Consider the following 71,056-nt stretch of genomic DNA (forward strand, 5'->3'; position numbering starts at 1 on the left):
ACCGTTTTGAAAATATCTCTTACGTTTGAATCAAACAACAAAAAGTAAGATCCTGCCCTCTATTGATCATTAGTCATTTTTGAAAGAAAAAAAAAATGATATCTTTAATTTTACAAATATATTTAAAAAACAATGGGCACTATTTTTTTTCCTTGGTTGGGCTGGGCTGGGCCAGGGCCTGTGCGAGTGATAATACAGCATCTTCTGCTTTAGGAGTTGATCACTTCGATGTTAGATTAGAACACGCAAACAAATATTCTCTTTACACTCTTCTCTGTTGTGCGTGAAACCCAGTCTTAGATAGGTAGAGCAATGGCAGACAAGGCAAGCAGAGGCTTAGTGATATACGGAGATGGACTGGCTTCTTTCATCAATCCTTCCCATGCTCATCTCCATTCTCTCGCTTCCAAAGCTTTCTGCGGTTTCTTAACCCTCCCCAATGCTCCTCCCTCAGGTTTCACTCACTCTCCTATTTCTCTTACTTTAACTCTCTTTTAATTCATATTGCCTATTTTTTATCACTTAGAATTTCACAATCTTGTTCTGGTTTTGCTATGGAATTAGCTTAGCTGTGGGTATTAGTATAAAGGGTTGCGATTTATGCATGCTTAGAGTTATAGCACAGAACAGTTTAATAGGATTATTGGTGATTTATTGTTTATTTATTTGATGATCTTGAATTCTACTATCATGGCTGTTGTATCCGTGGTTGATTTTTACAATAAGATTTTTAGGTTGCTATTCATCTTTAAAAAATATTTGCTTTTATGGGTTCTTAGAATTTTTTTTTTAATCTTTTCTATGATATGCGCAGCAGAAATGTTTGATCTGTTGCGTTGTGATTTTGATGTAATTTTCATATCCAATATTGTTACAGGATTTGACAACACACATATGCGAATGTGGATGTGATCAATTTGTTATATTATGAACTGAAAACTATGTTTCTGGTATTAAATTTTTTAGTCGTATAAGATTATAAAGTCTAGGTGTGTTTAATTTGAGTATTTGAAGTTGTTGTGTTTATGATTACCTGGACTTACTTGGATTTAGATTGCAGAAAGTGAGGGTGAGAGGATAGTTAGAGAGTTTGCGTCTCTGTTAGATGCATGTGAAGCTTATCAGAATGTGGTAAGATATCTTTAACTATAATTTTGGACATAAAAGAGTGGTTTCTTGTTGTAAGCTATTGACAGTTATTGTTCTTTGATTCTTGTTAGAGTTCTCAGAGTACCTCAATTCCAACCATATCAGAGAGGTATTGGTAGTTTTTTTATTTTTTTTCAGTTTATGTTTAGTTTTTTAATATCAGTGGCAGACTAGATGTTGATCTATATTTGCATGAAACCAATCAACATGTTCTATGATCTTACTTCAGGTTCATGGGAATGAAGGCTGCTATAATAACTAACAATCCTGGCTTGAAATCTTTTGGTGGCAAACTCGGTTTGACTGTGTTTCCATTCAATGATTTAAAGGGGAATGAATTTTCCCTTTCTGGATCATCTACTGATTTTGTGACATTTGAGTTGCTCAAGTTGCTTGGATTTCAAGAGGGGAAGACACTAGAGACAAGTCAATTTGATTTAGTATTTGTGCATGTTGGAGCTGGTGAAAGAGTGAATGCTGAGGGACACAAGACTATTGCCAATGATGTGGAATATATTGATGCTTTAGTTGATGGCATCATGCGCATAGCACAGCCTGGCTCTGAAATTGGTTCTCGTCTGCACTTGTCCCTTGTAATGAGCTATGGTTATGTTACAGAAGGTGATGGTAGAGATTTATCAATTTTGACTTCTAAAGATGAGATGGATCCTGCCCTTTCAAAGCTGTTCCCGCTTCAAAGTTACACTATGAAAGGAGAAAAACCACGAAATGATGTCAGGCAAGGAAAAAAAAAGGGTGGTAAGCTTCTTGTAATAATTTCAAATTCCTTTGGATCCCGCTAACTTGTGATCAACAGGTACCATTGCCCAATGTTAATTGCTCAATGGCAGTATGCTGTAACCCGTGTGGATATGGCAGAAACATTTTCTTTTAAAGATTTTAAAGAGGTAAGTTTTGAGATTACTGGGTTTTATTTTTGCAGATTCACATCTCATAAATTTATTGGACAGATTTCATTATGGATTTATGACCTTTCATTTTACCATTCATCATCAACCTATTAGTTTTGACTACTATTTTCAGATAATGGAATGGTAGGGGAGTTAGTATGTCACTAACATCAGACGTGATCCTGAAAGTGGCATTTAACTTTGAAACTGCAACAATTTCTTGGTAAACTTTGTGTGTGTAGGCTTAAGAATTATCTGCATATAATTGCTTCTTGATTTATTTGCATCAAATACGTGATATTCGTCCTCTAAATTTCTGGATCCTCCAGGATAGATAGGTCAATTTCTCATGTCAGATGTATGTCAATTGACCTTATAGTTCAAATGTTTCAGTATATCTAAATGCTTTTGTGCATTTCCGTTAAGCATTTTCCTTTTCTTTTCAGCATGGTGGAAATCTTGTAATTCCAGCTGATAGATTCCTGCATGAGGTAGCATTTAAGCTTTGGAAGGCCCCCAAGTATGGAGCATGAAATAAGTTTTCTTGAAGTTGGGCTATACGAGACAATACTCGACCAGTAACTCTTTGACATAAGCAGGAAAGTTAACCCGATTCTTGAATGAATTTTATTCCCCTTATCAAGCCGCAAACCAATGCCAGTGACCTTGTTGGAGTTCTTATCTCGATTTTGTAATGTGATGCTCATCTTTATAAATAAAAGGGTTTTCTTTGTTTGAATGGCTGCAATCACTGTTGCCGTGTTTGTCCATTTGTGTTCCCTCTCTGGCGGTGGAGGTATAAATACTTGTCTTCGGCGTGCATGTGCAGTTAGAAGATGAAAGTAGATAGGTTTCTTGATATTGATAACACAAGAAAAAAGCAAAACAAAGTTGTGCACCATTTGTTTGATACGCAACAACGAAATTCGGTGATTGTTATGATAGAAACCAGCAAAATTTTCTTTTGTAATGAGCAAGGCGTGGAGCAATATAACACGGAACCTTTCGTTTGATGAATGCATTGAACCGTCGGGGAACTAAATTTCAGCGAAAACATGTTCCGTGAAGTAACTGGAGTACATGATTCAGCCCTCGGCTCTAATGTTTTAGCAGTTAAAATCTTCCCGAAAGGAAGCAAATGCAGGTGAAATCATGTTTAAAGAACCAGGCACCCGACCCAGGAGGGCAAAATCAAGAGATCGCGGTGTCTACATCCAAGTGAATTCAACATTTCTCTAGCATATTTGCAATGCAACGTTTGGATGAATCTAATCATACAATAAACTTAATATCTGGCAAAGAAGTTTCGGCTTTTCCTCTCATTTCCAGGTCCCCCGGCAGGAGACCAACTGTATAAATATGACCAACGGATCACACACCGAGGAAGTAATGCTCCCATAGGTAAATTTTCAACTATCAGTAAAGAACATCCAGTTCTACAATGAGTTCAGTTCATGATGCTGCATGGATTATCTCCTAGCATCAACATAAGTTCCATTGCGTTGTGACTGTATTTATGAACACTTCCAAATCGAACAGAACACAACTATACGGGTTCAACTCCTTAACTCTAAACATCGCAATCAGCATCCACTGCATAAGTTCTAGCATTCTAGTAGGCTTTTGAAACAATAAGTGCCCAACAGAAACCACCCCATAAGGAGGAGAGTGAATGAGAACAGCCCAACTAAGAAAGGCCAGCCAACCAAAACTATACCTAAGCAAAGCACAACTGTGAAAGGAAGGAACGATTTGATTATTGACTTCCAGTCTATCCAATGCCCCTTGAAGAGTATTAGAACTGCCACATCTATCAAGTTCCAATCCATCGATCCACCATAACAGAACCGATTCAGGCAGTGGGCAACAAATGAATGACAGTTGCATGTGAAAAGGTTGTATGTTTTGTGCTCAAAGCTACGCATGCTTGACTGTAGAGCATCATCCCACGTGATCGCAGTCCCATACTCTGAGTGCTTGTAGCCATGCTTGCATGTGTGCCCGGCTAGGTTTGGCGGAAAGCAACACTAATTTTACAAATCATATTACAGAGCAAAAGAGTTAGTGGATCAACTTGTAGAATACCTTTTATAAAGCAATGAGGGATAGAAAAGAAATAACAAATAACAACAGCAAAAATACTTGATAAATTCATTATTGCAACCAATTTGCCATCTTATTTTGGAAAACAAGGCAGATCTCAACATCAAGATGCGGCTAACCAAAGAAATCACTTTATTCAGTCAACCCGCCATCTTTGAGGACATTATGCAATCTATGAGCACGGATCCTATATCCTCTGTTGCCATTAATCTACTTTCTCAGCAAGCGATGACAGTAATAACAGCAACTGTGTCTGCGTGCATGCATATGCATGGGCAATTTGGAAGAGATGGAGATAATAGAAGAGGATTCAAGAATTAATACCTGTTGTCTATCAAGTTGAAGATACCTAGCAGCTGCACCAAATGTAAAATCATCAACATTCACAGAATTGGATCCTGAAAAATCTAAAATAGTTCCATCCTCTCTGCAAATGCCAACATGTCCGATAAAAGGTGCCAACCATGAGACAACTGGGAGTGGAGTCCAGATGAGACAGCATGGAAACTTAGCTTTATCTGGATCAATTCCATCAAGAGGCCACAGGTCATGCTGAATTCTTAATGTGGAACTCTCATGCTCAACATCAAAAGCTCCTTTTAAATCCATTGGAGAAAACCGTCCACGTGACATATAGCTTTGTGCACTTTCTGTGATGAAACATTGACGTGTCAAACTACACCCTTAGACATATTGAGCCTGTTCCAAAACAGGCAAGCAGATACATTATTGTATGCCACCAAGATGACAATCTCTTCAGAAAAACATGTCACAGCCCTTTCGAGAATTTTACAACAACCACAAAATGAATGCTATTAATGATCTCTCTAAAAAAAAACTGTAAAATCCTAAAAAAAAGAAAGAAAGATAACAAGTAAAAGAGTTTCCAACATAGAAAGTTCAATTGAATCATTTTATAAACTTTACGGTAATTCATTCCCTTCTGCTAGGACTGTAGTAAACGCAGTGACTGTTATATAAATTTGAATCTTTGCCACTTACGGCAAAGCTCCTATGTTCCTAGGGCTGTACAAACAGGATATCACCCCCCTACCCCGAGTCATAGATTTTGCAGGATTCTAAAGAAACAGCAGAGTGCAGCATTGTAGTGGCCACTTGATTTATTTAAATGAACAAAAGGCCTTTAGTCATTGGGAAACAGCCCACCTCACTCGGAAGATTTAAAGTTCCTGGGGAGTCTCGAGTTCAGGCCTCGTCCCTCAAATCACATAAAAAGGGTAACCATTAAGCTCATATACCTTTAATTAAACATTATTTGCAAGACAATTATTATGAAATCTAAAATTATCTATACATGGCAAGATCTATTACATTAAAAAGGCATATAATCATATAAGTGAAGTCTGATATTTTACTGTTTGCTTCATCTTATGATTGCTGTCTAAGAGTCTACAACTAGGTAACCACCCAATAAATAGTTCTAGCCCAACAGGTTGTGTGTTCTTGTCATATATAGTTGACAATTCCTAGTATCATAAAGTTTGAGGAAGTTAAGTTGTTAACCAGCCAATTCTTTTTCTTCAAAAGTTACAAGGAAATGACCAGTGTCTTACCACAGATGATATGCAAGTCCAACTATAAGCAGTAATCATAAAATACACTGTATATCTACTACCACACCAACCAGCATTTCATATTAGACTGAGTCAACTCCTCCTAGCTCAGCCAATATTCTTTGTGTCCATCACAATCGGAAAATCTTTTAAACACTGATATATTATGGAGCCATATGTCTAGTTGTTGACCAAGTAGGACAAATCTATAGAGTCTTTAGCCAATACCTATTTTTATTTGAAACAGACAAAAAAAATTGTTGCCGTAGTTAAAGAGTAAAGCTCATCCTAGATACTTGAGCCAGCTACAAGATATCCTAACATCTAATTTCAGCTATATTATTGGTTAGTCATCTTTGTTTGCCTTGAGACCAATAACCATCAATTTTATATGGCCCCCGCCGTAGTATGAACTTGGAATGGACCTTTCCCCATGTCTTAGACAGCTCACTTATCTTGCTATCTTATCATATTTCATTATAACCAAAGCACATTTTGATGCAAGTTCTAATGATCAAGACAAGAACATCAGGAGCAGAGTCAAGGGAAAGAGACAAATTGAGTCTAGCAAAGGGAAGAGGGGTAATAAAGATAAGGATTATGTTGATGCAAGTTCCAATGGGTTGAAGTATTCCGTGCAAGCTAAAATTCCAGCAATACATGGTGGCATGAAGGAGCAGTTGATTTCCAATAAGCGATGTCAACCTTGTTATCATCCAAGTGACAGCAGGGGTTAATATTAATTGTTGTTTGTCTTTATCGTGTTAGTTACGAGCCGTTAGAATTTTCAGTTATCAAGTAACTGTTAATTGTAAAACTATTTATTAGAGATTTGTAATTCTAGTAGGGGATGTTGTGATAAAATTAAACCTTTAATTGATGTGATTCCCTAAGTAGTGTGAGGCTACGTGTTATTTATCCATGTAATTCTGCATTTGCAATAAAATTCTGAGATTTCCTTTCTTCTTCTTAATCTTTTTTGTAAAAATTATTGAGATTGCTTTGTTTGCAAGTGATTATCACGAGTCCACAGTGTTGTTGGCATTACATTTTGATATATATATATATATATATATATATATATATATATATATGCAATCCTTTTCGGTTGAAAGAAAAATATATTGAAAATAGATAGTGCTATTAGCAGCAATAATGTGAGGAGAGAACCATTCTTTTCTCAAGTCAGATTCCTTATTTTTCCATTTGAGAAAGGACACAAAAAGAACAAAATCTTCAACAGTCTACACTCTAATATGGCTAAAACCACCTGCATTCATCTCTAACCACATTAATAACAATCTAGACAAAAATGGAATAAGGCAATGCACATCCTCTCTGAGCTGCAAGGACACATTAATAATCTCTACTCATAGTCCAACAGTCATTTTACCATTCACCAAAATGAACACCAAGCTTCACATTCTATACTAGGCTATCTTCATTTTGATGCAGAATAATTTGCAAAAACAAGTATCATAGTTGACTTGATTTGGCTTATTTTATACAATCCACTACGAAGAGGAGGAAAAAATATTTTTTTCCACAAGGGAAATAAATATAACTTATTCAAACAAATAACTCTGTTCAGCCACAAATTTGTCAAATGCCCCAAAAGAGGAAACATTAAATGCAATATTTTATATGATCATCAAAAGCTCTTAATCATATATGACTTGTTGCTCAATATATCCAATCAAACATATACATGAACCTGGCGAACCAGGGAGAAAAAAAGGGGCCAATCAAGTAACAACTGACGGTGCTTTACATAGCTGCTCGAAACCGGAGGCAAAGCAATAATTCAAAGACACGAACTTTTTCAATAAACCCGCAAATAAAAAGCCTTCAAATTCACGTTTCCCTACCTTACTTAATCATCATGTATCAACCCAAAAACAACCAAGAAAAGTTCTTCGATTATATAGTAAGATAAACCCACATTCAATGGAAAATAAAAAAACAAGAAACAAATGAGAGATTATAGAGTAAATTGGATCAATGACTGACCTGTAAGATTTGTGATGCAAAGACAGGAGGAGGGAGTGTTGATATAAAAAGGAGGTGAAACTGAAGCGAAGATCACAAGGTGGTTGGTGGCGGCGGGTGGCGGGGTGGAGAAGTAAAGCAAGGAGAGGAAAAGTTGCTTTTGTTTTTCTTCTCGTTGATGATGGCTGTGTTCATTGTGAAGGAGAAGTACAAATATACTAAAGAGGCTGCTTCTTTTTTCTTTCAAAAAAAAAAGGTGGTGTAATAAAAAAAAAACCAAAATAGAGAGATATTTTTAATAAATTAATAAATTAATGTTATTGAGATTGCATGTCTTGTGATAGGGAAGAAGATGATGGAGAGAGGGGGAGGAGGGCAGAGTTCAAGGTTCATGCACCCTCCCCGATTTTCATTTCTTTTGTGGGACCCTCCACCCTAATTACTTTTTACTCTATCTTTTTCTTTCCTTCGTTCTTCTTCTTTTTTCTTTTTACCTTCCATCCATCTTTCTGTGTGCTTCTTAAAAAAATTTAATAAGATTTATATATTTTGAATAGTTTTGATATATTAATATCAAAAATAATTTTTTAAAAATAAAAAAATATCATTAACGTACATTTCAGCATGAAAAGTTATTTGAGAAGCAATCGCTACCATACTATCAAACATACTAGAAGATTTTTAAAAGTAACATGGAGTAAAATAAATAAAGAGAAATTAGATTATTTTTTCCAAGTGACATGATTGTGCTAATTGAGCATTTATCCAGGAAAAAAAATGGACGCAAACTTCTTCCTCTTTTTTTTATTAGTGTAGCTATCTTGGTTGGCTTGCGGGTATCTCGACTAATCTCACAGGCCCTGAAGTTAACAACTATGTAAATCTCCAGTGGCCTTGAAATTTATGAGATTCAAACTGGTGACCTCTAGAGAACAAATCTAAAACCTGACCAGTTGAGCTATACCGATTAAGATTTATAAACTCCATTTTTGAGCTTATGGTAGAACTGCTTCGCCCCTCTCCTGGCAAGGTCAGTCTCAAAGATCAAGAACATTAAAAATTGAGAATGAAATTCAATATTATTTAGGATTGAAATCATTTTTTTTCACAAGTTATCTATGTTAATTGAATCTAAATCAATAAAATAAGATGAGTGGTTATGAATTTAGCATACAATTTTTTTTTATTATTATTAACAATGCATTTGTTTTGTTGATTACAAATCTCTTCCCAATAACCCTCTCATATCACTTTCGAGTACCTAAACCTAACCGAATTAGGCAGTAAATCACCAAATGACAATTGCATGGAGGTGGTGGTCCAGTGGTAAGAGCTTGGAACCAAGAGGTTTACTCCCTATGTGGTCTCAGGTTCGAGCCCTGTGGTTGCTCATATGATGGCCACTGGAGGCTTACATGGTCGTTAACTTCGGAGCTCGTGGGATTAGTCGAGGTACGCGCAAACTGGCCCGGACACCCACGTTAAACTAAAAAAAAAGAATTGGAACATGCATTGACTTGAAAAAAAGAACACAGAAGGGGAATGAAAGTGACTTGGGACTCATATTACTATTTATTAATATAGTGATTTCACATAATTACATCTAAGCTTAAAAAAAAACCCTTCAAACTAGATATCAGAGATAAGTTATTCTTTTAACTATGATATGATTATTCTTTATAAATTATACGGGTTATATTGATAGTCTTTTTTTACAGTAAAATTATATATTTAATCCTAAATTAAAATAATTTAATGTTTACAATTCAATGATATTTTTGTATTTTTAACTTTTAAAATAGTATAATTATTTTTATGCTCATAAAAAAAAACCAACAAAACTCTCACCCAATATCTTTTTGTTATTTTATATTGTTTTTAATGTAAGTTCCAATAGTACTCGTGAGCATTGTTATAAATTACATTTATTAAATATAATTTAGAAAAAACTTATTAGGGCGTGGATAGCCACTGTGCCGTTCGGGCAATAGATAAGGGGTTGTCCGACCACCAAACACCATCTTTCAGGGCGGTGTTTGAAAGTTTTTGGCGCCTTCGTCACAATGAGATGGTGCATATTTTAATATTCATAACGGTTTGGCACCGACAATGATTTCTTTTTTCTCCTTTTTTCTTTCTCTCCACCTAGATTTTCACACCAACCCCTTAAAAATTAAAGACCAACCCTTTAATTTGTTGATTCTTCAAATTTGATTTATTTTCTTTTTATTATATATTTTTATCTTGAATAATTTATAAGATGGTGTTTATTTTCAATTTCATTCCTCTTAATTTTTTTTCTTTTAAATTTGATACTTATTCTTTTGATTGCTATTTTTTGTTTGAAATCAGTTTTTAAATTGATTTTGTTTTACAATTTCACCCTCTGTCTTTTCCTATCAAATTTAACCCTTATTTTTTTTATTGCTGGTTTTTTTTGCTTTGGCAGGTTTTTGAAATTGATTAATAATAAATTTCTTGATTGAACCCGGATTTATGGTTTCACAGGTTGCGAGTTTTTCCGGGTTTTTTTTCTCCTTTTTTCTAAGCTATTTTTTTTCTCATTTTATCCTTTAGTATTTATTCAATTGAAGACAAAATTTCTTTTTTTTAGCTTGCTTTATATGGAATTTTTTGTTGGCTTTGAAAATAATCTATTTATCTCGGGGCTTGTTGTTTACCATTTTTTGTTGTGTTTTTTTTTAATAATTCCTTAAATTTATATTTTTTTTTCTATATTTTCCTTCAATATTTGAAATGATTTTTTTAGTAGTTTATAATGTTAGAATTGTTTTTTCATCCCCTCTTTTTTTTTTTAATTTAATTCTTATTCTCTTAATTGTTATTTGTTTTATTTGAGATAAATTTTTAAATTTATTTTTACTTATTTGTTTTCTCTAGGATTTTCTAATATTTTGAAAATGAACCGGATTTTCTTGGGTTTTTTTAATTGTTGCTCTTTATTGGTTTACTCTGGCTATTCAATGTTAAATCGGTTACAAATTGAGCTTCTTAATTCAGCACAAGTTCAGGATTTAATGGGTTGCAAGTTTGAGACCGTTGCCCAGATCTAAAAGGTTCGCACGAGTTTTCTAACTTTATCATTTGACATTTATATTATTAGTGGTTAGACTTTGTTTTTTTCTACCTTCTATATGATTTTATTAACCGTGCATTTTTAGTCATTTCCCATATATTTGTTGCTTTGTCCATATACCAACCTTTTTTTCTCAGTTGTGTATTTGTCCCAAGTCATATTTTTTTTAAAATAAAATAAAACACACTTGCATTTTAATTATAATTTTTTTTCAATTTCATCTTCTTCCATTTTTCTTATCATTCAAATTCAACCCCGTTCTTTTAATTTATATTTGTTTTGTTTAGGATAATTTTTATTTTATTTTTACAATCTCATCCTCCATGGGTTGGTTTCTAGTAAATTTGATCTTTATTTTTTTTTTGCTATTTTTTTTTGCTTTTGCAAGTTTTTTAAATTGATATTTTTTTCATGATTTCATCATTCAGAATAAAATTAGTTGGGAATTAAGCTTATTTATTCAACTCAGGTTCGAGCGTTTAGAAAATTTCATCAGGTTTGCTTAGTTTTTTTATTCTCTTTTTAAGCTGATTTTCTTTACCTTTTTACTTGGAGTCTTGCTTTGTTATTTATTTTTTATTTGACTTCTATAGGGTTAGTTTCGGATTCATGACCAAAGTCACCGACTTCAAAGGTTAACGCAAGTTGACTTTAGTTTTTTTTCCATTTATTTATTTTAGTTTTATCATTTAATATTTAATACAATACACCACCTCACTAGTAAGATATTGTCCGCTTTGGGCTTCTCAGTCCACCTAAAGTCAGGGCTTCCACCCAGGTCCCCCTCACAGTTTTGTTATTGGCAGCCACGCATGACCTCAAAACGCGTCTTACTAGTCAAGGTGAGCATGCACTTATAAGACCCTAGCTATGGATGCTTGCTTCCGATGTGAGATCTTACAATCCCCCCACCTTAAAACGAGTCGTCCTCAGCTCTGATACCAAATGTAACACCCCACCTCACTAGTAAGATATTGTCCGCTTTGGATCTCCCAGTCCACCCAAAGCCAGGACTTCCACCCAGGTCCTCCTCATGGTTTTGTTCTTGGCAGCCAAACAATAACCCAAAAACGTGTCTTTCTAGTCAAGATGAGCATGCACTTATAAGGTCCTGGCTCTGGATGCTTGTTTCCGATATGAAATCTTACATTTAACATATTAAAATTGGTCTTCATGTTTTTTCTCTTTTCTTCATGTTGTTCTTTTTTTTTTATTTTTTTTATGAAATTATTTTAATTATATATCCATCCATTGTCACGGAGTTCATGAATTAACCAATATTAACTAGTTTATATTTTGGTATTTTTATCTCTTTTTTTTCTTGTAGTTTCACCTTGGATGTTGGTGTTTTTTATATTTTGAAAGTGCTCATGTCGGGGTTTTTTATCTAATATTTGCATTTTTACTAGGATTTGTGTCTTTGGTAATGTGAAAAATTGCATTATTTTTTTTACATCAAGAATGTTCGCACATTATTAAAACAATGTGAATAAAAATAATTAAAAAATTATAAGTATGTTAGTCAAATTACCCGCGCTAGTCATATCAAAAATTATTTTTCATGCACTGTCAACATTATTTTTTTGTCTTTTTAAAAAACATTCTTGTAAATCGAAAAGTTTACAAGAGAAGATTTTTACGTCCAATAACAGAAAACACTGTACATTGATAAATTTTTTTTAAAAAATTAATTTTAATGGACCATAAATTACCTTTTCTATTGGGAGACTCTGTTCATGCATAGATACAAGAAGTTCCAAGAACCTTAGCAATCTGTTGTATCGCGAAATTCTCACCATCAGTTTTAACCAATATGCTTGACACAGGAAGTTTCAAAATTAATTTATTGTTGTTATATTTTTTTTATTATTTAAATTATTAATTGATTTAATGATTCTGATCATAATTTGTTTTTTAATATTTTTTTATATAAAAAATTAAATAAATAATCCACAGCAAAGCAAAGCACGAACATAAGAAAGTATTTGAAAACGTGGGTTAATTCACGTTTTTTAAAAATTTAAAAATTTTTAATTAAAAATTATTTTTTTAATGTTTTGAATATATAATAATTTTAAAAATAATTTTTAAAAATAAAAAAAATATCACTTTAATATATTTTAAAATAAAAAATAATTATAAATCTAAATCCAGTAAGATACTGTAACAAGGGAAAAGAAAATTATAACAAGAAACAAGATGATGGTGACCTTCAAACACCAAATCCCATGTACTGTCACACAAAAAGAAAGCTTACCAAACTGATCAGACAGAGCAAGAAATAAGATTAATAGTCACAACTCACAAGCTAGCTAGCTAGCTAGGTAGTGACGTGATAGTGTCATAGACTCAAATGCGTCCTCCTCCTCCCCGGCTGGCTTCCTTTCCCATCTGGCCCTGTTTGTCACTTCCGCCGTCGAGCTGTGCAGACAATATTCAATGTTTCACATGGTAATCGAGTAAAGAGAAGAGAGCATCATGCATGTTTCCATATTTTGATGCATCCAGTGGACTGGCAACTGTGAAGAGTGGCATAGGCAGTGTCCTGGCTTCCAGCAATCATGATGCTGTCACCGCTGTTGGTCGGGCTGCTACCCACTTTTTCTTTAAAAAAATAATGGAGATGTCTATGCATGGAGGTTTCTAGAATGGCTTCTCCTAATTATCTTTCCTTTCACCATAACGTGACCATCCCTCTCCTTCTTGTCTCGACTTCAACGTTTATTTCTGTGGTTGAATTATTTTTAAAATATTTTTTAATGATTTTGTGTTTTTTTTTAAGAAATAGTTTTTTTAGATGTTTTTCTTGATAATTTTAATAATTCTGTTTACTTTTTTAATTCACTGCTTAATGGATTAAAATCAATATCAAATTGATATGATATGGTGAACATCACTACCCTGTAATTGGATTGGACTCGTCGGCGGCGGACGAGAAAATCAATCTAGAGAGCTGTTTTAAAGGGTTTTATGATAATTTAGTATAGAATTGCAGTGGCTTTGTTTTTTCTCTAATTATATAAAAAATTATTTATTTAATTAAATAATTAATTAAATTATATGAAATGAAGATTTTTTTTTCATTGATAAATGTCATACGGGGGAGTAATTTGTATACAAAGAGTCGATTCATAACTCAAGATTTTAAATTTTTAGATTGAAGATGATGTCTATTAAATCCTTGCGTGCATATATCTGCAAAGAAATTCACATACTCCTTGGATGTAGATCTTTTCTAACAAGTATCAGCAGAGCCAATAATTTGCTATGTACGAGTGGATAGAATGGTGGGAAACAAGAAGAATATCTAGAGATGATACGAGTAATTTATATAAAAAAAACATAAACTCATGATCCAAACATCTTGAGATGATCATATCTATTCAAGCATATGTAAGCTATCGCCTACAAAGCACACAAAATGACCCGCACACTCATCAGAGGAAGATCTCCCCCAAGAACTGAGAATTTATTAAGCTTAAACTGAAAGAGTTACGTGATGGCACCCCAGAGCAGAGATTCTTTTGCTAGCAGCGTCCTTGCACTTACAAGTAAGAGATGTGCCTTTGGAAATGCTAAGCACGACATGACCCCAAGCAATCCATTTCCAATCTAGAAATTTCCTACAAAAATTCGACCAACAGTTTGGTACTTGTTTGCTTGCGTAAACGCTTGTTTTCTACGTTTACATCTATGGGAATGGGATTGCTGAGAGTCTGGCACTGTGTGTGTGTGTGTGTGTGTGTGTGTGTATGAATGGCTTTTTTTGGTGTTGCATGTGCTTAGGAGTGATCTTGTCCAGTACAGGGCCTGCTCTGCTCCACTTCAAGACAGTCTGGTTCTCTATAAATCCTGATAGCATGCATATTCCAGCTAAAGGGATAGTAAAATTTAGTATCACTGCACCTATATAAATTGCTCGTAGTAACATTTGGTTCACTGGGAAAAATATATGACCTTTTACTGTGATTATAGCAGACATGGAGAAACATGTAAAACAACTGTACAAAAGTGGGATGTAGAATGTGCTTCTGAATCTATACAGGACTATGCAAGTGTTGACAGCTGATTTGATGCTTCATAATTCCATTATCAAAAAGAAAATGCCTCATGATTCAGGAGGAGCACGTTCACCACAGAATGCATCTGGCTCGAAAGATCTGGCTGAATCATCATTGTAAACTCCAGGAATAGCTCTACCCCCAGCTTCTTCAAATGGTGTGTAAGAACCCTTTTGGCCTCCCTCAATATTGATGAAGAGAACAACGCATACAAATAATGATGCTGCTAGAGTGACCAGAGTGTACTTCAATCTGCTTAGCACAGGCTTGACCTATAGGAGGAAAAGATATATATATATATATAAACATTCCGATTAGTCATGCAACAATTCCCTGAGTTTGATAGAAATATCATCCACCATCTATTTCCAGACAAATCAAACATTATATCAATGAAGAGAGCTTCAGTGTCAGAAAGTTTGCGACTTTTTAATAAAGAATAACAGTCGATCACCAGCATCACACTGAGTGGCAGCAGCTCTCCAATATCATGACACTGCCTTGTAGCATTATAGTTATGATAAAAGATACAGCATAGCAAAGGTGCTAACCTACTTCCATCATGAATCGACATATTTAATACCAGCTCAACATGTACTCTTAATTGATGGTCTTAAAAGATGTTATCCTTGGTTTTAGACATGGCAAATTCATACGCAAAACAACACATCCTGTTAGATTGAAACAGCCAGAATGCTCCTGCGGTGCAGACAAGCATCAAGTTAAACCTAAAAAAAGTCCTCGCTGCATTGTTTTGGGGAGTGACCAAGATGAATAGTTCGATAGAAGGCACATAAAACCATTTAAAACATTATGCTTCTCAATACATTAAGAGAGGTGAATAGATTAATAGCAGGCATGGTAAAACGTTTAAAAACATTATGCTTCTCAATACATAACAGACATTGGTCCTGCTCTCCACAATCAGGAACAACGAAAAAATACAGTCTCTTTGGAATAATTTACTTACTGAAAATGAACCAAGAAGCCGATCTCGAGCCAAAACTTCAGCTGTCTTCACCCATATCTGTGGAGGAAATTCAAATTAGTTAGGCTTCGAACTTGCATGTTTATCTCTATTAATAATGCTGCAAATGTATATATTGAAACTAAATAAGGACAGCTCCCTTTTCATTTCTTTTTTTTTCAGCTGCCTTCTCTATTCTTCAAAAAATGCACCCCACCAAAAATACAGGAAATTCAAATTAAAAGCCAACCAAAAGCCTGAGATAGAAGAATTAGGCAAGAACAATCTAGATGAGATCTCATCCAACAAATACAAAACTCATCAAGTGAAAAACTAGAAAAAGAGCAAATGAGATCAGTTCAGCACAAAAACCATTACTACAACCTCAAAAGAAAGAATCAATGCGGGGTGTGCCACATTCTCTTTTGCAATCACCAAGTCCTTTTCCTCTCTCTCTCTCTCTCTCTCTCATGCTTTCTCTACATGCATATGCATATTATTTTATTTTTTTCAGTTTCCCTTTTACTTCTTCTCTATCCTTCTCTTGTTCTTCGCCTTTCTTAACCCAATGCTCATCACATGAGACCTTGCGACCGTTGCAGCATAAACACTGCCATAGCCTCAACCCAGCCCTCACACAATTCCACACATAATCACAATCTTCAATCTTCATTGCCCCATCCTTCTACCATAGCATAGACCTCCGCATCACCACGACTTTACGGTGAGAAAACTTTGTGATATTCTGATCTGATGACAAAAGCTCATCTCTCAACAAAGGTTTTGGTAAATAATGGCGATGCCACAGTTGTTTCTCTCCAATGTGAATCTATTCTGACATTTCTTAAGTTGCACAAGATTGCTCAAATCCTACACAGCTGTTCTTCCAAGAAAAATATTACTGTAGAGTTAATTAGATAACTGTTTCTCTGCTATTAGCTAATTAGTTATTATGTATCCTTTTTCTTTATCTCAATAAATTTCTCAAATTCCCTCCATAATGATACTATGCCATAAAGTCTTTCTGATAATGATTTATAACAAAAACAAAATCATGTACCTGACCATCATACCACCCTGTCTCTTCATCTGCAAAAAAAAGAGAATAAAAACCACCCCATCAATCAAATATACCAAAAACAACAACATGATATGCCTAAAATAGCAACCTTAACTAACTTGACATCAACCCTTCTCTCTCAAAACAGAAAAACAAAAACATTAAGTCAAAATTCAAAATTATGACTATCCCTTAAGTTTTTTTTAAGGTTTCTAAGCAACCGAATAAAACAAGAGAAGACAGAGGAAAGAGAGGAATTACATTCAACAGTGGCACTGAGCAGTCGATTCCCAACATAAGCCCAACCCAGATACATTCTGACAACAGCAAGACTAACAACAAAAACCCCACTTGATAAAGCTGCAAGAACTGGCTTCAATGGCTCAGTTTTTGGGCCCACGGTGCCAAACCAAGCAACAGGTAGGGCGATAAGGAGAGCAAAAGAAGCGCCAGTAACGAACAAACGAGAGCAGTACTCAACAATGTCACCTGAAGCCCAAGAGAAAGGGAAGGAAGTGGAGAGATTTTGGTATTCATTTATGGGTTGTTGATCGAGTGGAACAGGGCACTCTGTTTCTGAAGGAGTGTTGCTGCTTCCATTTCTGAAGGAAGACGAGGGTGTTTTTGGAAGTGTGTTTTTGTAATTGTGGTGGTGATGGTAGAAAAATCTTTTCTGTGTTAGAGAGGAGAGGAGGAACGGTGATGATAGGTGGAGGAGTGGAATTGCCATGGAGGATTTCTGTTGTTTTGCTCTCTTGATCCTCCATCCAAAATTAATTGGTGGGAGATTTTCATTTTATTTTGTTTTATTTTCTTTCGCCTTTTCTTTTAAATAATTGTAATTTTGTTTATTTTTACTTGTTTATCCTTTGCTCGCTGTACTATTTGCCATTGATGGCAACAGTTTCCCCTCTTTTTTTAGAGTTTATTTATTATATAAGATATTAATTTCATTTACGATATAAATCATACAAATATACAAATAATAAGAAAAATGCATGAATAATAATGGTCCTTAACATAGCAATTAGACTCTTATTTTAATTTATGGAAAATTCAATGAATTTTTTTTTTACATCAAATACATAATCGAATTTAGTATCATCAATTTTTTTAACGAAGATGTCAACTGCTTACAACTATAAAAACAATATTATTTTCTTTTACGACAATGAAGTAAAAGGATATTAAAACCCTATTACAAGAAATAAAAATTATAATAAAATAATAAAAACTTGAGCTTTGAGAAATTACATAAAAAAATTAAAATGCGTGCCTCGTAGTCATTTTCACTATTTACTGTTGGAGAGGTGCTATTTCTTCTTCTTTTTTCAATCCATTCTCAAAGTATTTTTATTTTAATTTGATCATTTTATGGTAAAATTAATGACAAATTGGTCCTAAATTGTTAAGGAGAAGCAATATTAAAAAACAAAGTATCAAAGTAAAAAACATGGGAAAGCAAGTGCCCATTTAGAATTTGGCATGAAAAGTTTTCTTTCATCCACTTACTTTTTTAAAAGATTTTTTACAGTCCTTTTAGTATTTATTTTTTATTCAAAATTTTATTTTTAATTTTATTTTTTAATTATTCGGTTTAAAAGAGAACGAAGAGTAGTCTGATTATAAAAAAATATAAAAAAAATTATCAATTAACTCGACTAGAGTTTTATTATGATATTTTTTTTACTTTTATCTTGTTTAAAAAAATAGATATGAGTTTACAAATATTTTTAAATTCAAATTGATTTTTTAAAAAACACTTTTTTGTCTAATTTAATATCATAAATGAGTTTATTTAGATAAACATGATATTTTTAGATATTTTCATGTAAGAAGATAATTAAAATAATTTTTTAAAAAAGAAATTAGAGACCTTACCTTTCAGTCACTTAAGGTGACCGACAGTACAACCAAAGACAAAACATTGTTTGATTAATTTTTTTTTTAAGTTAGATGCCTGACTTTACAAAAAAAAAAAAACATGTGGGCTTGCCCTTATAAAAGGTTTTTATTAAAAAAAAGTATTAAATTTTATTTAAATAAAATAATTAAATTTTTTTTTTTAAGTTTTATTTTATTAAATATCATTCAGTTTTTAATTTGTTTTCAAATTTATTTTTAAATAAAATTAAAAAAATAATAATATTAGCTGACACTTTTTCATACAACCCTTCATAATTATTATTTTTTTATAAAGTTTAATCAAAATTAATTATAATTGAATGAATGAAATTATGTTTGAAATATTATTTTATTAGATATCAATCAGTTTAATATTTTATTTTGGATGAAATTCTAGCTTTTTTTATTTAAAAAAGATAATTATATTATTATACAATTAAATTAAAAAAATTATAGGAATTGCTTGCTTGCCGTGGTTGGATATTTTGTTTAAATTTACTTGCTCGAGCTTTGATTAGCGTGCATAAAATTTTCAATTTAAATTGTTCAGCACAAGTAGCATTTTCTTATTCGCCATAAAAAAAATATATGGTATAAATTGACACGTTACCTATGCTTATATTTCTTTTAGGTTCTAAATGTTGTTATTTATAAGTATTATAAAATAACATTTTAAAATGGTAATATTTAGTAAGTGTTGTGTTTTTAAAACATAATATGGTCAAATTCTAATCTTTTATCTTAACTGGTTCACTAGTTAAATCTAGTTGTATTAATCAATCAATCGTTTCACACAAAAACTATAATTTTATGAAGTTTTTCTTTTAAATATATTTTACGAGTTAAAGTATATATATTTATCAAACTTGTTGACTTAAAAATAAACTTCAATTAAAATTTCAAACAATAGTCAGGGATTATAAAGAGTCAGAAGTGAGTCTATCATAACTAAATAAGTATTTGTCCCGATACAAATTACGTGAATGACCTAACAAATGCATTTATAAACCATTGTGATAAATTTAAGTTTAAGAAGAGGTCTGGTCATGCCGAACCAAAATAACAGCTTAAAAAAACTGTATCTTTTGACCTGCGCTCAAATTTTTATAGGATTTTCCGTAGATCCTTTTTCTAAAGTAACTACTGTGTCGCTACACCGATCATTAAATCTTTAAATATCAAAAATCTTGCCGAAAACTCTTGGTTTTAGTAGTTTTGAGATTTTCCTTATTATTTTTAGAATCAATCAACTGGTTGAGCAAAAAATAACATTGTTTAATTATATCGCACTTTAAAAACGCTATTAAATATCATTATTTCTAAGCATGACAATTCAAACTACACTATTTCATCAAATTTTTTTGAACCTATATCAATTCATTAATTTTTTTTAATTTACCATGCTAATTGCCTAATTTATCCGGAATCTTGCTGATTTTTCTCATGTGAAATTACTACTTCCAAATCATGTAACATAATAATAAAAGAAATGATGTGGCATTAATAATTTGCTACAAAATAACTAAAAGAAAAGAGATATTAAAGGTGGATTGGAATGTGGAAGATTTAGAAAATGAAGTAAAATAATATATTTTTTTTATTTTTTAAAAATTATCTTCACATCATTACATAAAGTAATATAAAAACATTTAAAAAATTAATTTTAAGTAAAAACAAAACATTTAAATTCTTGAGGAACAGTTTAATCGCAGTCCCAAACAGCCCTATATTTTGTCCGAAAAGAAAAGGAAAGAGCTTCAATGTTGCAAATGGAACCAGGAAACATGCAGATGCAATTTCATCCCAGGCAAAGATTGACCAGCAAGCCATAAATACCTGTTACCGTCTAAATGGTTATAGCTCCACATTAAAACCTGCAGATGATCACAGCATTATTTGATGAAATATTAGTAACTTAAATCTAAGCAACTTGACGCGTCGAGCCCTGAACATAACTTCTGAAAAATATACATGCCCAGAACTTTTTTTTTTTTTTTTTCTCTTTTGCTTTACAATTCCGCAGGTCCACAATGATGTGTTGGGATCACATGTTTACAATTCCAGAGTTGGGATTGCTTACCCAAACAAGACCTCCACGGGACCACAGATTAGTTGAATGGTTAATTTTTTTTGTTCTTTTTGTTCTTTTTTTCATTTCTTACAAGACATTGCCTATTTAAACTTTCCGTGGAATCCTCCACTGCACTTATATTGCAGTTTTTTTTTTTTCACTTGGGAGGATCTCCACTGTGTGAACAATGAAAGGGCCTGTGCTGAGTCCCCACTTTGAATGAACCAACACTTCCCAGTCCGGTATTATCTACTTTAAATCAAATGAAAAAACTTGCTGCTGCTCCAGCTCTTCGAGCCAAAACACAGCTCAAACTATCATTGAGGAAGCATTGTTCCAGTCAGTCTGCTGTTTGGTTTCTATAATTTGTTGTTTCAACAAGTAGATGTTGAACATGATGAAGAAGACGGGATATAAGCTCTGCAAAAGTGGGTCGTAAATTTGGCTCCCTGCAAAAACAACAAAGGATTCATCATCACAGCACACGTTATTTCAAATGAAAATATTGACCTGATCTGTAACTCACAATTGCCAACAATCACGTATTATCTGGGCGATGGCTGGATCAATGTCCTCTGTAATTTCAAGATGTCGATTTTGGAATCCAACAGCTCCCACAACCTGCATTGGGTTTAAGCCTTTCCAAGGGATTTGACATGTAGCCAACTCCCATAGTATCACACCAAAGCTGTATATATCACATCTGCAAGCAAGCAAGCCAACAGTTTTAGCGCTAGAGAATTTTCCTGTGATGCAACTTCTGGAAATGGAGCATGCTGGCATGTTTATACAGGTCGGTATCCTTACTTCTCATTTGCTGGCTCATTTCTCAGAACTTCAGGTGCCATCCATTCAGGCTGCATTGAAAAGGCAAACTTCTTGCTTATTATTTGGTTGGAAACAATCAGAAAATGGAATCACAAGAGTTTATCATGCTATATGTTTCAAAGAAGTCGAACCGTTCCAGCAGTAGACTTTGAAGACAGAAAAGTGTGGTGCTTGATACGAGACAATCCAAAATCACAGACCTGTGGATAGAAATTTAATAAGATGTTGGAAATACATGCATGGTTTCTTTCCAAAAAGCTGCAAAAGATAAAGCAGTCCATTGAATTTCCAAATAAACATGTGCATAACCGAAGAAGAAGTTCAGAGCCAGACCTTAACATTCCAGTTTTTATCAACGAGGAGATTAGGAGACTTTAAATCTCGATGCACGATGGTAGGATGGCTTGTATGCAAGTAATTCATTCCCTTGGCCTATAAAAAGAAGAAACCAGCTTTACTTTGGAAAATAACTGGACCAACAAGAAGAATAGATTATTTGACTCATACCACATCAATAGCCATTCGCATACGCCTCTTTTCATCAACTTGAGAATGGGGACGATGCAGTAACCTATACAAACTCCCCCTGTACACCAATAAGGAGGAACAAGAGGAGCATAAGAAAAAATAAATTTACAATCAACTCAGTATTAACTATTTTATTTAAAAAAGTTGGTGGCAGTGACTAGGATAATAATGAACTCCGAAAGCTCCTTGACAGAAGCCTTTAATATAACATTGCTTTAAGGAAAAGCTGAAAGTATGATCTATTTTGCATAAACCATGGAGCATGTATGCTTTTGATATGGCTTGCATGGTGGTAAGCGCATTACAATGGTTGGGCAAGGTTAGTGATTTGATTGTTATCACAGATTAAATAAAATATCAGTGAGATGTCCAAAGATGCATGCATCCCAAGCAAAACTGAAGTGAAATTCACAATTTTAACTATAACTGGTGAGGGACCACAAGCTTGAGAATCATGCTTCTAAAAAAATTTTGAGATATAAAAGTAAACAGGTTGAAATTTTTATCATATAGGTTATTCAGTTCAATATTATACCAGAGTGAAGTACTAAGGCATTTGACGTATGGGATTTAATTTAATAATCTTGGAAACAAGAAAAAGTAGCAGGTTTTTTTTGTTCTAGGGGAAGCAATTTTAACCTGGGCAAGAACTCCGTCAGTATTGATAAGTGTGGGGGGCGAGTAACTGCTCCCATGAACAGAACAACGTTAGGATGTCTTAATCTTAGCATGATTTCAGCCTGCATTAAACAGCGAGCAGAACTTATTTGAATGTCATAAAGAAAGCAATTTTATTAGAATAGCTGGGGCTTGAAAGTTAATATATGATGTAGGAAGCTAGAACCAGTGCTTACTTCGCATCTGAACTGAACCAATGCATCACCAGATAAATCCTGGTCCAAAAATTTCTTCACAGCAACTTCCTGTAATCAATAAAATGATATCAAGGGGGGTCAATATGAGCAAAGCCTTTAAAACAAAACAGATGAACCAGTAAGGTCACAATACTAAGTTTCTGGAAGTAAGTCCTATGCTGGAGTCAATGAATAGATTGGTGATTCTGTAAGCCACAGATGCAGTTTCAACAAACACAGACCACCATCATGAGAGTGACACAAACTACTGGAGGTTACAATTTTGAAACCAACCAATCTTCCCACATGAATAGTGAAACCATATTTCGACAATTTCCACAGATATCATCATTGTTGTAGCCAAAAAGTAGTAGCATAAGTATTGAATTGTAAACTATAACCAAATGTCAGTATTTTGTTGAAAGGATCCAATTCAATGTGTCAGACTACGGAATATCTCATGGCAAGTTAACATCAAAATACCCATATTGTGTCAAAGGTTAACTTACAGTGCCATTCCAATCCCCATGGTAGACCTCGCCGTATGAACCTGCACAACAGGGCATCATGAGATTACTATTAAACAATCATAACCTAAACATTTCATACTTCAGAGATGCATCAATTCTACAACTAAGCACATCTATAACTGAGATCATATCCTACTTAATAAAATCAATGGATCAAACCCTAAAAAGTATAACTATGTTGACCAGTAGATTTCAAAGTCTTCTCAACCCGAATTCAAGACAATTCAAAGGCATAGCAAACTACAAAGCTTAATAGGGCAAGGTAGGATGTTCGATAGAAATTTGATCTCATATTCGAAACCAAGTCCAGAGAAGCAGGCTGGCTATCTTTACCAACGTCACTTGACCTTTTTCCAGGTTTGTTTGGGCTGGTAGGCAGCCTCCTATCATATATAATTGCAATTGCAAAGCAGCAGTGGCAGCAGCATGATTCCTCCAAAAGGTGAAACTCAATTAGATTGATAATTTTAATAAACGTGAAAGCAGCGTCATCGATCAGCTTCCTTATTTTTACAAATACATGGCATTTAGATAATGCTTCCATATGTTCAATGGGAAGAGATTCAACTTTCACTCATAAACTTAGAACTTGAGAGATAAAGATAAGTGGAATGAAGTGCCATCCATGCCTATGAGACTAGTTCAATAACCATTTCTATATCTCATCAATGCGTATTTCTTTTCTTTTCTTTTAATCCATTTCTAAGACGTAACCAAATAACAGGTGTGCATGATTGAACCTCACAAGCTGTTTATGCAGGAGAGCAATTCTGGATCCAATGATCATGCAGAATGGTGCAAAAGGATCCATATAGCCAACCCCAACTAGTTTGGGATTGAGGTTTTTTTGTTGTTGGTAAGCAACTGTTTAACACTGGATCACAGGGTGTTATGTCTTTGTAATATTTCAATTGATTCCAACTCTTGTACGAATACCTTATCCAAATGATCATTTTTTGATTGTAAGAATACCTTGTCCAAATGATCCTTTTTTGACATACAAAATCATAAAAGTTTTACATATTAATAACCAGCCAATTCTCATGCCCTTCATTACTGACCAACTAAGCTATAGGACTACATGTGCAAATACATCCTTTGTGTATATCACAGTAGTATGACTAGCATGCATTAATGGGAAACTTTAATAGAGATATACCAGGAGAGAGACATGATTCTCTAGTCTAAAATTGCCAACAGGTTCTTCTTCCTTATATAAAATCAAATTGAAGGAATTCTTACCGATGCCTATACGCTCGCCAATCTCAAGATCCTCCCATGGAATTTCCCATTCTGCTACCTCCCCCAGCATAGGGTTAATTCTCTCACTGTGACCACAGCAAGAAATATGCAGACCACTGTTTGCTGTTTCAATCAATTTCAAAGCAGATTCTTTGCCTGCATCCATGCTTAAAATCCTTCCCATGTTCTCCTGAAAGCACTGGTTGTCACTACTGACCAAGGCATGTTCAGGTTGTAATTGGCAAGGCTCCAATGCAGAGAGCAAGGAAAATGCATGAAGTGGATTCTCATGCATAGAGCTTCCAGCCATTCCAGGTGCATTAATAGACACCATGTCCACAACAGTGGTATCTGTTTGCAATTTTTCATTTGTTCTATTATCAACAAGCACAAATCCTTCACTTATAACATCAGAAGGGAGAGATGGATCAGAATTAAAGACATTCATCAATCTTCTTAGTTCATCCACTGAGCCCTCAGCAAATTGTTCTTGTTCATAATCACACCTAACATTTTTTAAAGTATCATCCCTAGTTGAAGATGCAAGCGACTGTTCACGCCCTGTCAACATGTCATCTAAACAACAGCGAAGTCGATCGTCAAGATTGACCCCGTTTTCTGGATGAACCTTTTCAAGCAGCTTTGGTTCACCCAGGTTCATGTCTGAAAACAAATTAGGAGGAGGTGATGCCCCACTCTCTAACAACACAGCATGTAATTTTTGAGCAAAATCTGGATTCTTTGCTGCACTGATGACATACTTGGAAACATTTTTAACTCTATTTTTTTGTGCAGATGAAGGTTTTTCAGTGCCTGATAAGCTAAGCTTCCCAAAATCATGTTCAAATCTTTCAATTTGATTTTTCTCAACCAAGTTCACACCATCCTCATTTGTTTTGATGCTGACAAATAATCCTTGCCCTGATGTTGAGGTGCCAGCTTGGGGAATCACATCCAGATTAGGTGAAAATGCAAGAATCCCATAACCTTGATCCATCAATGGAGTTGAATCTTCAGGGGTTTCTGTAAGACTGGCGAAACCACTTATGTCAAATCCAGCAGTTGGGAGATGGCTGCTGGGCACCTCAGGAGGAATTAGTGTGCCAGGAGCACCCATCAGATCAATAATGTATTCACTGCACCAGTTCATCAAAAACAAAATTACAAAAAATTCCCATTTAACATTTAAACCTATAAGTGTTAATTTGATTAGACAGCTAAAACATATAAAACAGTCGAGAGGAAGGACCAAAACAACATGCATTGAACCTCTGCCTTTTTTAATAAGCATTCTCATGCAAAATAGGTAATCAAAATTTTTATAATTTAAGGAAAGTGGGCCTTTAAAAAGAAAGTATATGCAACTAATGCATGCAATGTAGAAAATGACATCTGCAACAAGGATGATTATTCGTATTCAACATTTCTTGCAAAAGTAATATCCAGCATTTTTTTTGAGATTTTACTTTATACATGTTTATCTGGCAACACAGAAAGCTTGGAGAGTTATTAACCAGAATCCAGATGCTAAAATAAAATATTAACAAGCATCACCAGCACATGTAATGATTACCAATCGAAATCATTTTGCAGCACCACTTGAAAAAGCATGACATCAAATTAAATGGGCAGAAAAACAAAAGCCAAGAAAAAAAAAATCACCTTCCATCATCAATCTTAATCAAATTTACAGCTCCATCGTCAGTGCCAGTATAGTAGCTTCCTTTAACCAGCATACACGGGAGATTAATTCTATCAGCTATCACCTATCACCAGAAATGAAATAGTTAATTTGAGTCCAATTTGTTCTAAAGGACCCAAAACACTATCAACAGATCAAATGATGATTCAGATATTCTCTGAATAGCAAAATCAGAAATATTAAAACTTTAAACAGACAGGATGCCCAATGTTAAGTAAAAAAATCAGTATGTTCATTTATCAACTTTTTAACAGAAGTTAAAACATCTCAAAACCTTAAAGAGCAGGGCCCTGTGGCGAGAAAGTCCAACATCAAGACAACCAAGGGGTAGGATGATAGAGTTCAGGGCATTCTGTAGCTCTTTACTGCGCCTCTTCCACCTGCTTGACATCTCATCAGCATCACTTACAGGACCACCCATTCTATCAACAACAACATCAGCAATTTTCTGGATCAAGCCACTTGAAACCAAGCCATCAGAGAATCTGCTTTCCAGGGACATGATATAAGCTCTTCTCTCAAGCTCTCGCAGTTCAGCATCAACAAAGCGGTTTACCATGATCACTTCATAATCAACATCATCAGAAACTGATATTGCTTGAAGGTCGGCTAAAAATGGCATATTCCCTTGAATGACCGAGTTTGAGGTAACGCCGCAAACATCATAAAAGCCATCCATCACTTTTTCATTATAATTTACAACACTATAGCTCTGCATGAAAGATACGGGAAAAATCAGTAGAATGTTTTAGATATATAACATCAATGTTGCATATGACATACATAGGTAAAGAAAAAAATGAACTTTATGCTTCTTTTTTCCTACTTGCGCTAGGAAATGGTAAGCAAGGGATGACAATGAAATTCAAGCACTAGATTATTCAACACCGTAGCTCGTAGGAAATAAAATTCAATCAACTGGCCTTCACCTTTATTTTTGCCAGGATGGATAATTTTATTTCTATGCTGCATAGAACTTATATGTATGTATGCATAAAGCCAACCTAGAAAAGCTTAGTTCACAAACAACTATAATAAAGAAGTGTAGAAAATCACTAGAAAAAGGTACGCCGGGACTTGTATTGGAAGATCATCTTACTATGTTTACATTGATTTTAAAAATAAATGAGCCTTTGCTTGGCACTCTTAGCTAGGGAAAAAAATAAAGCAGATAGCTTGCAATTGTTTAGTAGCCATTGCAAGAAAGATCTGAGGAGATTGCATAAACTTGCCTACAGACATCTAACAGGTTCATTTTCGTTCTGCCAAATTATTATCAAGCACTTCCATTCCGTAAAATTCACAATGCAAATCTCAGAGCCTCGAGCAAACCACACAAACATTTGGGAAATTTAGGTTTTATTCACTCTAATGCTTCATTACTATTTTCCTTCCATAAACACCACAGGCCAAAATTATTCTGCTTTTTATAAACAGAGCCCTTGGAGCTAAATAAACAACGAATCAACTAAATCAAGACCAGTCACTTTAATCACAATCCACAAGAACCCAACAACAGGTAGCATGAAACTAGGAATTCAATTAATTTCCATGACTCACTTGAATTTAATTTATTTCCATTCCTTGCCCTCTTTAGCAAACACGAAGTTTTTGTTAAACATTTTACTTTGGAAAATTCCCTTTCTCACCAATTAAGGAAAACAGGCAGCAATTAACAAATCAAACTTGTTATTCAACGCAAGTTATCTGTAGAAATGAGATTAATCATCCACAAAAAAAATATAATAATAATAATAAAACAGCTCTACATTTAGCACATTAATATCAGTCCATAAAATAAGTAGCTCAAACAAAAAACAAACAAATTCTATAATTACTAAACTGATTCGTGCATGAAAATGCAGAACCCTAAACCAACTATCAAAACCGCAACGCTATGCATCAATCAAAACCCTAAACCAAGAAAATTAAAATCGACAGAACTGATCAAAAACAGGAAATGCATAGACAAAATCCAGCGAAATAACCAAAAATAAGATCCAGAAGTCAAAAAACTAACCAAATAGTCAACAACGTACCCAATATCTGAGTGAGAGAGATTCGGCAAGAGAATCAGCATCATTAACCGGGACCACGGGACTGCTCCGGAGACTAATCCTCTTAGCAGCATCGATCTGAGCAGATTCCGCATCCTGAATCGAATCCGGATCCGAAGCACTAATCGCCAAGGCCAATTGCATTTGGAATTCCTCCTCTAGTAAATTAAAATCAATTCCAGTACTATCAGTACCACTAATCGCTTCCACGTCCGTCCGATCCACTGCCGCGGACTCAACGGCCTCGATTCTTCCATCTGACGGACTCGGAGTCGTACTGGCACTGGTACTTGAACTCGAAACGGGTCGGGTCTCGCCACCTAATCGGTTGTGATGGTCACCGATGTGGAGCTTTCTTAGTAGATGCTTCATCTTTGACATGGATCATTAACAAAAATAAATAACTATATATATCAGTTTTTTTTTGTTTTTTTTATTTATTTCTGTCTGTGTTTTGAGTGGTGGGTTAAGCTACGCACACAGAGGAGAAAGAGGAAGATTCACTTAACGAGCGCACTCCTGTTCTTGAAGTTAAATACGAGCAGGAGCAGGAGCAGGAGCATGTGTTTATACATCCATCAACAAATTGTTGAGCGAGAGGGAGAAGGAGAGAGACTTGACCGCTCAAAATCCATTCCCTCCAATTGTATTCTCTCTGTATCAGCCGACACCAACAGAAGAAGAAAATGTTTTTTTTTTAAGACTAAACTCTAGTGGGTGAATACTGTCTGTTTTCTTTGCTTTTTTTTTTTACCCTTGCATCCTCTCAAGTCAATGACCCCACAATGTTGCTAGTCTATGTTACTCTATGTGCTGTTGCGGTGCCCTTTGTTTCATCTTGACCGTTCAAATGGTAGATTTTGGGTGGTCGTTGGATTTGTTGGAGTACAAGAGGTTTTCTTTCTGTTTTTTTCCTTTTTAGAGAATGGAAACAAGGTTTTAAGCTCTTGTTTAATTATTACAAATTATCTTGTTTAATTTATATGAATCTAGAAAGAAATTGTTAGCTTCTATATAGTTAAATAAATATATTTGAAAATGATTTCCATTTCATATATATATATATCATTTAGGTATTCTTATAATATAGGTACGGAAAGATATTAAAATCATAAAAAGTTCTTTTTTTGTTAGTTTTGTTTAATTAAATATTATTTTATAATTTAAGTAATTCTTATTACTCTAAGATGGTAAAAATTAAAGAAATTAAAATTTAATTTATACTCATATTTGTGTTTTAATTATGTAGTATACATGTTATTAAAAATATAATACACTTCTGAATTTTTCTTTAAGATTAAATAAAATATATTTAATGATAGTTTGAATCTTATATCAACAAAACTATTCGTCATGTGCTCTAGTAACATAAGTATCAAGATCATGTGTGATTGCCTTTTAGTTTTATTTAATCATTGATTTAATTGAAATCAAAATGGTTATGTACAAATGTTTCGAGATTAATACAATTTCTATTATTATATTTTGTTAACCCTAACAAGCATTTATTTTTACTAATTTGACAAACATTTCAATATAAATAAAGTTCATAATTAATCTTAATTAAAAGGAGAATATTAATTTTTTATTTTTTTTAACTTTAGTCTAGGAAACATGAACAACTAGTCAGGGAGTTTTAAAGCATTTTTTATGTATTTTTTTTTTAAAAAAAACATGTTTCATGCACTTTAAAAAAAAAAAAAACTTGAGAGATTGATTAATAGCTCATTTAATATTATGATAACAATTGTTTTTTAAAAAAAATTAGAAAAGTATCAAAATAATAATATATTTAAATAGTTTTTATATTAATATATAAAAAAATTAAAAAAATTTAATTTAAAACAATTAAAAAATAAAAAATATATATTTTTTAAAATATTTTTGAAACATACAATCAGGTTGTAGAATATGGTAGATTTGCTTTAGGGTGCAATGCTTGTAGATAGACCTGCACCGCATGGAATCATTTTCTAGTGAACGTAAAAGACTTGCTGTACATACTCTGTAGATACGTATCTAGCTAAGAAGATACATATCTGGCCACACGTGGAAACGAGAGGCTTGTGTGTTGTTTTTGAATTGACCTTTCCTTTAGTATTTCTTCTCTCGAAGTTTTCGTATTTGTACATCAGCTAAGCGCTAACCATATCCTAATCTCAATAGTTTTATTTTGAAAAATTAGCTTATTATATTCTTAGTTTTAGTTTTTGTTCTATCCTTGTAAATTTAATTGTTTTTTATTTAATTTTATATTCAACCTATCATTTTAGTAGATATTATTATATAAACAAGTGAAAATATTTTCATGGTAAGAAATTTAAATCTACACTTTAGCTAGCAGGTATTTTTATATAAATTATTAAAAATACTCTCACAAGAGTTTAATTTTTTTTACCTAAAATTTTTTCTTCAGCAATTTCTAGGTTTTTCCTCTGGAAGTGAAATTAGCATACTCTTGTCAGATTTAAATCTAATATAATATAATTCATTAAGAAATTTAAAAAGATGAAAAAGAATTTTAACATTATATGAAGATTTATTTTTTAAATAAATTAGGCAAGGATTTGAATTTATCAAATGAGTATTTTTCTGTCAATTTGCTTGAAAATATTTTCTAAGAAAAATTTAAAAATGAACTAAAATATTTTTTAATAGTATTATTTATCTACTTCACATTAGATTTATCTAAGTTTTTTATTGGATTAATCCCTTGAATAAAAAATAATTTAAAATTCTTTATTAATGTCTGCAATTCAAATTATATTTATATGATAATCTAGTGTATATAATAAAAATAGAAATAATTTATTTTTTATTGTTTTCTTTTTCTCATTTAATTCAAAAAAATAAATCAAAATTAATGATAAAATCTAGAACATTATTGATCTAGTGTATATAACAAAAATCAAAATAATTTATCGTATCTATATTTTTCACTTGAAATAGTCGGCAGAATATTCCCCTCTCACGCGCCTACGGCATACTCCCGTGGAATACAATCCACTTGCAAGGCAGTAGAATTTGCAAGAGGACCGCGGGCAGGAAATGTTGAATGGCAGTTATCTTTCTTTTTTGGCTATATATGTGCGCACATTAGCAAGATGAAAGCTTAAATTGTAAGGTTATAATAGTGGATAAACTTGGCTGGCAATAAACTAGTCGTGAGATTGACCATGGAATTCATAAAAGGTTGCCTTCAAATTAGAAGTCGAGCTGGCAAAGATTTTTATTGTATTTAGAATCATAGTATAGTGTAGTAGTGGTTATTTTTTAAATTATATTTTTTAAAAAAATATTTTTAAAAAATTTATTTTTAATATTAAAATAATTTAAAAACATTAATTTTAAACAAAACAAATTCAACTAAAAACAGTGTTTTTATCGTAAAAACAAATAAGTTCTCTAAAAATTTGACTAGAATTTAAACTTTTTCACAGAAATGATATTTTTAAAAACAGTTGTGTTTAAATTGCACTAATTTTCAAATATTTTTTTAACCTATTTTTATTTTATTAGGATTTTTAATTATTTTAAAATAAATCCTCAAATTCAAGAAAAAATAAAAGTCCATGAAAGTGAAGGGTCACTTAGACTCATGTGCCAGAATGGCATAGCCGACAGTTTTCTCTCTTCGATAAATTCCGTAGTGGATAAGATTTGTGAAAATATACAAACGAGAGTTTTTTTCTTTCAACATAGGTGCTATTAAATTATCAAAATAGGATATTTTTAAAAGTTTTATTTCCTAAATCAAGGTATGATTATCACGTATGCTCCACCTCATCAATACATGTTATCTGTCCTTTCTTTTAAATATTAACCAGCCAATGGCCTGCATTTTGCCCTTTTTGTTATATATATATATATATATATATATATATATATATATATATATAAACTGCTGTTTCTTATTAATATTTATTTGTGTATTTTAGTTATTATAAATGAGATTTTTTCTTTGTGTTTTTTATATCCCTGAAAAAATATAGTTTGATTTTAAAAAAATAATCTAAGATAACAATTTTTTTTGTATTGAGACAATGATATATTGATTCAACCTAAGCTTTACGGCTTAAACTGACAAACCCATGATCCGAGAGATTGATTCCATTGGGTTTGAAAATATATTTTAAACTATTTATTTAATTATATAATAAAAGAAATAAATATTTATAAAATTAAACACAAACTAACACAAATCAAATATCAGAATATTTATTTGAAACTGTAATAACCTCATAAATAGCAAACAAAAACAATTCATAAACACAAAATTAAAATCAATCAAATAAAAAAAGATAAAATAAAAAAAAATTAAATGTAAAGAAGAAAAGGGAAAAATGCAAAAGAAGAAAAAACCACCCTCTAAGTCTTATAGTATGAAAAAGGTTAATACACTCCTAATTCTTCTATTGATTTATAATGATATTAAACTCAACCATGTGTGATTAAAAAAAGATTTTGGGTTTGAATTCTTTATAACCTCTGTCAAAAGATGAATTGCTAACTAGAAGGCCATCAATCATCATTCTTATAAAAGATGGTTTCGTTTAATTTTTCAATGTAACAAGTTGTAGCTTCCTTATTAATTTTTAATATTACCATGTCATAAAAATGATGATGTATTTATTTGATTTGTATTATCAATGAATTGGTATATTTTACAAAAACAAATATTAACAAGACCATAATTATATCAACCAAAATAAACTAGATATGTGGTTCACGCTACATCGTGAGCCGAGTCAAATCTTGTCTACCATTAAAAAAAGATATTCAAACGGCACTAATATTTTTAAAGAAATAAAAAAAATATGAGATTTGAGTTATTAACTTAACTGAGTTTAATAAGTTTTTTTAATTTCATAATATGATTAAAAAAACTTTGATATTAAATAAAAAATTTACAAAAAATGGTAATTGTCATTACTCGATTTTTTTACCAACTTTTTCTTATTTTTTTAAATAAAAATCTAAAAAATATATTTTTGATGTATTTGAATTGTTTTGGCATTTTCAACGTCTTTTCAAAAGAACTAAAAAATAAAAAAATTACTTTCGACACGTTCGGTTTTTAACGCTCTAATTTCAAAATTATTGATCAATTTTTCTTATTCAGTCGACATTGACATTGATTTTCTAAGAAAAAATATCAAATACAAAAAAAAACATAAAATATTTGGACAACGGACCAAACTGCAAAGAACAAAAAAATAAGAGACCAAAGTGATTTTAGGTTCTCCGATCACCAAGTTTGCGTGGAGACCAAACAATTAAAAAAACAAAAAAAAATTATTTTGCCTATAATAGGTGCTTGTACCACACAAAAAGAAGGGATGAGAAATTGAAGGGAGAAAAATTATTTGGAGCATTAGAAAAAAAAACACCTCACACACACCAAAACACTCTCTCACACAAAAAAATACCCTAATAGCCCAATTTTTTTTTCTTTTGGCACCATTCATCATTCATAAGCCACTCACACTACCTAGGAATGGAGGAAGGGGTCATCGAGATGATTCCAATATCAATGCAAAAAAAAGAGCATGAGTTTTGCACAGGCCAACTAGTTTTGTTTTTAAATTGTATTTTATATTTATTAAAACTCCAAATTGCCTTTAAGTTAAATTGATTGTAAGTAAAAAAAACCAAAGTGAAAATATAAAAAGCCCCTAGACACGAGTTAATTTTTTTAAACTTTTAAAGGTAATTTAGTCATTTTACTATGTTTTTAAAAAATAAAAATATGAAAAAGGTCTTAAATGTCAGTTAAATAATTTTTGCTTTCAAGCGCAATTTAGTTATTTTATTGCGCTTTAAAAATATAAAAGACAGAGCTTTCCTCGATCAGTATGATAATAACTAATGGACATATGAAAAGATCGTATTATCCCTAATAACTAATTCAATAATTTTCTTTAAAAAGGAAAAATTCATCATTGATCTAGCTTGTCATGCTAGTTTCTAGTAAAACAAAGTACCTTGAAAAAAAAAATATCCAAAACACTAATTCTCCTAAGGGTTTTATATTTTTCCAAGACACGAAACATTATTCACTACAATAATATCATGACTTTTTTGTCTCTTGGTTATTTTATTTTTTGCCTTAGCTTTGGGGGTAGGATGATCTTTTCATCATGACATAAATATGTTTTGAGGATTGGACGGGGTTATTTTGGTAATTGAATTTTTAAATGCACAATGAAAGTACTAATGTAACTCTTTAATAAAATAATCTAATGATTTTTGCACAAGATGTTTTTGTATTTTTAATTTTTATAAAACAGTTGAATTATTACATTACCCTTACAATTAAAAATTTTTAGCCTTGACTTTTGGGGCTTGGTTGTAACTTCACCATGGTTTGGTTGTTAATACTGTTTAGTCCTAAAAGTATTTTTGGTCTTTACACCTAAAAAAATGAAAAAGTTGCTAACATGTGCCTCACACACGTGTGGCTAACTCCAACGATTGTAATCGTAATTCCGTCATATCATTTGATTTGTCCTAACATCCTTTTCTTCTATGGGTTGCGTGTGTATGGTTGTTCGGCTTGAAATTGCTTTTCTTTTCTTTTCTTTTCTTTATTTTCCTTCTCTTTCTTCATCGAATTACGTGTCGACTATGAAAAAATTCATACCAACCTTTCAATTTATTTTTTCTTTTGATTTAGTCTCTCTTCTCTTATTTGCAATTGTTTTATTCAAATTGATTGTTTCTAATTGATTTTATTTTTGATTTCATCCATGATGATTTGGTCTTTATTCTTTTAATTTTTATTTGTTTTGTTTTGAATCATTTTCTTGATTGTTTTTTTTATTCCACCCTAGGTATTTATTTTCATTTAATTTTTATGTCAAATTTGATCATAATTCTTTTAATTGCTATTTTTTAATCATTTTATTAATAGATTTGTTATGTACAATTTCATCCCTGAACATTTGATTCATTAGATTTTTTTCCTAGATATTTAATTTCATTTAATTTTTATGTCAAATTTAGTTCTAATTTTTTTAATTGCTATTTTTTTTCTCAATTTCATCCCTCAATGTTTGTTTTATTAAGAACCTTGCTTCTTTGTTTTTTTCAGGTTTGTCTTTAATGATGTCACTCGAGTCTCATAACTCGGGTAATAGATCTGAAGGATCAACTCAAGTCGATTTTCATATTTTTTTTAAAGTGTTTTGTTTATATTTTTTTGCTAGTGTTTTTTTTTCTATTTATAAGGACATTCTAATTTCATGTCGTAGGTCATATGTTATATTTTTAAATTGGCTTATAATAAATTTCTTGATAGGACTCAGATTCAAGGTTTCATAGGTTGCATGCTTTTTAAGATTTGATCATATCCAGGATTCTTGTCTAGGTCACTTGGTTTTCACATATGTTTTCAATTTTATTCCCTATAATTTTTTTAATTTTTATTTTTTTAATTGATATTTATTTTATTTTTTTCATTAAATTACATCTTTTTTTAGTTTTTTTTTTATCAAATGTTATCCTCATTAATTCCATTGCTTTTGCAGGTTTTTTAATACTTTAAACTCAATGTGACTCCTAAATCATAGGCTCATTGCATTAAAAAAAAACTTGTTTTATAAACTTTTGAAAAGCACCTTTAGTTTTTAACACTTGTTACTAGTTTTTATTTTATTGAAAACAAGCAACTTTTTGTAACATGCTTTCAAAATTTTGAAAACAAAACAAAAAACAATCTACCTTAACTATAATAATTTTATTGATAGATATCCTCGATGCATTGAATCTATCAACAATGAATAAAAGTAGAATAATTCTATTATTATTATTATTATTATTATTATTAGTGAAAATCTCAATTTAGTCCAAATCTATATATTCATTCTCAATTGAATATTTTTTATGTCTCAAACGTTTTTAAAAAAATCCCAATCAAGTATTTTTATGAATGTTCACCTCCATTTTCATTAGATTTCATCAAATTGATGCCATTTTAGTGCATAAATATGCGATAAAAAAATGTTAATGTTCATCAACTCTACATCAATTTTCTTCAAATAGGCACCGTTTTAGTGTATAAAATAAGCAAATTAAACTTAAACTATTAAAAGAAATTGACAAAAATACACATTTAAAAAATGCAGGAAATGTTAGAGACCTAATTGACCTAGTTTATAGATTTATAACTCAATTGATAATAGAGATATAGGTTTGGGACTAAATTAAAGTTTTTTATTATTGTTATTGTTGTTGCTGCTGCGACGATATTCAAATAAACTTTATATTCAAATGATTTAAAAAAAATAAATAAAAAAAGAAAAAACACATTTTCCATTTTTCTTATATAAAGCATGATGTTGGTTAACTTATCAAGACCTCTCTCCAAAGTGTTCTTCCTTTTATATAAATTTGTTGGAAAACAAACTTCTCTGACTTTTTTTTCAATCTATTGACTTTTTTTAGAAAAAAAGTCCTCATCACTTTTGATTTAATTGCAACAATGTCCTATATCTATACATTACACATTAAGAGGAATAAGTTCAATTTATCCTTATATTTAAGGTCAAGTCTCCAACCTAGGACATTACACATTAGAGGAATAAGTTCAATTTATCCTTATATTTAAGGTCAAGTCTCCAACCTAGTAAATCACATGATTTTATATTTTTATTTAAAGAGGACTTGATTGAAAACTCATAAATATATAAATAAAATATAATTTAATCTTTATATTTAAATAAACTTTTAAATAATTTAAGAGCTTAAAATAAATCGGTTGGATATTAGAATCTTTTTTATTTTATTTTATGTTCAATAAAAAATACAATATACATCTTAAATAAAAACTTCTAATATAATCTATCATTTGTTCAAGATAAAAGTAATTAATAATAAACATATTGTAAAAAAAATTCATTTAAAGTTTATTTTGTTGAAAACAAACTACGAGCAATTTCTCTATCCTTAATTTACATAGAAGTGATAGATGGAGAATTTTCATACAAGACACATGAACTAATCATATTGCTCCACTTGTCGGATAATAAACTCCATGATACGGTCCCAGGGGTTCGCATCACTCGAATAAATCTTGCTATCTTTTTATATATAAAGATAGATAAATAGATATTGATTGATCAGACATCAAACATGGGAAACATTATAGAATCTTTCCAGGAATTTGTTCATGTTTGGCCCTGAGTTTAAGTAATTGAACTGACGTCCTAACTTACATTAATTAATTGACAACCCAACCATGAACAACAGCCACTAAACTTATAACATGTTCTTGAGAAGTGTTAGGCTCAAATCTCTCTACAACAAAGAACAATTAACAAGTACCACGCATAAAATAGCTCCTTTCAATCATTGCATTGAAGAAATCAGTCCAATCTGACCATATGTATAAAATAACTTACTTTTGCCTTATGGTTTTGACGTCATGATATAAAACATAATTTTAAAATATAAAGAAATATATTTTCAAACAAAAAAATACGCAACTACTGTTTTTTCTTTTCAGACCAAGCTTTCAGTTCTGACATGCTATATGCTATGCTCTTGCATGCTGTGAGGCAAAGCTACAACAGTGAAGACAGATTTGTCTTCTGCAGAGCATGAAACTCGGATTTCCATTCTGTTTCACCTTTCGCATTGCACAAACATTCTGGTCTTGGAGCCCCATTTCAATCACATTTCCAGGCTAACAGAAGGGGTCCCATGGCGAAACGTTACCAGACCCTGGTGCATACGAAAGGTGGTTTCCTATTGCATGATAAACTCAACCTTCGCATTGGCAAGGCGGTGTCTTTTTTATTAGACAAGTGGGGTAAATGCTTGTTTCTCATTAGACAGACATCAATTAAGACGGTCTCGGCACAGTACGAGAGAGGGAGAGAGCAATGGTAATTACAAAGTTTTAAGAGTTGCAATTAGCAACCGTTGATATTAGACCAGCTGGTCAACAGTATATCGAGAAACGAATTTCACCAGCTATAATAATGAGCATATGAATAACTGATTTACATAGAAAAAGCTGATAGCGTAGACTTTTCATATCCATGAAGCAATCTTGCATCGAAGAACATAGAGATGAGGATTAAGCAGTAGCTGCAGCCTGTTCTTCAACAACCTGTGATACTGAGAGAAGGGTGCAGGTGAGGTTGCGGTCACCATAGACATTGTCGACACGACCTGATAAAACAGCACCATAGAAGAGTCAATCAATTAATTAGAAAGGTATCAAGGAAGATGGACTTGAATATATCAACTCTGGAATGTATGCTGGATTCAGATTATTATATTCTTGAATTTAATTGACAAAAGACAATTATAAAACAAAGAACTTTTAAGAGAGATTAGTAACAATTATGAAACCAGATTTAGCTTTATGCATAGCTCATGCGTGACAGTTTATCTGAAAGAAAGTTAACCTATCCATGCAAAAGAAAGCTAACCTATCCATGCAAAAGAAAGCGAAGGCAAGGCAATCGAGGATAAGATTAAACAAGGCAACTGAAAGTCAAGATGATGAAATGGGAAGTATTAAGCAAGTAAACATTAAGGTGGGCACGCATACCTGTACTAGGCCAGAACTTGGCAACACGAAGCCAAGAAGCAGGGAAGGCTGCATATTCCCGAGAATATGGTTTTGTCCATGCATCTCCCATAAGCAAAGACGGTGGATGAGGAGCTCCCTGCATTTAGAATTTCCATAACCACTCCAAAGCTCATGAATAAGAACAGATTCCAAAATGAATCAAAAGAACGCACAGGTAGAAAAAATCAAACTAAAATTGCCTTTTGTGCTTTCTAGGTACAGAATTAAAAAATATAAAAAGCAATTTCACCTTGAGGACATTGTTGTGGATATCAGCTTTGCCTTTCTCAATCTCTGCAATTTCTTCCCTAATGGAGATAAGCGCATCACAGAACCTGTCTAACTCTGCCTGCAAAGGATGTCGAATGCAACTGGAACTCAGTATGTGAGAAAGGGAGAGGAGGAACAGCATGGGAAAATGAAAAAAGGAGAGGAATCTACTACAAATCTTACCTTGCTTTCACTCTCAGTGGGTTCAATCATAAGTGTTCCAGGAACTGGCCATGACATTGTAGGTGCATGAAATCCATAGTCCATAAGACGCTTGGCAACATCTTCAGGCTCAATTCCAGCGGTGTTCTGCAATAAGAGTGTTTTAGATTACTCGCTTCTGATTAATAACTATGAAACAGACATGTAATAACAACTACCTTAACGCCTCTCAAGTCCACAATGAATTCATGGGCAACTGTTCCATTGACACCACGGAAAAGAATGGGATAGTAATTCTGAGAAACAAACCAATAACAAAGACAAATCAGAGAACATACAAGATATTCACAAATTGATTTCAAGAGTAAGTTCATAACCCCAAAGTCTTATTAGAAAGAATAAAGCTACCATGCATGGTAAACACATCATAAAGTAGTAGTAGAAACAAAAAGCAAGGGTATAAACTGATTTATAAATGAAGCTTTACCTGTTTTACAGAACTTATTGATTATTGATTACAGCATGAAAGCAAGTCAAGGAAAAATTAAGTACCTCCAATCGCTTTGCCATGTAGTTTGCATTCAGTATAGCTATCTTTGAAGCATCAGTTAACCCCTTCGAACCCATCATCGCTATGTATGTGTATGATATTGGCAAGATAAGTGCAGAGCCCCAAGGCGCAGCTGAAATGGTGCCAAGAGGTTGAGACTGGTCAGGGGCTGGAATACCACCTGTAGGCACCTTCAGTACAATAACAAAGAAATTAAAAAAACTGAGTGATCAAGACATGAAGACGATGACATTTAGTAGTGGTAATTGCTGTAATTCCATAAAAAGACAAAAGTGATGACTGCTAAAATCATCACAAACAATGACTTTAAAAAGGAAGAAATTATTTGCTCCAATTTCAAGCAGTACGTATTCCTATTACCAACAGGATGATGTCAAATACAATAAAGAATGAAAATGTTTTTTCATGCATTTCTTAAGTCCAACAGAAATTAAGGAAGCATTTCTCCCATCAGGGTCACATCATCCTTAAATAGAAGCTAAGCAAGTCTGTGTAGATATGGATGAAGTTGTTCATGGTAAAAAAGTAGATACCACAGGATGTGAAGGAAGATATGGTGCCAAGTGCTTCTGCACACCAATAGGACCCATGCCAGGACCACCACCTCCGTGCGGAATGCAAAATGTTTTGTGGAGATTGAGATGGCAAACATCAGCTCCAATAAAACCTGGGCTTGTGAGACCAACCTGTAGGGACAAAAAACATAAAATCAATATGATAATATTTTCAATAACAAATCTCTCATTTACAAAGTTATAATGCAGAGATGTCCGTAAAATGCCATTCAGATGACATGAGCAATTCGGTTTAAACCCCACAGACTCTGTATGGAAGACCATGAATCTCTAGGGATCAGCTCCACATTGTTGGTTTACTATTTGCTCATAAATTTTAAATGCAGTCTATAAAGCAAAACGATGCAAAGCAGTTCCTAATTTGAATTACTAAAAAGACATCATGGTCTGGCTTGCAGTCTGACTCATAAACCCTCCAAGTGCACCTCTTCCCAGATTACTAGATTGAATTGCAACATTAGGATGCTGGATACCTTCTCTACTCAGAGACCCACCAGCCATCGTGGCAATAAAATGTGAATTTATGAATTAAAGGATGTTGAAGCTGTCAAAGTATTTTGCAGAAAATATTCTATGAAGTAACATCACCATATCACACAGGAAAGCTTATGGTAAGAAAAATGGAAAGGACCAACGTATCCAACACTAAAACCAAATGGAGATAGTTTGAGAACACAGACCTGAGCATTCATGTTAGCCCCATCCATGTATACTTGACCACCATTGTCATGAATTATCTTACATATCTCATCGATTCCTTCTTCATAGACCCCGTGAGTTGAGGGATATGTAACCTGAAATTTAATATAAAAACAGGGCCACATGAGAGGTTTCCAATGTCTCTTCCACTGAATTTTTGTCCAATACAAACTTCAACCCATCAAGGAAACAAAATAGTCACACCATAAGTGCTGATAGGTTGTCCCTATTGTCTTCAGCAGCCTTCCTTAGCTCCTCAACATTGATGTTTCCCTTGGCATCAGTTCCAACAGCAACAATCTTCATTCCACACATGGCAGCACTCGCAGGATTCGTTCCATGTGCTGAAACAGGTATGATGCACACATTTCGATGATGATCTCCTCTTGCCTATTGTATTCATTCAAATGAGAGACAGGCATAAGAAACAGCCATATGCAACACAAAGAAACCATATGAGATTTGATGATATACAGCAAGGTTTGAGACCTGGGCACATGAGTAAAGTAAAGTAAAGATATCAATATCTTTAATGTAGAGAAGCTACAGCCAAGTTATCCCTTTGTCAGTTACAATTCGAGGCTAGATATTTTCAAGATTCTAATGACAATAGCAACAACACGTTACAACACCTATGCTCTCTAATGCGGGAATTCTTTTAATGGAGAGTCAAAGCAAATCAACACGGTTTTACTTTGAGGCATGCTTTTAGTTAGTCTCGATGAGTATAACTCAATGCGATTGACTTTGCTCCTCACAAAAAAAGAAAGTTTCAAGCAAAAAGGCATCAAGCATTTCTTGCTCTTAAAAGCAACAAATGCAGGAATAAGCAATCTTTTCATTGAATAGTTGACGTCGCCGTACCTTATGATATGCACGAATAACCATAAGCCCAGCATACTCTCCAGCAGCACCAGCATTTGGTTGGAGTGAGAAAGAGTCAAACCCAGTAATTGTACACAATAGATTACCCAAATCATCGAACATTTCCTATGACAGTACCAGAATTGAGCAAAGGTCAATTTGCTTCATACACAATATCTGTTCTCACATAACAAAAAACATAGCACATGTCAAGTTTATGTTTAAGAAACACGTGCAACTATCTACCTGGTAACCTTGAGACTGTTCAGTAGGAGCAAAAGGGTGCATATCAGTGAAATTAGGCAATGTCACTGGCATCATTTCACTTGTAGCATTCAATTTCATTGTACAAGACCCCAGTGGAATCATACTGTGACACAAAGAAAGATCTTTTGATTGCAGCCTATGCATGTATCTGAGCAGCTCATGCTCGGTATGGTACCTGATAAAGTCAAACAGAAGTCAGAGTGGCTTCCAAATAATATCCCCAAGTAGTTCAAATTTTGAGAACTAGTCTATACGTGTTAAAGATTGGATGGGTCAGATATGGGCTCTCCCTTGTTAGACCAGATGGGATCACATTCTGAACCTCTGGTGCCAGAGATGCAGCTGTGAAAGGGACCTGACATTTGAAAGAATGTAATTCTTAGTTATTGTCAAAATTATGATTTATGGTAACAATCTTATTAGCAATTGCAGTAGTAGAATGGTACTTACAGGCTTTCCACCAGAAAAAACTTTGAAAAGTTTATCGACATCCTCTAAGGTGGTTGTTTCATCAAAAGAAACAGTAATCTGGAAAACAAAGCATATTCTGAGAATCTCATGACATATAGTTTAGTCAAATTACAAAACAGATGGGATTACACTTACGGTTTTTGCATCTACAACTCTCAAATTTATCTCGCTTTTGTAAGCAGCATCAGCAATTGCATGTGCATCAGCACACTTAACCTTCACAGTGTCAAAGAAGGGAAGGCCCTGGACTTCAACTGTCCCAAGTTTCTTCAGTCCAACTGCGAATGCTCCAGCAAGACCATGGACCCTTTGGGCGATGGTTTTAAGGCCTTCAGGTCCATGATAGACAGCATACATAGCAGCCATGTTTGCAAGCAATGCCTAAGCAGAACAAGAGACTCCTTTCAGTTGAAGCACAACCAACACATATGCAATATGCCCGCTTTGGTGGTTTAGTAAAAATACTAGTAAATATGTTCCTGCCAATAATTTTGAGCTAGGCATACTGTGTATCGTAACTTTGTCAGAAAACAGGGCAACTTAATGAGTTTCATTACTCTATACAAGCAGTTCTCAGAATATAACTAAGAAAAGAACAATATAAACAGTAATCTCTTACTTGAGCAGTACAGATGTTGCTGGTAGCCTTGTCCCTGCGAATATGCTGCTCCCTAGTTTGCATCGCCATGCGCAGAGCAGGCTTTCCTGAGGAATCAACACTAACACCAATAATTCTACCAGGCATCATCCTCTTGTACTCTTGTGAGGTTGCCAAAAACGCAGCATGAGGACCACCATACCCCATTGGAACACCAAACCTCTGAGCTGAACCAACAACAATATCCGCACCCAGTTCACCAGGAGGCTTCAACATCGTCAATGCCAACAAATCCGATGCCATAACAACCTTAACTCCATGAGCATGAGCATTCTTTACAAACTCTCCATAATCCAAAACTTCACCTTCAGTCCCGGGATACTGAACTAAGACCCCACAAACATCCCCAGATTTATAATCAATGTCCTTAAGATCTGCGGTAACTACCTTAAGATCAAAACCTCCGGCTCTAGTATCACAAATATCAATAGTTTGAGGGTGACAATTATTAGCAATAATAAAAGTCTTTTTCTTTCCCTTTTGAATGTTATTACACATGGCCATTGCCTCTGCAGCAGCAGTCCCTTCATCAAGCAATGAAGCATTTGACATAGGCAATCCAGTAAGATCCGTGATCATGGTTTGGTAATTGAGCAAAGACTCCAATCTACCCTGAGATATCTCAGCTTGGTACGGTGTGTACTGGGTATACCAAGCCGGATTCTCCATTATATTCCTCAAAATCACAGGTGGAACATGAGTGTTATAATATCCCATCCCAATATAGGACTTAAAAACCTTATTCTTTGATGCCAGATATTTCATATGTTCAATCATTTGGCTCTCGGTTAGCCCTTCATCAAACTTTGAGAACTTCATAGAATCAAGTCTGATAGATTTAGGCACAGTTGCATCTATCAATGAATCAAGAGTATCAAAGCCACATAACTCAGCCATTTTGGTTTGTTCTTCTGGGGTGGCTGAGTTATGGCGGCGAGGGAAAGTGTCACTTGGTTTCAAAGATTCAACAGAAATGGATCTTATCTGTGACCCAATGCCATAATAACCAGCAGGAACATTATGGGATACAATATTTTTGGTTCCTGGCAATAGACCTGATCTAGGACTCCTAGAACCAAATGATGACAATGAGGAAACATACCTTGAAGGTGTGTATGATACAGGAGATGAAGAGTTTAACAAAGATGAATCATTTCTCGCCTGCTTGTGACTTTGCTTTGATTCATTAACCAGCCTTTTCAAGATTGCACGGTTAGCTAGCTTCCTTGCACGTTCCATGAGTGCAGCACACAAACAGAGAGAGAGAGAGAGGCAGAAAGTTTGAGTCTTTATGTATTTTTGGTAATAAACTGGGTATTTTTTTTTTTTTTGTTAAAACTGTGAATGGAACTGAGAGGGAGGCGAAAAAGGAAATGGGGTTGTTGAGAGAGAAAGGAAATACAGTTTCAAGGGAAGTGATGATTATCTTTGCTCCATGGAACATGTATGGCAATGGGGGGTTGGTGATAATATAGTGAATTTTGTCTCCATATAAAATTTAATACGAATATTTTACAGTGAAAGTTGTGTCTGTTTAATATTTAAGAAATTTAAGTCTCGAAAAAGAAAAGGAAAATAAAAAACTCAAAAGCTTCAAGATCTGGTGGTGGTGGTTGGTGAGTGACCAGGCAACTAGAGGAAAAGGACGGTTTTGTGGATATCGCCAATCTGCAGAAAATTTACCGATCTCTAAAAAATGAATGGAAGTTATTGAACCAAAGGGGATTGAGTTTCATTGGATCAAAATGCATTCCAATTTTCATTCAGACAAAAATAGAGGATTTTTATTTTTTTATATTTATTACAAATGCATAATTTCCATAATTCTTTGGTGGCACAAGCACTTTCACACTCTACTTATCTTTTATGTCTCACCTCTTGTGCTTGGTATAAGGCTAGGATTTGGAGCAAACAAAGACAAAAGAGATGAAGATAATGTCTTTCTATTTTTTATTTTGAAATGTTCAAAATTCATTCTAAATTTATGAAACATTTATCTTATATTTTTATCATCCTTGAACAAATACATGCCTGTTCCTTTTGTATTTTTTTCATCATTGGAAAGCATAATCTCATGGTGGTATATTAATTTATTTCTCATGATAAGCAAAGAATATCTAATTAGCGGAGAATTGTATGATATTGCCACTAAACTCGATCCAGTGAGTTAATCTTGAAACTCTCAACTCGATTTCTTGTTAAGTTTGAATTTTAAATTAAATTATAAAAAAATTATCTTGAAGTGATGTAGTCAAATTTACAAGTTTACATATAAAAAAAATCAAAGGAAAAAAAATAACAAAAAAAATAAAGATCAAATGTGCATGCTCAAAGATAACTTGTATGGTCAATAAAAAACAATTGAATTAAAAAAACAAATTGAAGCTAATATTTAAACAAAAAATACCGAGATGATGGCATATTGAATCGATTCTGGTCAACCTGGTTTAACTCGTCAAATTAGCGACCTGCGTTGTGGACTCCAACAGATTCAATGATATTTTTTGTTTTAATTATATAATAAAAAAATAAAAATCAATTTAAAACCAACTCATGTATGAAATGATAAAATTAAAAAAAACAATAAAAATCATAAAAATTTCAATGTTAAAGATTAAAAAAACAGGTTATGTCAAGCGTAAGCGTCTAAATGGCGCAATATGTAATGACCTTGAAAAACCCTAAAATATAAAAATATATAATAAAAAAATAAAAATAAACAGTAGAAAATTCATTGTTCATATGAACCGGCGGCCTCCCAATTTTTTAATTTTTTGTTAATATGACATTATTTATTATTTTATTTGGAACGGATTTCTTTTTTATACAAAGCCCGAAACCTTCATGGAACATATCATGAGTTTTTAAAGTGCATTGTTTATGTTTTTAAAATTGTCTGAGGAAAATATTTAATTTTAACTGAAAAATAAATATATTTTAAAAAATATCTTTTATTATTGAATAAAAAGATATAATTTCGACGAAACAAAAAAAATCTAGGTATATAAACAAACCACACTTACACTTCACATACACATATTTGACAAGTGGCGCAGGTTAATTTAAGAAATTTTCTCATACTAATTTATATGAGATTTTTATTAAATATGAAAAAATAAATTAGTATCCATAAAAAATTGAATGATTTGTTTGCAGGCATTGTTTTTAGGAAACCATCACCATCCGATCATAGACTGTGAAATTTCCACACACACACACATATTTTCCATTATCACAGGGAGGGCGTCTACTTTGGGGTGGGACCCTAAAGTTCGGTGGGGGTATAGTTGGAAAAATGGCGGAATCAACCTTGAAAGTTTACGAGTCAAAGTTTGGAGATGCTAAATTTATTAACAGAGAATCTGTCCATTCGTCAGAGGAGGAATCTAAGATCCCAGATCTGGAATTTAAGATACTCATGATAGGACGTAAATATTATTTTTAAAAAATATTATTTATTAAAAAATATATTAAAATAATATATATATATAGATGTACAATTCTAATTTTCTAACAAAATATTATTCCGAAAATTACTGTAAAAATCTTATCAAAAGATCATTTCTCAAGGAAAGAACTAAGCTTATATTTTTTTTTATACAGATTATTAGGTTTACTGTCTAACATCATAGACCAAATTAACAAATATAATTTTTATATATCATTAAACTTATCTGTATTATTTTGTTATTGATACACCGTTAATCATTCCATTTCATAATTATAATTATGCTATTTATTGTGAAAAGATTCACATCCTAAATGTGATTTATTAAGTATATTTTTTGGAAAAAATTAATAATTTGTGATAATTTCAGTAACTACTTATCCATGATCTTAGATAACAGACCAGATGATATTGGATTTTTTTTATATGATTGGCTATGTATTTTATGTATTTTTATTCTCAAATATTATGATACCTGAAGCTAAACTAGGGGTGAGCAAAATAATCAAAAAGATAATTAAATCAAGAAAACAAAAAAAATCAAACCATGAAAAAAAACTAATCAAAATTTTGAAAAAACCGATCGGTTCGGTTTTAGTTTTGGTTTTATAAGCATGAAATCAAAAAAACCGAACCGAGCACAAACAAAAAAAATCAAGCCAAACTGGTTTGAACCGGTTTTTATCTAAAAAACTTAACCGAAACCGATTGGTTCGAACTAATTTTGGTTTCGTTTCAATTTTTTCTAAACTAAAAAAATTCAATTTAATTATTTTTTTTTATAAAAATCAAATCAAATAAAAAATAATCATCTCTGCCCTGGAACCTCTACCTGGAACGAGCTTTACTGATTTGTTGAGCAATTATCTAAAAGAAACTAAACTTTACATTAATTTTTATTTGGTACAAAACTCTACATTAATTGACAGAGACAAGACAAAAACTAAGTAGGATGTCGGTAGTCAAGAATATCCGCTCTAATCCTTAACAACGGCGAGTAATTTTCTTCCAGGAAAATTCCTCACCTCCGCTCACATTTGATTATATATAGTCGAGTGACTTTAGAGCACGGGTTTGTCTGGGGCTAATTTTTTTTTTACAGTTAAGTTTAATTAATAAATAAATTGAGTTTATATCTGTAAAGGAAGTAAATTTTATTTTATTTTATTTTTTGTATTGCCCTTTATTCTATTCTTTCAAAAATCTTTTTTTAAAAAAGAGATGTGTATTTTATAAAAACTAGTTGTTTATACACCAATAAACCCTGTCAAGTGTCAACTTGTATAGAAAGCAGGCCAGCGACATAAATTCCTTTATCACCTATAATTTGAGTCTTATTAGACTTGTTACCGTTACCGTTACCGTTACCGTTACCGATGAGAGGTAGAACCGGTTGATTCTAGCAGGCTTATCTATCAAGGTATGGCCAATCTTAGCTGGAAAGACATGCCTCTTATATGTGTAGTAGTGTCCATCCACTCAAAATATGACCGGGTGAACCCGAGACACGAAAACATCTTATACTATACAGCACAAGTGCTCGTTTTTTTACTAATACTGTGCTGGAGTCGGATACTTTTTTTTCTAAACTTAAAAAAATATAAAAATGTTATAAAGTCAAAAATTTAATGTATACTAGACAAAAAAAAACTTCTTAAATACTAAAAGATTGATATATTGAACAACATATTGTTTTTTTTTTTTAAATATTAAAACAGCGATGCATTGGATTCACTCAGGCAAATCATAGTTAAATTGTGAAACCTACGATTCGGGGCATGAGAGTATGATAATCCCATGAAACCTATACCAAAACAAACAAAAAAAATCAATCGTAATGAATTAAATATTGAAGATAAAAAAGAAAAGAAAACTAAATCTAAAACCAAGCAAAAAAGTGACTTGAGTGAATTTAGATCAGTAGTCGGCACTACACCATGGGCTTATGAAATTAAAAATATACACTAAAAAAAGTTAAGGCAATGTAAATGTTTTTAAAGAAGTAAACAAAAATCAAAGACTTGAGTCATCAAGTCACCTAGGTTCCATAAGGTCATTCAATATAATAATATGAAAAAAATAGCAACCTTAATTTAATAATATGAAAAACCAAGTAAATCTGAACAAATCTTTCAGACACAAGTTAATCCTTTAAATTTAAAGCCCGTTAAATCTTAAACTCGGGTTCAATAAAAAATCCCAACTCCCGACAAATATAAAGTTGAAGGATAAAATAAAAAAATCTTCGACTTGGGTCATCAAGTCAACAAGTTTATTAAGTTCGGTTATTTTAATAATATGGAGAAAAATGCAACTCTAATTTCATAATATGAAAAACCAAGCAAACCCAGATGGACATTCTATTCCCGTGTTAATCTTCTAAATTTGCAACGTGTGAAATCATGTACCGAGTTTAATAAAGAAACCAAATTTCTAATAAATTCAATATCTGAATGATAAAATTATAAAATAAAATATATTTTCATAAATATTGCCAAAGCAAAATGAAAGAATTAAAAGAACGATGATCAAATTTGATAGGAAAAAAAACTATGGAGGATGAAATTGCAATAAAAAAATCAATTTAGAAAACCATCTAAAAAAAGAATGAATGAGGACTAAATTTAAGAAATAAAACAAATTAAAGGAGGATGAATTTGGAATTTTTTTCCAGTTTGAAGTAATTAATTGAAATAAAAGAAGTACAATTCAAATAAAAAGGACTAACTCTCAAGAAAAAATAAATAAATTGAAGGGTGGTTGTGATTTTTTAGCATGGCAGCGTCCAATCAAGGTGGAAAGAGAGGGAAAAAAAAGAATTTGAGTATGCGATGAACCAACTAGAATGAAAATACATGTGCTGCCCAAATAGGTAGCCAGCCACTATCAAAACAAATTGAAAGACCATTTGAGCACTGTAAATCACCACATGAGCCGCTTGAATGTGGCAGAGCAATTTACACATTTGACGAGTGTAGAAACAAGCACCAACCACCTTTTTATTAGTATTTTGTAGTTCAATAAAAATACCAATATGCTCATAATACAACATGACAACCACAAAAATAAAAAAAAATATAAGTATTAATGAGCCCACAAAGAGAAGGCTAAATCTTTCAAATTCCAAGGGCTCTATAGTTATTATACCGTGTTAAGAAAATTTAAAAATCCAAGAAACCCTGGACTCAAGCTAACAAATCTCTTGTCTTCAAGAACATTTAAATAATTCTACTGTCATTATATTATAAAAAAAGACCAAACAGTCACCAAATTATATCAATAATAATCTATAAACCCGTGAAAAGATTCAATTACTCTTTTATAGAAAACCTTGACAGGACTTTACCCAAACCCTTTAGTTTATGTTAATAACCCGACCGTTGAGAATATGCCCTCCTTATCCAGCCCAACCGTTTAAGATATGTCCGGCTTCAGTAGTCCGACCGGGGTAAAGCCAGATGACTTCAAACTGTGACCTGGTTCGATGATATTTTATAGGGTACGCATGTTCCATGGATATATCAAGTTTTAATCAGACGAAGAATGCAAATTAAGGCACGGGAGATGTCACCAGTAGGAAGTCAGGTCCTACCCAAACATTAGAGATAAAGAAATAAGAACCAATGGCAAGGGACAACCAACATTAGATCGTTTACTTCAACCAGCATAAGAACCAGCATTAGATCTCACCTACTACAAACAACTCTCACAGCCACGTCAATGCCTATTGTTAAAGAATAAAATAAGATAGCTGTTGTTGTCTACTTCGGCTGTTATAGAGTGTTTTTTTAATAAAAAATTGATTTTTTTATTTTAAATTATTTTTTTAATGTTTTTGGATTATTTTGATGTGCTGATGTAAAAAATAAAATTTTAAAAATAAATAAAAAATTATTTTAATGTATTTCCAAGTAAATAATACTTTGAAAAACAACTGCTATTACACTTCCAGACACTTATTGTAGTCATGCATGTGTCTCGAGAATGCCCGCTATTTAGCTCATATTAATTAATTAACTTTCTTTCAATTTTAAAGTCACGCTGGATAAGAAATAAAGGTTAAGAGGTTTTTTTCTATTATTTTTCTCTCTCTTTAATGGTTGAACAAGTTACCTTTAGATTGAACAAGTCGATGCGGTCATATTTGATCAATTCTCACGTGGTTTAATTTTAAACTTGGATCAGGAAAAAAGATTGAGATATGAGGTTTTTTCCTTGTCAATTTCATCATTTTCTCAATTTCACCACCGAGATTTTTTTACTGGTTAACTGAGTTGCTTTTGAATTAGCTAAGTTGACAAGGTTATGTCAAACCAACTTCCACGTAATTTAATTTTAAATCTAAATTAGATAAAAAGTCAAATTAAAAGGTTTTAAAATTGAACTAGATGTAATAAACTTGTCAAATAGTTATCTCCTTCCTAAATATTTTTATGTTGGATTAAAAAAAATTAATTCGACCTACATTTATCGATCAATTTATTGGCTAATAGAATAAAATAAGAGAGCTATTGTGGTTTACTTTAGCTGTTAGATATTATTTGGAATTTTGATGCAATATGTCTTTTAAAAGTACTTTTCACTTAAAAATATATTCAAATGATTTTTTAGATTTTTTTATTTTTGATATCAACGCATCAAAGCTATTAAAAAAATAATCAATTTGATATTTTTTCAAATTAAATATATTTTTAAAATATACCTAAACAAAATTACAAATGCAAAAATAAACGATAGTTAGCGCAATAGAAAATTTTATGGTACTCAAAGAGTATCCTACTAGTTACTTTTCTCATTTATGATTTATCTTTTAATTATATATATATATATTAAAATAAATTAAAAAATAATTAATAAAATATCATTAAGTATTCTCTAACTATTATAAAATTTCTCTAAAAATGAGAATGCTTGCTAGCTAGCTCTCATTAATTAATTAACTTTATTTCCCAGTCTCACCCCATTATATTATTATCATATCTATGGCCCAAGCACTCCTCCTTTTGTCTCCATTTCCTTCCTTTTCCCCACCAAACAAGCTCTAAAATTCCTTGATTATTTAATGTAGTGATCGCGTTTTTTTAATTTGATTTTGCTTGACCCACCCACCTAACCACAACTATAAGATGAGCGAACAATTTATTATTATGAATGGGAAGTTTCAGTTTAGTTTTCTTTTGAGAGTGATCTGTCGTTTCATGGTCAAGGTTTAAATCCTTGAAAATGCCGAACTAACTACTTGTCGTCGCCCTTGCAACCTGTAACGACTTCTCATCTATAGCCGCGACAATGTTTTTCCCCCTTTCTTGAGGCCGCAGCGGCCCATGAAACATCATCCTCTTATAACTTGTTTTACAGTGTAGTTATGGGTATTTTTTAAATAATTTTTCATGTTAAAATATATGTTAATGATATTTTTTTATTTTTTAAAAATTATTTTTTACATTAATAATCCAAAACGTAAAAATCATATTAAATTTTAATAAAAAAAAATTTAAATTTTTTAAAAACATGGATTGAACCACGTTCCCAAACATTATCTTAATTCAACATGATCCTTGGTTTAAAAGAGTGATAGGCTTAACATTCATTTCTACTTAAATTACCATGAAAATTATAATTTTTATATAATTTAATTTATATTCAAGCTAAATAAAAAATTAAATCGAGATATTTTTTTTATTAATTTTTTTCTTTCTTAACTTAATTTTTTTAAATGTGTTGTCTATGAATTATAATAAGATTCCCAACAGAAAATAAAGAATTTAGCTATATTGGATAACTACCGTATAATTTAATTTTAAATTCATGTTAAAAAAAAACAGGATACAAAATTAACTTGTTTACTCAAATTTAATAATAATTTCAAATAGATTCTTAAGCCTAAATAGTTTTTTAAAACCGACCCACGTAAACATAAACTGATTTTTTTTACAAAAGCTGATCCAATTTATCCAAAACATTGTATCGTTCAAATGTATTTTCTCTTAATTAGCTGCGAATTTTCTTCTTTATATAAAGAAAGATCATGCATGTGTGCGTGTGTATATAAAAACTGGGATGGCAGGGATTTTTCCAGGTGGAGAATGAGACCAATCATTTCACCATCTGTGCGCTGTCAATGTTGATAGAACGGCAGTTCTCGACATCGATCACCTGCTTAGCTTTTCTGGAGACCCTTCGCATCACACAAAATGACCAAGAAGAATCTTGAGCCATTTTTGTGGTGCATGTACATTTGTGTTCAAGTACAGTTTTGATTTCCAACGCTTGCATACAATGACCCCTTCTCTTTTGGTTAAATTTCTGTGCCTTTTTTCTCTTGGTAAAAATAACTTGTATTTGTTAGCCTAAAGCTTAAATCAATCGATGCGACGGTACTTCGTTTTCGAAATACAAGATTTTCGTGTGATATATATTGCATTTATTGTTATTACAATGCTTTAAAAAATGTAGAAAAATCCATATGCTTAAGAAGATTTAGGCATCATATGATTTGATTAGTTGAAAAATAGCTTACAATATCATATGGTTTATGCTAATTAATCTAACATTGTTCAAATACAAGAACAGCAGCAATTGAATTACGTGCCTGGAAGACCTTAGATATTATTACTGATTACAATTATCCCAAGACAAACTGATAGGAAGCAAGCAAGCAAGCCCGTACTAGCTTTGGTTTGCAGCATGCAGGGAAAGAAAGAAAAAAAAAACCCTCTCACTGACAGAAATTAAACAAATTAACTGACAAGTTCCTAGAATTAAATCAAAGATCGAAAGCGCATAAAAATGACTCAGCTGTGAATAAAGCCACAAGATAGTTCCATTAGAAGGATTGCAGCTTCTTCCACATCATGCGGAAGCACTTGTTGTAAGGCTGGATTTTTGCTCAAACTTAATGCGAGATTTTTGAAACAAAGCTTCTTTTGACTCTGAAGAGATGATTCAGGAGGCTTGCTCAGTTTCTTGTTTTGCGAAACATGGCTCGTCCTCGATTTCTTTACCTTGTTGTTTACCTTAGTGCTCCTCGTAGATGACGATGCCTCGATGGCAATAACTGTGCCATTTGCAGCCGCTGCGGCTACTGCCATAGCCCGTCTGGCCTTCCTTTGCCGAATCCCGCAGGCATTGCAAAGTGACTGCATCAAAAAATATCTGCCTGTTTTAGTAAACAGTTTTTATGTACATATTACAGCATTGAACAATTCGTGTGTAAATAAATAAAACCTTAGGGCCGCGCGGACCGCTCCTCCAAAGTGGGGTTGAGGTAGTGTTACAATCCGAGCAGACTCTAATATTGCTGTTGCTGTTGCTGTTGCTGGAGGAGTTGATCTCGTTATTCTGATATTGCTGATTGTGAAACTTGAGCATAAATTTCATTGGCATATGATCAGTTTCTGAGCAATTCGAGTTGGTCGTTTTTTGCATCAGCCTCATCTTCGAGGGCATCCATTTGACTGAACTTTCACCACTTTCTTCAGCTCCATCCTCCATTTTAGATGAGGATAAGTTATGGAAATTGCTATTATAATTGTGATCATTCACCTCAGGTTGAAAAGAAGAGCTTGATCCGCCATGTGATATGTTGTTCATGTCAACCTGATCAGATCAAGACCAAAGAACAGAAGGTTACTCAAGCAGGCCATACATGATCTATTAAATGAAAAAAAGAAAATAATTATATATTTATGATCATGAAAACTACTAAACTTCATATTAGACAAATATGACTGATACAAATTCTCATGGAACTTGATTTGTGTTGAAATCAAATATTGAGTAGAGGGGATGGAATCAAAGAAAATAAAATGAATATATGATCAAAGATTTTGTGAAATTATTAAATGCAAACAGTTATTACATGACACAAACACTCATGTTATGAACGATCATGTAAATATTGCATTAATAAGAGAATGATGTACGGTCACCACAGACTTCTCTACATCTATCAGAGGTTGAGATCACATGGAAAAATAACTTTCGGACAAAAACATGAAAAATTTGAAATCATGATGCAATTAAAAGATGTTGTCCTTGCCTCCTGATTATCGTGCTGGCGCGACTCTCCAGGTTTGGTTTCTCTTTGATGATCATGAGCACTTGTGTTAAAGAAATTAGTAGGACCTGAGAGAGAAGTGGCAGCTTGATGTGGTGACAGAAAGAGCTGCAGGTTTTGCTCTTCTCTTAGATCCACAAAAGGGAAAGAAGAGGATGCTGTATTCAGATAGGCTGGAGTCATGGAGGGAGAGGGGTGGGGGGGGGGGGGTGGGGGGGGGTGGGGAGAGAGAGTTTTGCTGCTGCACCCGCTGTCCAGTAAAGATGGACAATATGGGATAGGATAAAGAATAACAAACAAGGCTAAAAGGGCCTAATTAATAGTAGCAGGAGACTTATAAAGGAAGAGGTAAAGAGCAAGAAGAGGCCTGAAAGCCATTCACGTGACTTCATGTCACCCAAAGAAACAAATTATATGAAGACAAATTAAAAGGAGGTGTGGAATGCTACTACTCGACCCAGTATGACAAAACCCTATCTGCTGTGTTCGCCCAGTACGAGTTCAAAATTAACTCCATGAGGAAATATCAACTATATATACATAACTTCCCATTTTTTTACTGCATACAAGGTTGATATACCCTACATATCACATGCCTTTATTTGTCCTTAGGTCACTATTGATCAAAACCCATAAACGCATTTCCAACTTTTCAAAATCAAGTTGTATATACTATTCCATTCCATAAGATCTGTAGAGTTAAGTACGCAATGACACTAAGCAAAAGCTTGCTGAATATATACATATAGTGTTACTCGTTAATGTGGGAGCTACTATATATATATATGTGTGTGTGTGTGTGTGTGTGTGTGTGTGTGTCGTGTGTGTGTAGGGTTAAATCTGCTTTGCTTATATGTTTGTTAGTGATAGTGAGACTTCGGATTAGCTAGGGTACCCTAGGGCACGAGTACGTAGAAGAAGATCAAATCATCAAATGTCTTGGTTACTGACATGTTTAATTCTCTTTAGGATGACAAATCAATTTTTCTTAGATCACCATAATAAAATAGGTCTAATTGCATTTAAATATACCAAAGGTTGATCATATATATATATATATATGTATACACACACACACACACACACACACACACACACACACACACACACACACACACACACACATATATCATCGAAATTTTCACTCTAACAATGTACAGAAAATTTCCGCAAATTATTGGAGATACATAGAAGCACGGAGACAGGTATTTTAGAGTTTTGTGCAGACATGAAGAAATGGGTGGGCATGGATTTGCACGGGAGCTAGCATCCCTTGTTAGCCTTGCCAAAAGGCTTTAAATGCCTGTGAGCAGGCCTATAGCTATGGACAATGACAGCCTCCTTAGTCCTCACACCAATTTCGATCAACTTGTTCCGTTCTACTCTTTTCAATTTTGTTTTACCACGTCTGTTAAGGGAAGAATTGCCCAGCTTTTTTCCTTTTTCATCTGATCTGTCATTTTGGTTTCTACATCTTTGATTCATCAAATACAGCTCAGATATCAAGATGGAAAGGTCTGTCTAAAGCCACAGGTATGAGGACTAATATAGTCTCGGGTATGTGAAGGAGCTACCAAAATTAGCTAAAAGATAGAACGTGGAAACCCTTTTCGAATCTTTAGGTTCTTAGACCCTGAGGTTTCCTTCTCCCATATCCAAAGACAGGCAGCTAACTAGCTCACATGAAGGAACAATGATTATGTTATCTGCCGAATAAAGATGTTTTGTTTCAATCTCTCAATCTGACAAGATGATAAAGATATTCTTGTCTGGACATTAATTAGTTAATTAATTCACTTTTGATTAGAAGCAGTTTTAGGGAAGTGCCTGGTTTCTTAGATCAGATAAACCTTTAATATGGAAGATGCATCCATGCATATTGCTGAGTGATCCAGAGAGAGAGAGAGAGAGAGAGCTCACACACACCTATATATCAATACAAGATAGAAAATACTTTTACAGCCTTTCATGAAAAACCTTGCAGCAGCTGCAACAATATGGAATTGTGTCCTTATCCTTGAATTCATATATATATATATATATATATATATATATATATATATATATATATATAATGCTTTAATTAGATGGGTCAAGAGATATTTATAAGAGTTGAGATATGAATGCTTGGAGAGAAGAAGTTGTGAACCCTTTACCTCGATTGTTCAAGGGGTATTTATAATCCTCAAAACTTGGTTTGATGGAGCGGAGGGACTGGAGAGTCATTTGGTCTTAGTGACATCAATGAGGGATAAAAATCCCTTATACATTATTAACGAAGGACAATATCCTTTACAAATCATTAACAAAATGGAAATATGGTAGACCATTGGAAGATCTTTTACATATTTATAGATATAAGAAGATGATTATTTTTGACGTGAATAGTTCATGTTAATATTCTTAATACATACCCTTATGGTCCTAATATAAATCTTTAACGACCTCTATACTAATTAGGTTTGACGTGTAGCTAAGTCTAGAGGAGATGGGTCTAGTAATTTACTAGATTCATGTTTCCTTAGGCTCAGCATATGATTAATTCCAAGTATATTGGGTTTAACAACTTGCTATATCCATATTGTGTTGGGCTCAACAATGTGCCGATCTCAAATACATTGGGTTTGCCAACTTACCACACCCATGTTGCATTAGGCTCAACATATGGATGAATCTAAGTATATTGGGTATGACAACTTGTTAGGCCCACGTTAACTTGGGCTCAACATATGGTCGAGCCTAAATATATTGGGTTTGAAAACTTGCCAGACCCACGTTTTCTTGAGCTTAACACATGGTTAAACCTAAGTATATTAGGTTGAGCAATTTTTCAAACCCAAATTAACTTGGGCTCAGCCATGATAGTTTTGTTGTTACCCATTTTAGGGCTCGACATAAACAAAAAAACAAATAAAAAGAGAAAATATAAAAAAAAATGATAAAATATTGGAAGAAAATAAAAAATATATTAGTGAGAAGAATATACTAGATGCCAGGAAATTATCAAAAACTGGTTAAGGAAGATCAAAATATACAAGATTAGAAAATTTAACAGTATCTTTTCGACTAATAAATGCTCTATTGGTAAAGAAAAATTCAATCTAAGGAAGGAAATTCAAAAATGGATATTTAAAGATTCAATTGGAATTTTTTGAGGTTTAATTGAATTTATTTAGGGCTTAATTGCAAGAAAAAATGATTTTGAAGTCAATTTAGGCTTTAATTAGAAGAAATTAAAGTCTAAGAGCTGAATTTCAATTTTTAAAAGTTAATTTGGCAAAATCAGGGGCTTAATTTCATAAATATTAAAGTTTGACGGGCAATTAGGTACTTGATTGAAGAAATTCAAAATCAATGACCAAAGTGAAAAAGACACATGAATGTAAGGGCTGAAATTGACTAAATCAGGGGCTAAATTGAAGAAATTAGAAGTTTGTTGGTCAATTGAGGGTTGAAATGCATAAATTTAGAACTAAGGACTGAAATGAAAATAATGATAAACTTTGAGGCTGGTAATTGAGTTTGACAAGGGTGAGGTTGCATGAAATTAAAAGTCTGGAGCTAATTATGAGTAGAATTAAAATCAATTGGAAGAATAATTAAGAATTCAATTGAAATTTGCCAATCCTAAATTAAGAACCCTAAATGACGTGTCATTAAAATTTAATGAAGAGAAGATAAATGACACGTTGTTTGTCAGCTTGCATCTCTATTTTGATAATTTTGGCTGATCGAGATAGCAAAACCATATAAATACCCCCTCAAAATAAAAAAAAGGGTTGAAAAAAAGAGAAAAAAAAAGAAAAAGAAAAAGAAGAGAAATATCAATAAGAAACATAAGGTAGAGGTCTAAAAGCTTAAACAAAAGTTTTCTTAAGTTTTGCAAGTTTGTGAGAGGCAACATTTTCCAAAGAAAAACCAGGAGAGAGTAGTTGTTCTGGGTATACCTTTCTAATCCAAAATTAGATCCTTTGTGGCATGCTTTTGTTGTTTTTTATTTGTTTTGTTTATATTTATGTTTACAAATATATACAAGAGGTTTGAAAGGTTTAACAAGTAATGTTGCATTGACCTTTTTGTTGCTGTGTTTTTTATTTAATAATGTTCTTTTGAAGTCTTTTTATGTTTTTGATATATTAAAGTTGCTGTTTAAATTTGTTTTTTATATATATAATGCTGTATTAGTTTTTGTTTAACTTAAGCTATACATATTAAAGCAAGGGTGTTTATCCTGAGTTTTTTGGGCCTGTCCATGCACAAAATAGGTTCAGAAAAACCAAATTTAAATCCATGTTGCATGAACATATAGGTAGTTTTAAGTTGATAGTTTTTTTGATTTGGTATCTCATGCTTGATTTTGATGTTTTGATGTTTTTTTTTGTTAGTTTTTGGTTCAAATATGTTTGTGTATGATATTGTGACTTGTTGGGATAAAAAAATATGTTTTAAAAGCAAAAAATGCCTATTTTTTTGGCTTGGTTGTGGCTGCCTTGGCTGAGTATTTTTTTGGATTTTTAGACAATGTTCTTCGTGTTCGTGGGAAGAACATTACCTTAGCCCCTAGGTTTGGACCAATTTCAGTTCATTTCTTTTCACATAATCCTTCCTTATGCATGATTAACCAATAATCTAGTGTTTATTCATATCAATAATTTGTTTAGATGGTTTTTAATCCTAAGACTTTTGGTTTTGAATCGAAACCCATCTTGATAAAATCATGATGTTTAAATGATAATCAAAGTAAATAAATGTTAGATTTGTAAGATCCCACATCGGAAGCGAGCGTCCAGAGCCAGGGCTTATAAGTGCATGCTCACCTTGATTAGTAAGACGCGTTCTGGGGCCATGCATGGTTGCCAAGAACAAACCCGTGAGGGGGACCTGGGTGGAAACCCTGGATTTGGGTGGATTGGGAGGCCTAAAGCGGACAATATCTTGCTAGTAAGGTGGAGTGTTAAATTTAGTATCGGAGCCGAGGACGGCTCTTCTTAAGGTGAGGGGATTGTAAGATCCCACGTTGGAAGTGAGCATCCAGAGCCAGGGCCTTATAAGTGCATGCTCACCTTGACTAGTAAGACGCGTTTTGGAGCCATGCGTGGCTGCCAAGAACAAACCCGTGAGGGGGACCTGGGTGGAAGCCCTGGATTTGGGTGGACTAGGAGGCCCAAAGCGGACAATATCTTACTAATAAGGCGTGGTGTTACAAGATTATTGATTATAACTTTTCAACATGTATGTGCCTTTGTTTTGACCAAATTTGGTATATTTTGGGTTCCATGTTATTGGGTTTGTTTCGGTGTTTTTGATGGTTCTTGATGCTTTTTATTTTTTTAGCATTTGATTAGTTTTGTTCAAGTTTTTTTGAGTTTTTTTAGGGGTTTAATTTTTTTTTGGTTTTGGTTTATTTTTAAGTTGTTTTCTGGTCAAACCAGGTTTTTTTTATTCGGTTTATGTCGAACAAAAAATTTCAGGTTAACCTGGTCGAGTTGGGTTAAAATTTTTTGGGATAGAGGGCTTAATACCCTATTTGGTTTGCCATGTTTTTGTTAAATGATTTTTTTGGTTTAAGAGTGTGTTTGACAAACACCTCTTAAGCTTAATTTGAGTAGTTTTATTTCAAGAAAAAATGAGTTTTTTTTGTCAAACAAAGCCTAAAAAATGAAAAAAAAATAAAATAATAAAAAAATTTATTTTTTTTCTTGCATATGGACAAAAATCCTAAAATTATTTCAGATCTTTCTTTCAAAGAAAATTTAAAATACTTTGGCATGTTTTTTATATAAAAAATATATTGCATTTGTAAAATTCCAAAGGATTTTTGGCCTATATTTTTAAAAACATTTAAAAATTATTTTTGGAAAAAAAATCATTCACTTTTAGTATAAGGATAAAAAAAATCTAAAAAGGGTTAATATCCAAAATATTATTAGAAATAATAATTTTATTACTCTTTAATATAGGGATAAAAAATCCAGTATGAGGTTGATATCTAAAATATTATTGTGAATAATACAACTCATTCACTTCTAATATAAGTATAAAATCCGTAAGAAATTTTATTTGAAATATTATTTGAAATTACATGGTAGTAAAAATCTCAGTTTTATCCCGAAAAAAGCTTCAATGATAATTAAGGATATTTTACCTTTTCAAACCAAGTTTTTAACCTAGAAAACCAGGTTTTGTTCATCATAACAAATCTACCATAATAAGTCGGTATAGATAAGCATCATCAGACCATAACAAATAAAAAAAACAATGCAAGTTACCTCAGGTAAGGCGTATTAGGAGTGCTAATATCTTTTATTTATGCAATTTGTCCCTTGTCTAGAATCTTGGATAAAAAAACCAGCTAGGGTTCTTAGTAATCTTAATATTAGGTGATGACTCCCTAACCAATAAAATGACCTTTCAGACCTTGCCCGAGATGGGTTACCATGACACTACACACGTGCGACAAGTTTGATAAACCCACACTCGCTTAGGTTATCATCATGTGATGGGTTTAGGCCTTTTCACAAAAGCATAAAAATATTGAGTAAAAAAATAATACTAACTCATCAGTTTCCCCCAAAGTCATTATGCGTTTGATGCGAAAAGACTTGAAAAGCCTTTTAGGAGACAATTAATCATATTTGTCTTATCTTTCCTATAAATTTGGCACCTTTCCACATTGATTTTAAATTCTATCAGGGGAAGGAAAAGTAATCTTTTTTAGAAGACCATTTAGTTGCGTGTAATCAATGTAGTATGCATTTAACTTTCTTAGGGTTATGATGTGATACCACATATCCTTCATATATTGGTGGGAGTGAGAGGCAGTGGCCTATATAAACCCTTTTATTTCTTAATTTTATTTTTACTTTTTCCAAAATTTTGTTTTGCACTTTCTGTAATATGAGCTTTTAGATGAGAAGATCAAGTTTCTTTGTGTTTTACAGAAAGGTCGTCCTTTAGGTAAACACATAACACATCTCATCTTATTTTTATCTTTAAATCTTATTCTTTAAAATAACTTTTAGAAAAGGCAAAAAGATTATGTATTCTAAGAAAGATTTCAGTTTCAAGCCTAAAATTAAAATCACTTGCCAAGGATTTACTGCTATTATAATAAACCCTAGATTTAAAAATGGCTCTTCTCAACCCTCTTCTACTATAAAAAAGAAACGAGATTGTCTCTCAAAAGGCTTCAAACCTTAAAAGACAATAGAGACTACCTACGATTCCTCAGGATGAGGCAAAACATAGTGTCATATGAACAATTGACCTTAGCCAATTCTAGACAATCAGGGGATTTTATGGTCCTCTTGTCTGAGGCTGATGATCAGGTTACGTATGTTACTAACAAACATGTTGGGGGTAATCTTATTATTACTACCCCATGTGTATGTATGGGTCTGCAAAGGATTTTTTATGTTCTTTCAATCTGAGTCCAACTCAACACCACCCTAACAGGTGGACTACTTTGTCCGCTTTTGACAAGTTATTGAGGATCCTCAATAAGGAACCCATAATTAGGGTGTTTAGACACTGTTATTTACTAATAAGTGGTGTTGAAAGGAGGCCTTCCATTCCTTAGTTCTTCACATTTTCCACTAGGCTAAGAGGGCTTATAAAAGTTAACTTTTAAGGGAAATCTACCCGTTCAAACAAGCGAAGAGGAAAATAGGTGATAGTGAGATTCAATGGTATGGCTAGACCTCAGGAGGGGTATAATGCTATGTGGGGTTGTTCATACTTTTAGAGAGCACCCCCTGCTAGTGTGAATGGCAAGCCTTTCTTGAATAAGAATGAAGGAAGGCTATGCAATAAATTATATGAGTTTTAAACCAAGTATGAAATCAATTGCATAACTTAAAGACTTTATGGCTTTACTAATACCAACATGTCATTTTCTCAATTATTTATTTTAGTTTAATGTGTTATTCATTATTTAACTTTTTTCTTGTGCAAGATCTTTGCCAAGAGTATTCGAGTCATGGTTCATTGAGTCTACATCATTCATGCCTAGCCACATGACCATCTTAAAACCCAGTTATGCCTTTTCATCTAAAGACCTCTCACTCTCCTTCTCATAAGAAGCCTTGACATCTAGGAGGATAGGTACATAAGAAGCTCCCATGGATATTGAGGAACTCCTAGTGACAATCCCGAGGTGCCTACTCACACATCGATCATTCTTGACGTTGCCTCTCGTTGGAAGAGAAGAAGGGTCTCTATTGCTTCTGAATCTAATGTAGAAGTAATCCTTTCTCCAATTAGCACTAGCTTCACTCAATCCAATTCCTACACTCGTTGGGTTTTTTAGCCAGTTCCCTTACACTACAGGGGTGAATTTTTTTCTCTCTTAGAGGAAACAAACATCATGAAGTCTATCCTATAAGGGAGGTCCACCCTTAGGGCTAAAAACCTAAAGGTGATGAACATCTTAGACAAACCCTAGTTATCTGCGCCACTTAAGTATAATTGGGTAGATGACCTTTCAGGTATGAAGAGTCTCTTTAAATAACTTTCATCTTCTAATGCATTAATGAGTCTTAGTTAATAAGAATTTGAACTCATTTTGTCGTTTGTTATTGTTTAAACCTTTATGATGCGCGCTTATTCGAGAAGTCAATGTGTTGAGGAGAGAATGACTATAAATAAGGCCATTGAGCAGCATCACACTAATAGGATAAAGGTGCGTAAACTGAGGGTGGAGAAGGCTACTTAATATGTTGAGTTGAAATCTGTTAAAACTGCCCATGCTTAACTGTAAGGGGAGTTAAAAAAACATGCTTACATCCTACGCTCTACTGCGGAGAAGCTTGGGGAGGCGTATAGCCGAATAAACTCATTGGAGAAAGAGGTATATAAGCTTATGGAGTATAAAGAGGTATTGAAAGAGGAGTTGAGGGAAACAAAATAAGAGGCTTATAATTCTCGTATAAGGATGGAAAATTTAAGGAATCCCTTCCAAAACTCTATGCTAAGTATGAGGAGTTTGTCTCCTTAATAGAGACCATATGGGACATACTATTTTTATCCATGTCCAACTTGTACTTCTTCAATCTCTCTAGAGGATTACATATGGACTTTAGTGAGCCCTTTCCTAATGTTTAGGTTCCTGACTTCGAGGATGTCTTCCATGCATGGGCAGCTACAACCAAGGATAAAATGTATGTTGCTCAAGAGCCAAACATGAATATGTAAGAGCTCTTTTATGTAAAAATTATTTGCATCGGTAATGTAGGAATTTTTAATCTTATAATGAATATTATGGCTTTAAGCCTTGGATATTGGACCTAAGGCCTTAAACTTTTATTTTGATATATATATACATGGTGTTATATTTTCAAAGTATGAATGTAAGGCTTGTTAATAAATTAAAGACTTCTTTAAGTCTGTATCTCAGCCTTGATGGGTTCAAAACCTATATTAAAAATATAGGAGAATTCCTTTAAGCAGTTTGTAAGGGTCCAAAACCTAAACTTAGAAAAATCTTGATATAGAAGTTTGGCTTTGGCAAGATTAGCAGTGGAGTTAAGGCCTTAAACTTAAATAAATAAATAAATAAGTAAAAATATGACATGTTATTCTTTATGTTCATCATCAAAAATCCTATTTTGATTCTTGGTAATCTAATGCATAGTTTTGAAATCCAGCCCGGTCCGGCGTGTCGACCCGAGCCTAGAATCGGGTCGGGTTTAAGAAAAAATAGGAAAAGACAAAACCCGGTGTGACTTGACAGGTTGACCCGGTCAAAAACCCGGTTGCAACCAGTTGACTTTTGATTTTTTACTAAACGATGTCGTTTTAATTTTTTTTTAAAAAATTAATTTGGAAAATCTGGTGACCTGATTAACTATCGGCCAGCTTCTTTCATTAGTACGATAAATCATTATGCAAAAGCATCTCTCTCTCTCTCTCTCTCTCTCTATATATATATATATATATATATATATATATATATATATATATATATATATATATATATATATATGAAAATGAAGATCTCTATTTTCGGATGACATGTGGCTTTTTTAGTTGGATAAACTAAAATAAGGATAGACTGCTAGTAATTAAGATAAGTATAAATTAGTTTCTTTATACAGCTAATTCCACTTGTAGATATGATAATTACAAAAATAAAAAAAATAGATAAAAAAATAGCTAATCATCAATTATCTAAAAAATGACCATACTTTAATTGGATAGAGTAAGATAAGGATAGAAGGAGTTTTTTTTTATACACACAAATGCATACAATCCTATAATAATCCCAAAAATTATTATAAGACATTAAGAAAAAAAACAATAAGAAGTATATAGCTGGTCATCAATTAAAAATATTAAAAAAGTGTTTGATGAGGATTTTTTATAAATTAATTGCTTGATTTCTTCTAGAGTGGGAGGTGATTTTTAACGAAAACAAGTTTAAGAATATATTAGCTTTTACTTAAAAAAAAACATAAAAAGTAATGTCTTTTGAGATGAAGGACTGTTTATTTTATTTTAAAAACAAAAATAACATTGAAAAATTTTAAATCACATAAATATCAATATATATTGTTGCTTAAAAATATTATATGATGATTTGATTTTTTTTTCGATTAACGTGGATATTCGGGTCAGCTTGCGCGTACTTTGACTAATCCTATGAGTCCTGAAGTTAGTAACCACATGGCTCGAACCTGAGATCACAAGAGAAATAAACCCTTTGATACAAGCTCTTATTACTAGATCGCCTACTATATGATTAATTTGATTCGTTTTTTTAATTGTATTGCTCATGGCTTTTGATTTTAATGATAAAAGTATTTTCATGTTTTCAAGTATTTTATTTTAGCTTTTTTAATAAAATTCTTGAAGTTATGTTGTTAAAAATAATTTTAGCTCAAACAACATAGTAATAAATTATTAAATAGTTTTGTGTTTTTACTCGGAGCATAATACATTATAATGAAATAATTTAAGTTCACAATTAAGTTCTGTGGAAATGAGAGGTGTTTTTTTTTTTTTCTGGGAATAAAACGATCACAATTAAGTTCCAATTATCAAGTCTATCAGAACTTGTACACATCAAAATTGTTTTTGAAAGCTCATTGATCTTGGTAGATTGATATTCCTGATCACGTCAGCCTTTCAAATCGCATTAAAATTGCCCAAATCATGTAGAAAAAAGAGACAAAAAGTACTAAACATACAAGATACCTGAAGAATAAGTGATACACATAGCTCCGCAGTTTGGCACCACCCAAAGGAAACTGTTTTGTTCTATTAATTTCATCACAACCCGATAACGCTAGTTGACCAGATAAATATGCATAAATCTTCAATCTCTTTGGATTGGTCTGCAAATTTTTAAGATCATAAGACATGCTACGTATGACTCATGCGAGTCACTCCTGTTAATTTATATGTCGAGCTAAGATAGATAAGCCGTGATTCAATGATAGAGACTTGTTCACTAAACAACATGAAAATTGTGTCCGATCGAGTGCTGGAGCTTCTCTAATAATTTGATTTCCTAATTAATCAAAGGGGGGCACTTGGGCAACGGAGGGCCTTTCCTCCATTCCCACATGGCCATCGTTCGGAAAAATAATATATATATATATATATATATATATATATATATATATATATATTAAAATCAAGAAATTCACTTCTTTGATTTATGTCTTCCAGGAAAGTTTATATTTATCAACAAGCTATATATACCCGTATTACACTGATTTTCAAATATTTTTTAAAAATAACATTCATGTTTTATCTTCCTTTTTTCCCTTAAAAAATCTTACATGATAAGTTTTTGAATGTCTAGAGAGTTTCATATATATTATTACTAATATTGAATTAATCCAGATGAAATATTGATTACAAATATGGAAAAAATAATTCTTCATAGTTTTGAAAAGAAAAAAGTTAATGATAATTAACATATGATGTGCTCTAAGCCCTTTTTTAACAAACCTCAAAAACACTATCCAATTATATAGTTAGTTTCAATGTTACTGCCAAACAATTTTTTATATCCATCAATTTATCCTTAAACTCTCAAAAATTCTCAATTAAAAAATTTCATCCATTTTTAAGGCTTTTCATCTATATTTTCATGATTCAAGTTGTAATATTTGTTTTTTTATATATAAAATAATATTATTTTATATAAAAACTTAAAAGTTTTGTTTTTTTTCAAAAAGCCAATTAATTAATTTAAAATAATTGCCTCTAAATCTTGTAGTTAATGACATATACTCAACATATTTTTACAAAAAGCATTTTTCTTTGGCTAGAAAAATATATATAATGTACTATTTATAAACTACTGGAAGCTAGTTGACCATAAGGTTGTTAAAAATATTATTTTTTACTAGACACAATAAAAGTAATGTAAATTTGGATCATAAAAACATATCATAAAATCATAAAGAACTTAAAATTAATAGTAAAAACTTGACAATCAATTAATAACATCAAACTTATTAACTCAAATTGTTAGGTTAAGAATAAAAAGGGATTTGCCAATATTTTTTTGAACATAAAATATGCTTAATTGTTTGGTTTCCAAGGTTCTAACTCAAGAGAAATATTAGGAGCGCTTTTCATGAGTTAATAAAATTGGATCTAGATGACTTAGCTAGTAGGTCTGGTGACACCTGCAAGAAAAAACACTTTGATGTTTAAGTTAGTATAGTGTTTGTACAAGTGACGGGGAGAGTGAGTATTCTCTATGCTTAAATGTTTCTTAAGCCTTGTTTAAGTTTTGTATTAGTCCTGTGTTGTCTAGAGAGAGAAACTCTATAGAGATGAGCTTTAGACTTCTGGCCTATTTTTTTATGCTCATAAAAAGATCTATTTAAATAGATTTTTCTTAAAATAAATATCTTCAGAAATATTTAATATAATATCTCATAAATATCTAAGTTTTAAGATATTTAATATAAATATTTAGAATATTTATGGAGACGTGTACATTATGAAAAAAGATAAACCAAGAATATCAATATTTCTCTTACCTTTTATAGTAGTTGTGCTTCCATCTCTAAAGGTCACTGATCCTCCATTTAAGGATTCAAATTTTTTTAATTGACCTTCATCTTCTGACATATGTCTACAACAATTGTCATTCATTGTTTTTAGTGTTGTATGTGCTACTAGATATATTGCTTTTTTCTTAATTGCCCACTAATTTTTTAATTTTGTTTTGATAGAATTTTTAAACTCTTGAGATTTCTCACAACCCGCTAACTTACCAAGTTTTTTTTTCTATAGTTCATACTTGATTTAATGCTAAATCAATTTTATACTCTAAATTTTGACTCTTATTAAAAACTATTTTTTCTAGATTGAAATAGTTTATTTTTGCATGTCCTATAATTCTACTTTACTGACAAGTAGGAATAAACTTACATGTTTGGACACTGTTTGACTTATTGACTGTCTTTTCTAGTTTACCTTTTCAAATGTGATTTCTTTAGAAGAGGAGGCTACTAACATATTGCTGATCAAATTTTCATGCGTCTGGTATCCTAGACTTGTACAATCAGTACTAACCTTTTGAGCTTTCAATAGTTCATCAAGTTCTTATGTTGTTGATTGTTCCTTTGACTATTTGCACGTTGTCAGCTCTTTCCCAAATGCTTTGAGCTTGGTGAGAGATCTAGATATCTCTATTTCTGACAACTTTAGAGCTTCAATAAGATTTTTCTTCTCGTGCTCCACAATTTTCAGCTTGTTGAAAAATTTCTTGATTTTCACGACTTCTTCACATAAGTCATCATAAGCTTCATACAAGCTTAATTTATTATCATCAATAACAAAAGTAATATTTGAATCACTGGAATAACTAATAGTTTGATTTATATCATAACCACTTAATGTATTGATTGTTTAGTTCATATCAGTACATTCATTAACAAGACCAAAAAGAGCAACAAAAGCAAATTCATTATCAAATGATGAATTATAATTCTCAAAATTAGATTCATCACTTAATGTAACATTAAGGGCTTTTTCTTTTTCCTTTTTTTCCCTTAAATTAGGACATTCATTTCTTAAGTGATCATTTCTTTTCTTACATTTTTTTTTTAATGAGGCAGTGTAGAATATTATCTTCAAGCTTCCTAGTTTATTATGTTCTTAACAGACTGCTATTTGTTTGTATAAATTGACAAGGAAGGTTTAATTCTTCCATAAATTGACAAATCACACCCTTAGTTAACATCGATCTTTGATTTTATAAATTTTCATTTTAAACCTTAAATAATTAAATAAAAAACAAATGGGAGCAAATTTAGCAAACAAGATATTATTGATAATCAAAGGAATTATTGAAGACTTCAGCAAAATATATCAGGTCCCTTGATTTTTATTATGAAGGAACTAGCGAAGACTTCTATATAAGGAAATATTTATCAATTTATTTAGATAAATAAATTATCAATATAGTCCAGTATATATCATATTTTATGCAAACATTTAAAAAAAATTATGGATTAATTTGATAATATTATATGTATTAAATATAATAAAGTGAGACCATTTATATCAATAATAAATATAGTTTAATAATATAAATATTGATTTTTGCATAAAATAGCAATATTGAAATGAGATGCCATAAATAAGAATGGTCCATTATCAAAACTCATAACATCATCCCGTATATGCTACGTCTAGATTTCTTTTTTATCATTTAGAATTGTGGTTTGCGTGCCTTGTTCTCACCGCATAAGCTTTAGATGCTTTTTCTCTAGCAAAAACAACCATGCCTGATTAACTCAAAGGTCTGGGCCTTCGCGAGATAAAATACCAGTGAAAGCTTTTCAATTGGCCCAGTCTGGTCTCCTAGACAAGCTTGTACTAAGCAAGGACAACCTTGTAAGACTGCAAGTCACGCCTGAGTGGAGAGGGCATGGACAGTGTCGTGATAATTTTCAGTACTTCTCCATGCTTCAACGCTATTTGCAAACCCTATTGATCATCGTACTATCTATAGTGTTTTCATTATTTCTATAACTTAGTAGAACGTTGACAATTGAGAAATATACTGAGTTTCTGGGATCTGAAAAGGGCACATGAAAGGTGAGGGCCTTCGTCTTAAATAATCCCCACAGCCTAAACCAGAGTACGATGACAATTGACTGTGACCTTGAACCTAATTAAAGACCACGAGGACAGGGCAGAGTGGACCAAGTGCATGTGTCCGCTGTCCAGTAACAGTAACAAATCAGATAGGCTGCAGCTGTTGGTTGCATGGGCAACCACCACAGATTTCCTCTATCGGATTGTGCATGCCATACGCACCATTAGCTGTCGGCTGGGTCGCTGGATCGTCATGTCCTCGCTTTCTCTTTTAACCGTTGGTTGAAAAGAAATTTTACGAAAATATGCAGCAAGAGCTGCAAGCCATGCCATTATCAACTCAGGAATTTAATACATTTAAGAAGCTGCAAAATTCATATCACAACGTCTTCTATAACCTAAACACTACTTAGATTCAATAGAAATAGATGTTCTAATGCCACTCTCCACTGGAAACCATCTTTAGTATACTTGAAACTTCTTTCTTTGTCTTTGCAGGTACACGAAATAGTTGGATTGACCTGATGCTGGATTAAATCCTTCTCAGTTAGGTACTTCTAACGAGCTATATCTAGCTAAAGAGAACTATGATTGTGTCCCCCACAGGGTTGCTATGCATGGAAATATATATCGTAGTCCCTAGCATTCGAATGCCTAACACATCATTGGCTTTAGATAAGAATCTCTGGGTATCTCTATCCTTCTCGTCCGGCTGATGAGGCCTGCTGTGAAA

The 71,056-nt window shown here is 32.6% G+C and overlaps 6 protein-coding genes across 13 annotated transcripts; 1 reads left to right on the forward strand and 5 right to left on the reverse strand.

Moving 5' to 3' along the window:
• Positions 1–215: 215 nt before the first annotated feature.
• LOC133689533 (uncharacterized) lies at positions 216–2,799 on the forward strand. Of its 6 annotated transcripts, none has more exons than XM_062109395.1 (7): positions 315–454; positions 878–950; positions 1,054–1,131; positions 1,221–1,258; positions 1,379–1,888; positions 1,967–2,057; positions 2,507–2,799. In XM_062109395.1, exons 2-7 carry the CDS (start codon positions 942–944, stop codon positions 2,591–2,593), a joined length of 813 nt encoding a protein of 270 aa, XP_061965379.1. In that variant the 5' UTR covers positions 315–454; positions 878–941; the 3' UTR covers positions 2,594–2,799. The 6 variants fall into 6 exon arrangements, with proteins under 6 accessions (XP_061965375.1, XP_061965377.1, XP_061965378.1 ...); XM_062109397.1 differs by having other exon boundaries at positions 1,230–1,258; XM_062109391.1 differs by lacking the exon at positions 878–950 and having other exon boundaries at positions 216–454; positions 1,061–1,131.
• Positions 2,800–3,440: 641 nt separating this feature from the next.
• LOC133689534 (protein REVERSION-TO-ETHYLENE SENSITIVITY1-like) lies at positions 3,441–8,094 on the reverse strand. Of its 3 annotated transcripts, none has more exons than XM_062109400.1 (3): positions 7,748–8,094; positions 4,488–4,813; positions 3,441–4,087 (listed from the first exon to the last, which is right to left on the reverse strand). In XM_062109400.1, exons 2-3 carry the CDS (start codon positions 4,794–4,796, stop codon positions 3,665–3,667), a joined length of 732 nt encoding a protein of 243 aa, XP_061965384.1. In that variant the 5' UTR covers positions 4,797–4,813; positions 7,748–8,094; the 3' UTR covers positions 3,441–3,664. The 3 variants fall into 3 exon arrangements, with proteins under 3 accessions (XP_061965384.1, XP_061965383.1, XP_061965382.1); XM_062109399.1 differs by having other exon boundaries at positions 4,488–4,839; positions 7,748–8,093; XM_062109398.1 differs by having other exon boundaries at positions 4,488–4,862; positions 7,748–8,093.
• A 6,611-nt stretch (positions 8,095–14,705) lies between these two features.
• On the reverse strand, positions 14,706–17,724 carry LOC133687954 (uncharacterized protein ycf36). The gene is made up of 4 exons (XM_062107312.1): positions 17,173–17,724; positions 16,912–16,940; positions 15,855–15,911; positions 14,706–15,156 (listed from the first exon to the last, which is right to left on the reverse strand). The coding sequence occupies exons 1-4, from the start codon at positions 17,639–17,641 to the stop codon at positions 14,932–14,934; spliced, it is 780 nt and encodes a 259-aa protein (XP_061963296.1). The 5' UTR covers positions 17,642–17,724; the 3' UTR covers positions 14,706–14,931.
• Positions 17,725–20,768: 3,044 nt separating this feature from the next.
• On the reverse strand, positions 20,769–29,327 carry LOC133689464 (serine/threonine-protein kinase EDR1). The gene is made up of 13 exons (XM_062109322.1): positions 28,611–29,327; positions 26,846–27,283; positions 26,532–26,635; positions 24,870–26,005; positions 23,607–23,647; positions 23,098–23,166; positions 22,883–22,983; positions 22,223–22,301; positions 22,049–22,147; positions 21,847–21,915; positions 21,695–21,744; positions 21,414–21,590; positions 20,769–21,336 (listed from the first exon to the last, which is right to left on the reverse strand). The coding sequence occupies exons 1-13, from the start codon at positions 29,007–29,009 to the stop codon at positions 21,228–21,230; spliced, it is 2,871 nt and encodes a 956-aa protein (XP_061965306.1). The 5' UTR covers positions 29,010–29,327; the 3' UTR covers positions 20,769–21,227.
• A 9,189-nt stretch (positions 29,328–38,516) lies between these two features.
• LOC133687792 (glycine dehydrogenase (decarboxylating), mitochondrial) lies at positions 38,517–45,212 on the reverse strand. The gene is made up of 15 exons (XM_062107119.1): positions 43,709–45,212; positions 43,225–43,470; positions 43,069–43,146; positions 42,873–42,973; positions 42,598–42,793; positions 42,352–42,477; positions 41,692–41,877; positions 41,469–41,582; positions 40,747–40,899; positions 40,195–40,383; positions 39,861–39,938; positions 39,664–39,789; positions 39,461–39,559; positions 39,190–39,307; positions 38,517–38,804 (listed from the first exon to the last, which is right to left on the reverse strand). The coding sequence occupies exons 1-15, from the start codon at positions 44,984–44,986 to the stop codon at positions 38,710–38,712; spliced, it is 3,183 nt and encodes a 1,060-aa protein (XP_061963103.1). The 5' UTR covers positions 44,987–45,212; the 3' UTR covers positions 38,517–38,709.
• Positions 45,213–53,757: 8,545 nt separating this feature from the next.
• On the reverse strand, positions 53,758–55,458 carry LOC133688716 (GATA transcription factor 21-like). The gene is made up of 3 exons (XM_062108294.1): positions 55,237–55,458; positions 54,423–54,794; positions 53,758–54,334 (listed from the first exon to the last, which is right to left on the reverse strand). Exons 1-3 carry the CDS (start codon positions 55,435–55,437, stop codon positions 53,990–53,992), a joined length of 918 nt encoding a protein of 305 aa, XP_061964278.1. The 5' UTR covers positions 55,438–55,458; the 3' UTR covers positions 53,758–53,989.
• Between the last annotated feature and the right edge of the window lie 15,598 nt (positions 55,459–71,056).

The sequence above is a fragment of the Populus nigra genome, chromosome 3 (assembly GCF_951802175.1).
Source record: "Populus nigra chromosome 3, ddPopNigr1.1, whole genome shotgun sequence".
NCBI lineage: Eukaryota > Viridiplantae > Streptophyta > Magnoliopsida > Malpighiales > Salicaceae > Populus > Populus nigra.

What these genes read in the sequence shown, in the direction of transcription:
- LOC133689533 (XM_062109391.1), top strand. Translation starts at nt 313, where the DNA reads ATGGCAGACAAGGCAAGCAGAGGCTTAGTGATATACGGAGATGGACTG. An exon ending in ATTCCAACCATATCAGAGAG is followed by an intron (nt 1,259 to 1,378) that starts GTATTGGTAGTT and finishes ATCTTACTTCAG; the next exon opens with GTTCATGGGAATGAAGGCTG. An exon ending in CTTTTAAAGATTTTAAAGAG is followed by an intron (nt 2,058 to 2,506) that starts GTAAGTTTTGAG and finishes TTTTCTTTTCAG; the next exon opens with CATGGTGGAAATCTTGTAAT.
- LOC133689534 (XM_062109400.1), bottom strand. Translation starts at nt 4,796, where the DNA reads ATGTCACGTGGACGGTTTTCTCCAATGGATTTAAAAGGAGCTTTTGAT. An exon ending in TTCAACTTGATAGACAACAG is followed by an intron (nt 4,088 to 4,487) that starts GTATTAATTCTT and finishes TTGTAAAATTAG; the next exon opens with TGTTGCTTTCCGCCAAACCT.
- LOC133687954 (XM_062107312.1), bottom strand. Translation starts at nt 17,641, where the DNA reads ATGGCAATTCCACTCCTCCACCTATCATCACCGTTCCTCCTCTCCTCT. An exon ending in GCTCAGTGCCACTGTTGAAT is followed by an intron (nt 16,941 to 17,172) that starts GTAATTCCTCTC and finishes TTTTTTTTGCAG; the next exon opens with ATGAAGAGACAGGGTGGTAT. An exon ending in GGCTTCTTGGTTCATTTTCA is followed by an intron (nt 15,157 to 15,854) that starts GTAAGTAAATTA and finishes TTCCTCCTATAG; the next exon opens with GTCAAGCCTGTGCTAAGCAG.
- LOC133689464 (XM_062109322.1), bottom strand. Translation starts at nt 29,009, where the DNA reads ATGTCAAAGATGAAGCATCTACTAAGAAAGCTCCACATCGGTGACCAT. An exon ending in TGGTTCAGTTCAGATGCGAA is followed by an intron (nt 22,984 to 23,097) that starts GTAAGCACTGGT and finishes TGTTTAATGCAG; the next exon opens with GCTGAAATCATGCTAAGATT. An exon ending in TGCGAATGGCTATTGATGTG is followed by an intron (nt 22,148 to 22,222) that starts GTATGAGTCAAA and finishes TTCTTTTTATAG; the next exon opens with GCCAAGGGAATGAATTACTT.
- LOC133687792 (XM_062107119.1), bottom strand. Translation starts at nt 44,986, where the DNA reads ATGGAACGTGCAAGGAAGCTAGCTAACCGTGCAATCTTGAAAAGGCTG. An exon ending in TTTTTTCTGGTGGAAAGCCT is followed by an intron (nt 42,974 to 43,068) that starts GTAAGTACCATT and finishes TTCAAATGTCAG; the next exon opens with GTCCCTTTCACAGCTGCATC. An exon ending in CAAGTTCTGGCCTAGTACAG is followed by an intron (nt 38,805 to 39,189) that starts GTATGCGTGCCC and finishes CTGTTTTATCAG; the next exon opens with GTCGTGTCGACAATGTCTAT.
- LOC133688716 (XM_062108294.1), bottom strand. Translation starts at nt 55,437, where the DNA reads ATGACTCCAGCCTATCTGAATACAGCATCCTCTTCTTTCCCTTTTGTG. An exon ending in GCCAGCACGATAATCAGGAG is followed by an intron (nt 54,795 to 55,236) that starts GCAAGGACAACA and finishes TGATCTGATCAG; the next exon opens with GTTGACATGAACAACATATC. An exon ending in GCGGTCCGCGCGGCCCTAAG is followed by an intron (nt 54,335 to 54,422) that starts GTTTTATTTATT and finishes TTTTTGATGCAG; the next exon opens with TCACTTTGCAATGCCTGCGG.